This window comes from Adiantum capillus-veneris, chromosome 17 (assembly GCF_014529385.1).
Source record: "Adiantum capillus-veneris isolate H3 chromosome 17, ASM1452938v2, whole genome shotgun sequence".
Taxonomy (NCBI): Eukaryota; Viridiplantae; Streptophyta; class Polypodiopsida; order Polypodiales; family Pteridaceae; genus Adiantum; species Adiantum capillus-veneris.
In genome coordinates, this window is record NC_140947.1 from 3,259,143 (window position 1) to 3,331,231 (window position 72,089).

Here is a 72,089-nt window from a genome sequence, read left to right on the forward strand (position 1 = left end):
GGGTCCAATGATAATTTAGGATATTTAATTAATTGATTTTGCATTTATCAAGTCCTCTCTCCCAAAGGGTAAAGGGGGACACTTGTCCCAAGGCTACCCTTGCTGCTTGTAATGCCTCATGGTTGTGATTGGCTAGGCCTCGATGGGTCCAATGAGCTTCAATCATGATCTACAGGGGGGGGGGGGGGGGGGGGGGGGGGGGGGGGGGGGGGGGTCGACCCAATCTATCTAGGGGATTGCTTAGGGGGTATACTCACCCACACACACTCACAAACACTCTCATTGTGTGCTATGCAAATTGCAAGATCTCCCTCTCCTTCTCCAAACAAGTAGAGGTTGAGAGCCTACACCAACACTCTTGGCTATGGAGTGCAAATCCAACCAAGAGCCATGCTTCAATGCTTAAGCTTGCCATCTCTTTCTTCTTCATTACTATGCTATTATGTATGCTACCAAGAAGAGTTATGATAAGTGAGGAACTAATTCGTTCTCGTATGAAATGTTTCTTCTTCCTCTTCCCTATCCTCATTCCCTGCTAGCTCTCTCCACCTTCAAAGGTGTTTGAGGTCTTGGGACTGAGGCTTGGGATAGTTAAAGCTTTCTTCAAGTTTATGTTATGCTTGTGATGCATGAAGCTTTCCATCTTCATTGCATCACCTAGGTCACAAGGAACACAAAGATTGTATTGTAGCTGCAAGTCTCTCTTAATGGGAGAAATCATAATACAGATGCCTATTGGAGGGGGGACTGGCTCCACATAAATCCGGTCCTCAACTGTTGTCATGTTCTCTAAATTCTCTCTCTTGCAAAAGTATTATTCATACCAAGTTAACTAATTGCTATGATTATGTTGCAATCTTCAATTATGTTAACCCGCTATGCTCACAAAGTCATTTCTCAAAAGTACTCTCATTAATTTCCGCTACTCTCAAGTTAAATAGGCCAACTCCATTACATTGGTATCAGAGCATTTGGTTTCTCTTTTCTTGCTTAAGAAGAGACGTCCTTAAGCAGCCTATAAATGGTTGATGTTGTTAATTATATTAGGGTAAGTGAAACTGGGATCTATTATTGGTTTTGTTGAGTCCACTATGTGGGATATGGTGCAACCTCGAGAGATTTGGACTTAATAATGGAGTCTTTTTAGACTTGCCTGCAGCTTTACCATTATTGAGCCATAAGAAGTCCGAAAGGAGCTAGCCCTCAGCAACTCTGCTATGTTAGACCTACTCCTCTACTCTGTATAATTAACCACTTTGAGCTATGGGTGTAGATACTTAAGAGCCAATTTTCAAAGGCTAAGAGGGGTGGCAACTAAGGTTTTGAATTGCCAAAGCATACAATAAGTACATACATAAATTTTGTTAGCATGGTTGACAATAATCAAGAGAATAGAATGAACATTGATATCTTTGATTTTGCACATGAAGGTGCTAATGATGATGCTCCCATGTTTGTGAATTATCTCGTCACTAGGTTGCAGCAAGCTATGGGCAACCCTGCTTTGCAAGCCGCAGTTACTCAACAACTTCGTGCTTATGGAATTTCCCTTCCTCTCCAAGAGGAGAGTGTTTTAGGGCAAAACTACTCCCCTGTTCTTGCTCACAAGCACGACACAGACAACATACTTATCATCCGATGACACGACTAACCCATAGGTGCACGTAGGCAATCTCGTTAGCTTGTCAGGCTGAGACCAATCTACACATACGCACTTTTATGATGCATCAATCACTAACCCTGGTAGAATGCAACCCACTCTATCCCTAAACACTCACAACACCGTTTACACTTCCAATGAACTCGGAATCGCATCAAACTTACTAGGCACCATCCTCTCACTAGGATATACTTACCTATAAGTCTAATCTCACCAGATTTGAACCCTAGTTATCTCGAATACAGTCGCGATAGACTAACATGTCATAATCCAAAAGTGGGCGAAACTGAAGTTTATGAGTATCTATGTGTAGCTAATCTCTTTCTCATTCCATAAAGCACTTGATTGTTGAAAATAAACACTGTTTGTGCTACTTACAAGCAAAACAAGCTCGAGGAAGGATCGATCGCGAACAGCTCGAAAATGTGAATGTGTGGCGTGGGCGCATAGCTCTCGGAGAGACTACCACGATGGTGTAGTCACGTCGTGAATCCGGTGAGGGAGAAGCGTGTAGCGAAGAGGATAAGACTCTCTCTCTCTCTCTCTCTCTCTCTCTCTCTCTCTCTCTCTCTCTCTCTCTCTCTCTCTCTCTCTCTCTCTCTCTCTCTCTCTCTCTGACTCGTACGACACAGGATTAATGTTCAAAAATAATGTCTTTTAAAAATGGTTCTAAGGTGACTTTTATACTTTAGTCACCTTAGCTCAAAAATGCACATGGGGTTCTCTTACTCATTATTACAAAGTGGGAACAAATCTGAGTCCTGACTAACTGATTAATCTTTACATAACCCAGACGAATGGATCAAAATGATAAGACGTCTTTGACATAAAATGGGAATTTGATATGCTTTACAAGATGGGCTCATTACAACAGTTGGACAAATGGGGCTCCAACACTCCCCCCTTCCTAATTCATGTCTACCACGACATGATCGTCTTTGTCTTCAGTGTCGTTGTCGTCCTTCTTTGTTGATTTGATGTAGAAACGCATCATATCGCATAGACTCGCTTGCCATTAATGGGCCAAAAATTTTGGACTTGTACATGAAGAAGCCTGTATAAAATGCTTCTTCGAAGGTTTGGAGATGGTAGCTTGGCAGAAACATTAGTCGTCTGAAATAGGCATACAATACTGGCTCTGTAGGTGGCCCACTTAGATCGTATGGCAGCTCTGAGATGCTTCTTTCGGTATTCATATACTCTGAAGTCCAGCTTTCTGAGAAAACTGTGAGACATGCCAAAAAGGTTCGAGCTATTTTACATAGCATCTTGCAAGATAGGTCGGGAGAGCCTCCGAATTCTGCAATGGCGCCCTGAAGGGTTTTCACCATGTAAGAACCGGATATTCTCTCTCCCTCTGCAGGCCCTGGCAATATTGGATAATTTAGCCATGTCGGATTTATGCTTTGTAGTGCTTTATGTTGGCTGTAGGTGTATGTTCGGGAAGTTGGGCAAAAAGTTTTGTCATTCCTCAGCTCAGGCGGTGCGTTGACTGAATGGATCAGGTTATTAGGATGATCCAAGAGCCATTGACGCCTCCACTTTGGCTGGCTATCTACTATTCTGTTTTGATGTTCCCGATCCTGTAATTCGCCTTCAAACACTGGCACTTTTTCTTCTTTTGCGAGCTGTCGTTGATGTGTTAGAGTTTCGTATTTCAGAAGAGCATAGGGTAACATAGGGGCATTCCATTCCTCCCGTAGCTCTGCTGCTGTTTTTCCTGATCTGAAGAGCCCTTGTTGCATCTCCTTTTCTAGTTGCATTGCCTTGTACCATATCATCTCTGATTGTTTTTCCATTTGCTCGGCCATCCTCTGCTCTTCCAATCTCGTGACTGAATCTTCGTTTATTTCTTGGTCTTTGGAGCCAGTTTGATCAGTCTGTGTATTTGGGGCCTCCTGATCATCTAATTCTTCCTCGTAGTCATCTTGACCCCCATATACTTCGGCGAGTCCAGCTAAATGTGTGGCTGCTTGCTCCAGGTGCACTCGTACATGTCCTTGGTGTTGCCTTGCAGTTTGAAGAGTTGCGATTTGCGCAGCCATTGTTCTACTATTGATTTGAAGAGCTTGAAATTCCATCTCTTTTTGAGATGCAGATTCCTCTAACTGTTTTAACCTGATTTGCAAGTTTTCATTTTCTTCCTTGAGTGATTTGGAAACAATGCTTTCCATTTCACTGTGAGGAGCTGGTCCTTGTTGCTATTCACTTTGTAAGTCTGAAATTTGCCTTTGTAGTTGATCCTCTGCTCTAAGCGCACTTTCGGCTATCATTAAGCGTTGCTTTCTTTCCAATTCCAGCTCCCTCTTCAGTGCAGCCACTTCTTCTTGTGAGTGGACTACCGGTGTTGTTGGTAGCGACGTTTTTTGTTTCTTAGCTCGCTCAATTTTCCTTGCTTGTATATCTGTTACTGCCCTCAAATCTTTGACTTCAATTTGTAAGTCATCGATGATGGCTTGCAAACTTTTGACTGTCTCCAGCGCATCTTGCTTTTATTTTTCCAAATTATGGATGTGTTCATCTCTGTCACTGACATCTTCAAGGAATATGTTGATCGTATCTTCACAAATGGCACTGAAATCTTCAAACTCCTGTAAATTGTCTTTGAGAAGATTTACCGTGCTTTTGAGCCCCAAGATCTCAGCATCTCTGATACTGATCAATTTTAGAGTGTCATCTCTTTGCTCCTGCAGTCTCATAACTTCTTGATGGGTTTTTTCTAACTTCGTTTTGTTGGACCTGTTCTGATCAGCTAGCCATTGACTGTGCAGTCTTGTTCGGTTTAGTATTGTCTCCATTGACTGCAAATCTTCATCTATAGTAGCTTCCAGCTCAATTTCTTGAGAGGAGGAAGCTTTATCTTTTGTCTGATCCACCTCCTTTTGCTTGCCTTTATCAATTTGTGATATGGTTCCAGTGTTTGGGTGACCATATGTTCTTTCTTCTTCTTCTTCTTCACTCGGTGGTGTATGAACTCTCTCATCACGGTGTGAGCTTTCCGAATGCGAAGGAGAGTCAGCAGGTGGGGTAGATTGCCTCTCACTTGTCTCTGGCCTTGGAGATGGTGGTGGTGTTTCCTGATCTCGTGAAGTTGGCCTCAACTGATCTCTCAAAGTTTGGAGATCCTCCTCTTCTAGTAGCAACTCTAGTTCATCCCTAGCATTTCTTTCTTGGATGTACCTCTCGAACCAGTCCAACTCAAAAGCTGGGTTGTTTTTATTCTTCGTTCTCAGTGTGTAAGTGCTACTAGAAGGTTTCCAAGTGGCGCCTAAATCGCCTCGTAGAGATCTCTCTAGAGCAAATCCTTCTAGCATCCTTTCCATTTTTGCTATCTTCTGCAACCTGGTGTTGTTTTCCATTTCCGCTTTCCGCTTCTTTAGTCAGACATCTTCCTCTTCAGTTCTTCTTTCTTCTTCCATCTTTTCTTGTGTACTTCTTGTTACTCTTTCCAACCTGCGTCCTTCAATGGTGTTAATAGAGGCCGGTACTTTCCTTTGTGATCTGTCTTTGATATTTTCTCTTAACACTAGCCAGTCATTTTGATGGGGAGTAGGTGGCAGCTGATCTGCCGCGCCTATGGCTTGGTATATGATTCTGGTGAGGACTTCTCCTCCTACAATGTAATTTGGCTTGTCCTGCCTTAGCTTTGTCACTTCTTCAAACAGATATGATGTGTGATCTATATAGAACTCATGGGTCATTCCCATATCCCATGTCAGTGTGGTTGAGATGCTCCGTGCGGTGTAGTGTATCTTGGCGGTCTTTTGTTGTAGCTCAACAAACATTGACTGTAGATCTGTGTCAGTTCTCTTACTTCCGGGTTTGCTATGAGTTCGAAAGAAGGTAGTTTGGACTTTTTCAAGTAGACTGTGAGGTTTTTCCTTCTTTCTCTCATGTTAGCTCCTTGATCAGACAATTTCAATGCCTCCTTGATGATTTCTTTGGTGATCTGGATCTCCATCACTTCATTATCCATGCCTGCCACTCTGCAAGTTCCATCTTCTTCGATAGTCTCAATCAGGTGTTGTACCCTCTTGAAATCTATCCCTACTGGTGGTAGTGATACAAAGTTCCACAAGCCAACTTTTTTGAGCCATGACCTTTGCGGTGATCTTTTCAAGTAATTTTATGCCTCCTTGGGGATCATCACTGTATCCACTAAGTTTCTTTTGTCATCCACATATGAACCTTGATAGATCTGAAAGGCTGCTGCCTATTGCACATCTGCAGGTATCCAGGTGGCCATTGGCTTTAGTGAATTGGGTAGAAGTGCATATGGTATTGCACCTTCCATTGCCAGGTTCTTGCCTTTTCTTTTCCCCGGAGAAGCATCCATGGATCCTGTATTCACAATTAACAGTTAATGTACAAACACAGTACTTCCCTTCTAAATTGATTACCACTTAATCATGCATCTAGATGAGCCTTCTTAGTCCCAAGATGAGTTAAGGTAAAATGTTAGCAGATAGACAAGCTCTTCCCTTGTGCGACTATGATGGCTTCAAATTAATGTTGTTGGTGAAGGAAAACAAGTCCAAATGCTCTGAAATTTTGTGTGGTGTATGTTCACAGGGCATGTAAGGTCACTCTATGATCCCAAATAGAAAATCAGTTCATTTGCAACTTTTGCTCAGTCTATCGCGATAGACTAGCCATTTTTTGACAGGGGTCCTATTTTGCAGTTGTGCCTCCACCAATTGGTTTCTCATACCTTGCACATGATCTGATCCCATTTTCACCTCAAATGAATGTCAAGTGACCCCCTTTTGGATCGACTCCCATTTTTCCAGATTCCTTCCAAGGAGATGTTGGTCTATCTCCTTCATTTTGTGTTGTTTTGGGCTCAAACTTAGTGGGTAGTCTTCTTGCATCATGCTGAATCCAGCTATTAATTCAAAATTTTGGTTAGATGGCCTAGTATCCCTCTACTTAGTCTATCGCGATAGACTGGTAATTAGTGTCAATTTGTCATTTTTTGGCTCTGTGATCATCTGTCTGCCTTCTCCAAGTTGATGTAAGGTTTCTTGACCTCTCACATGTGAATTTTAACTGTCTGCCCTCGAGATGTCCTGTTCTGACTCTGAGTTGTCGTCATGTCTTTCTCGGCTTGCCATATGAGTCCATCCTGTCACCAAATTTGGTGTACTGCCTTCATGTGCTTCCCCAAGTCTATCTTGTTCAAATTTTGAAAAGTCTTTCCCCCAATTATTGGTGTAGCAAGTCTATCGTGATAGACTAGGTTATTTGGCCAAAAGAGATCCCTCTTGCACTTTGATTTGATAATGGTGGTTAATATTCCTTGTTAGCACCCCTCATGAAGCCAAAATCTAAATTTTACTTGTCTAATTGTAAATTCAAGTCTATCGCGATAGACTAGCACTTAGTCATTTTTACCAGTTTTTTTTTTTTTATGTTAGTTGACCACAATTGTGTTAATAGGCTCTCCTAGACACACACATCAAGTTTTAATCAATTTAGAAGAGTGTACTCCCTGTTTGCACACTTAGCTGGTCCTGGAGTCGAAGGAGACCACTTAGGTGATGGTCGCCGTTCCTTTTGGTCATTGTATGACTCCGGTTGTCTTTTATTTCCTTTTGACCTTCCATCCAAGCAGTCAGTTGTTGTTTTGGTGTTTACAACACCAAAAACGACCATTTGGACATCTTTCTGGCCTGTTGCTGGCATTTTCCCTAGTGGAAGAGCTTTTTTCCTGAGTGGACACATTCCATCTCGTAGTTGACCTCTTTTGGATGTACCTTGTTAAATTTGGTGTCATTTTGTCACTCGGTCGGCCCATTAGAGTATCGTGACGCTTTGTGCAGTTTTCGTCAGATAGGGACTTTAGGCTCCGTTTTGACGAACTTTTTCATGGTCTAACCTTCGGTTTGTCGAGGTTATTGGCTTGTTGTCTATTAGTTTTGGCTCATTTCCGATCACCTTAGTTCAGTTGCACTTTTGCAGGTCCTGTGAAATTAGGGTTTTCTGAGCGGCTTCCTTCGCGCTTTCTGAGGTCATAGGCTTGATCGCTAAGCTATAGGCATTGTGCCTTTCAATTTTGGTTCCATTTGGTGGCCTCTAGGTCTCCCTAACAACCGGTCTACCATATGTGTGCACACGTTGTGATTGTGATGCCGGCGAGGTTTTGCGACTAACTGAAGTAAACAACACTTAGAGTCAGTGTTGGCGAGCGTACCTCTCATGTCTGATGTCAATCTGGTGACCGTGTGCGATGGATGAGCTTTTGGAAGTCTCAACTGTTGTAGGGAGCTCTCTCTCTCTCTCACAATGGAAAATGACTCAAATGAGAGATTTCTAGCCTAGCCTCTCTATATGTAATCAAGACTCCGACACAAAATTTTCCCATCTTTTACCTGTGGCCAAAACTTTTTGAGAGATGCGGTTTAAGCTCGCAAATTTCCTGATTTGGACCTCGGTTGCTCCAGTTCTACCATTTTTGTAGATTTCTCCTGTTGGAGGTCCCTTCATGACGGTGGTCATTTTGCCCTGTCACCTTTGCAGTCCCTATTTTTTCTGTGTCTTCTTTACCTTGCTCCGATCAGGCGTCTCTTCTTTTGTGTTTCCATCTGGATTACGGATTTTTTTCTATAATTTTTGCTAGAAAATGGCTAAAATAAAGCAAATAAATCCCAAAATAATCCAAAAATAGCAATTCTAACCTATAAAAATACAAATGAAAAGCAAAACACTTTGTAGCTCACTTTTCTCTCGTCTATGTACATTCTCACTCATAATCGTCAACCTTGGCCTATTTTTTGCTGTTTTTAGACATTTTTTTGCCAGATTTGACTCTCTATATAGTCTATACACATCCCTAGGGACTCATGTATGATGATTTGGTCCCCAATTCTGATTAATTACGAAGGCATATTCTTTTTCCCAAAATCACACAATAAAACGCAAAAATGGTTGAAAAATTGCTCACAAACATTGCCCTCTAATATATGACATGAGTCCGCATTTGGAATGCCTCCCCCCCTCCTAGTTGGAGTCCTCCCGGACGACAGGGTATCGTCAAGGGTATGTGATGTGCATGGGTGTGAACTCGTGCTAATGCAGGCCTTGTAATATCGCCCTATATGCATGTGCAGTCAATGCATGTAGAAAGAATTTATGTGGTGTAAGAGGAAGATATAAGCAATTCTCTTATTGGCATTTGTCGTTGAGGTTTCCTGTGGTAGCTTGGGTTGGCTGGCAGATTTTCTTTGCAAGGAGTAGTTGTAAATCTGCCACTCTTTGTTTGATTTTTTTCCACTGGTTTTGAATTGGCGTATGTGGATCCTTTGAAGTCGATATTGTCGTATATTTTGTTGCATTTTCTGGTGGAACATTCTTTCTTTCTCCTTTGATGACTTGGGTCTTATAGATCCTTGTAGTTTTTTTTGTTGATTCTGTTTGTTTCCTCGTGCTGATTGAATGATGTGGTTTGACATTGACAGTTGTAGATAACTGCTCGATGGTCATCTTTGGCCTCCCTTCTTGTGTTGTTGGCCCGTTTTGAATTGGTAATTTTGGCCGCCATACCAATATAGTCCATTGCGTAATCGACCTATTGACTTTGGTTCTTTGAAGTTTTGCTGGCTTTTGGTGTTTTGTGTGTTCTTCTGCCCCCTTTTTTATAGGAATTAGGCTGTCCTGCCTTATCCAAACTTTGTATTTCCTCTTTTGATGTAATTGTGCCTCAGCCAGATCTGTACGCCGTACCCAAACTTGCCCGGTTCCCTGCATGGATGTTGATTTTTGATAAGACGTTGTTGGACTTGTAAACTCTGTTTGTTGTTGGGCATATCCTTGCGGTTGTATTGACTCATGTTTCCTCCTTGACATGTATTGGTTATATTTTAAGAAGGATTCTAAAAAGTTTTCATTTCGGAACAGTGCTTCATTAGTATCCAAATCAATGAATACCCTGTTAGCTTTCATCCATGACACTGCTAAAATACACGGCGTTGCTGATCTACTTGGTGGCAGTACATGGAATTTTGTAGTGTACTGGTGTGCCTACACTGTGACTGGCATTATAATAGACCCCAACGTGGTCGCCTCATCACCCGATGCTACTTTCAATCGGTGTGTCTCTGGCATCGTCCTCATTGGTCCAAGTTTCTGAAAGAGCTCAAAGCTAATGACGCTCATTTTTGCTCCAGTGTCAAGCAATGTATAGATTTCAACTTGTTTTGTGCCTGCATAAGCTTTTATGTAAGGACTACACCACGTATCTTCCAAGTCGTCAATGATGCTATCATCCTGAGCCCTAAAGTCTGTCATGGTCTTTTCTAATTCTTCGCATATCAGCTTCGATTGTTTGGGATGTCGAAAGAGGATATTCGTCAGTCATCATTGGGGTGACCATGTTTATTGTCGTTAGAAACTGCTTTCGTTTAGCAATCCGTTCCTTGGCTTCTTGTTGAGCCTGGTCCTGGATTCTTTGTTGTTCCTGTCTATAGGCTTTTCCATAGTGCAATTGAAACAACATTTCCGGTGTTAAAGGTAGATGATATTTTTTTAAACGACACCCACTAATCCAGCTCGGCATTTCTTTTCCATCTAGTGTCGACAGTTTTACTGCTCCGCTGGACGATATTTCTTGGATCAAATAAGGCCCCATTCCCCTTTTCTTTAGCTTTTTGGCATGCTGTTTAAGGGTGTATGCTAAGACATAGTCGCCCGTTTTAAAGTCCTTGTTCTTGACATGTTTGTCAAAAAACTCTTTCTGTTGTCTTTTTTTTGCATATATGGCTGCTACAGCATTGAGTCGCAAATCATCTAATTTTTCAAGGTCCTCTAACCGTTCTGAAAGTTCATGCCCCGTCCAGTCCAATTTTTTGGCTACCCTTAGTGTGGGGATCAAAAAGTCAATAGGCAATATTGCATTTAACCCATATACCATATTAAATGGTGTAGCATTGAGTGTTGTTTTATATGCAACTCGATAAGCCCACAATGTCGAATAGAGCATCTGATCCCAATCTGTTCTTGTTTCACTAACCAGTTTCGTAAGAACTGTGTACAATATTTTGTTGGTCGCTTCCACTTGGCCATTTGCTTGTGGATGATAGGGTGCAGATTTGCGATGAATTACCATAAACTCATTTAAGAGATGTTGGATAACTTCATTTACAAAGTGTGTCCCTCTATCACTCACCAACTCGATTGGAAGGCCATAACATGTAAACACATATTCATATAAGAATTGTGCCGTGGTTCTAGCGTCTACTTTCGTTGTGGCTTTTGCTTCCACCCATTTGGTCATGTAATCCGTGGCTACTATGATATATTGTGCTTGTGAACGATACGCTGGTGGAGTGATAGGACCAACAAAGTCCAATCCCCATTTAGCGAATGCTCGAGCACTCATCATTGGTCTTAAAGGCATTTCGTCTCTTTTAACCGGTACCTTAGTGCGTTGACATTTATCACACCTTTTCACAAACTCTGCTGCATCTTGAATCATGGTCGGCCACCATATACCTGCAACCATAATGATTTTCACGGTTCTCTCTGCTGAAAAATGACCTCCTGCTATGCCTGCATGAGCTTGTTCCAATAATGGAAAGTGGTCATTTTCATGAGGAACTAACCTTAGCTAGTCATCAGTTCCTCTTTTATACAATTGGTCACTAATGAGGGTATACCTATTCGCTTCGATTTGTAAAGCCTTTTGTCTGGCTTTTGACTAGTCTCCTGGTAGCTCCTTATTAGTCAAATATTCCACAATAGCATGACTCCATGCGGGTGCTACTGTCACTTGGTATAATGTGGCATAATCCACAGTAGTATTGGATGTGCAAAAGTCGCATTTCTTGATGTAGCTACATCACATGCCATTCCTGGCCAATACACTCCAAGTCTTCTTAATTGTTCATACATCATTTGATTTCCTCTATGGAACCCCCCTGTTTGTGTATGAGCCTCCTCTAGATACGCTTCATACTCCTCTGGTCCTATACACAACCTTAGAATCCCATCGCTTCCATGATGGTATAATCTTCCCGCAAGCATTGTGTAATTTCATGCTTGTCTAACGTCTTCCACCGTGTTTTTGTCGTCAAGATTCATTCCATATGTCAGCAACGGAATAATTTGCTCTGACCATTTTGGTACCATCTCTATATTAAACAGGTATGCGTCTGGGAGATCATCATCTACCCCAGTAGCTTTTTCGCCATGTAGTAATCGAGAAAGGTGGTCTACTCTTTGATGAGTTTTCCCTTTCTTAACTACTACCGTAAAATCAAACTTTAGCAACACAATGAACCATCTTACAATTCATCGCGTGTTACAAGGTTTGTTTACTAAGTACAAGAGTGCGTGATGATCCACAAAGAATGTGAATTTGTTCGCAAGCAAGTAATGCCGAAATTTCTTTACCGCATATATCATACCCAATCCTTCTCTTTCAGTGGTAGTATAATTCTTTTCTGCACTGTTGAGTTGTCTACTAGCATAACTGATTGAAAAATTCGTATTCCCTCCCCTGGTTGTGCTAATATACAGCCTATTGCAAATGCCGAAGCATCTACATGTACATGGAAGATCTTTGACCAATCTGGTGCTTTTAGAATTGGTGCAGATACCAGTGCATCTTTTAGTTTCTGGAATGACTTTTCACATTCATTGGTCCAAATGAAGAGCATGATTAGACTATACAAGGGTTTTGCTATTACAGTGTACATGGAGATAAAACGTCGGTAGTATCCACAATGTCCCATAAATGATTGTACCTCTCATACACTGTTTGGTCTTGGCAATTCTATGATCACCTTTACCTTGTCTTCATCAGTGGTAATTCCATTAGCCGACACTATGTGGCCTAAGATTTTACCTTGTCGTACCATGAATACACATTTTTTTGGGTTGAGGCAAATCCTATACGTTCTGCATTTTTCGAATACCTTTCTAAGATTATCTATATTGTCTTCTCTCAATAGAGAATAGACACACAAGTCTTCCATGTAAATATCCAAGAATATTCGCAAGTATTCTTTAAAAGTGTGTGTCATTAATCTCTGAAATGTGGCTGGAGCATTGGTCAAGCCAAATGGCATTACCCTAAATGCATATATGCCCCATTCTGTTGCAAATGCTGTTTTGTATTGATCTTCTAGTTTGACCCCCAATTGGTTATAACTAGAGAATCCATCCATAAAGCTATAGGCTTGCTTGCCTGCTACTCGTTCCAGGACGTGTTCAGTGATAGGAAGAGGGTAGTTGTCCCTTATTGTTTCTACGTTTACCTTCTTGAGATTCACACACACTCGTAATTTCCCGTTTTTCTTGGGTACCACCACTATCGGGGACACCCAGTCCGTGTGCTCTATCTCATAAATAAATTCAGCCTCCATAAGTTTGTCTATCTCTTCTTTTATCCTTTTGGCAAATGTCTCATTATACATGTATGGACGTTGTTTGCTTGGCTTGGCATCAGACTTCAGAGGGATTGAATGTTCACAAATGTTAGGATCCACCCCCTTCAAATCTTTGTACGACCATGCAAATACATCTCGAAACTCCTTAAGTGTTTTGATCAGTAAGTCCTCTTCTTCCCGACCTAGATCTGTGGCAATGTAAGCAGGTCGAGGACTTTCTCCTGGCTCTGCTAAGTCTATTTTCTTGGCGTTCTCTGGTCCATCGTAGGACTCGTTTGATTTAGGCTCCCTCATTGGTTGCTGAACCACCAATCTTCTTTCCTGAATGGTGTACTTACAATAGTGAGGAGGTACATCTATCTTTTTACTCCCATCACTAGCATTCGTTCCATTGCTACTTTCCATTTCAGTTGTCCATACATTTTTAATTTTTTTGTTTCAACTCATTGTATCTCGTTTTCCGTTCAATTTTCGTCATAATTGGACTACCAGAGACATTCAGTTTTTCTGTTGCAACTCTTTTTTTTGCTTTGCTGGTTTTCTTAGGTTTCAACAATTTAGACTTAAATCCTGAGCCTCCAACAACCTTAAGAAATCTTCCGGACACTTTATCCTTAGCACAATCAACAGCATGAATGTTCATAAGGAAATGTGTCTTACCCCTAAACTCCGGCATGGGTCTTAGCCTGGTTGGTAGACTGCTATGGTGTCGTTTACTCTTGTATCTTTTTTGGCGTCTCTCACTTTGGTTTGGGAAGTTGTAGAAGACGTCATTGTCTTGATCTTGATTGTTGTCTTCCTCCGTATTTTCCAACTTCTCGTCATCCACATTATCCTTGTTTTCACTTTGATCAGAAGAATCATAAAATTCTTCTCCCTCGTGCTTGATTTCTTTAGTGGGGATGTCCACATAGCCCATTATCTTAATCTCAAGTTTTGTTTCTGTTTTATTGATCCTCATATTCTCAATATCTCCATCGTTCTCGTTCTCCTCCACAATTTTGCTCAACATGTAGTATGGTATGATATCGTAGCCATTCTCATCACAAAATTTGGTGGGAGTGACTTCATTGACGCATACATCCAATGTAGCCAAAATTTGAGACCATTCTAGGGGTTCGAGCTTCTCTTCAGGAAAAGGTTCTCGTATATATGCATCGTCTTCCAAGACCCTCTCTAGTGTCTTTTCATTGTGGTCAAATTCACTACATTGAGATGCCCCGCACATCCATATCTCCTTTTTCTTACAAAGCCACGCTGGGACTTCTGATCCACTAATGGTGGCTGAGTCAAATTCTTCCACAGGGGTTCTCGTGACATCATGGTAGCTATGATTTTTCATGTTTACTCGTGTAGTAGTTTCAGCATGTCTTAGATACAAATAATCATACCTCCAGTCCTGCACCATTTTGAGTTGCCTCATGAACGGCCTACCAAGGATAATTTCATAGTTGTTCTTCTTGCCAAAATCTACTATGCCACACGAAGATACCACAATTGCCTCAAGCAATCCTATAGGCCTTTCTATGTGCCCATCCGTCAGTTGCAATTTCATTCTAGTTGTTCGTATTGCTGGTTTTCCCCATTTTTCCCATAGCATTTTGGTCACAATGGCAATGCCAGCTCCACTATCAAGTATTGCCTTAGTCTCTATGCCGTTATATTCAACTGGTAGGGTTGTGTTGCCGTCTTCACCCTCACAATACTCTCCTACCTTGTTGAGTGGCACTGGTCTAGTGTTAACTTTCTTCGGTTTTGTGTCATTGAGATCGGTTTCGAAGAACTTAAGAGGCATCCTTATACCAAATTTTTCAAGACATTTGCCCACTTCCGTCCACATGCTTGGACTAATTTTTAACAATTCTGCCAATGTGATTGTACACTTGACCGGAGTGGTCAACAAGTCTGTCAGGATTTTAGTGTCCAATTGATTTGACCAGCCTATTCTTTGAGAAGGTACTCTTCGAATTTCTGACCTTGCCTCATAGTCCCCCATATATGATGGCAAAGTTCTGAGTAATGCTTGTCTGCTATCTTCGGATGCAACTGAACCATTATCCCCTTGAAATGAGTTAACGTCTAAATCCCATGGAGGCTTATTCAAGTTCAACTCCGAGAAAGGCGCCGACTCGACTGTTTTTGTCTAATATTTTTCTTGAGATTTTCACACCGTTTCCCATAGTTCTTCAGGCCAATTTTCTTCCACAATAGGGGTATATGGTGGAAAATCTTTCAATGATTCATCAGTGCTATTAGGCACGTCTCTTGCATCCTCTACATCCGACAAGGATTTAACGTTTTCTATCTTGTCGGGTATCCTTTGTTCGGTTTTGTGAGGTGTTTCATTGTTTGGTGGTTTGATTACTCTATCTCCCACTTCCATAGGTGGAGGCTCCAGTAAAGCTTGTGCAGTTTCAATCAGCTGTTTGCACATCTCTAGTCTCTGTTTTTCTATCTCTGGATATGGATATGTCATCCACCTTTGCTCTAGAGTCTGTCTGTTCTTCAATCTTGATTCATATGCTTGCAAGATTGTATCTAAGGGTTCATTGATCTTATCTACCAATACCGACCCTCCTGAGCTTGCACTTCTTGGTCCCTCCGTTGATTTTAGAGAGTCGGACTCTCTTTGCTGTTTAAGTTGCTCTCAAGCTATCGTTAGCTCAGCTTCTACATCTTTTTGTTTTCGTTCATGTCTAGCTTTCATTTTCGCTCTTCGTTCTTTCCAAGGATTATCACGACTGATGCTAGACTTGTCAGTCTTGATTTCTTCCTGATTTTCATCGTTACTCTTGGGCTGATTGTCATTTCTCCTTGCTTGGGCTCTCGTCAAGACTTTAACAAGAATCGGAGTTTCGTTTTCTGACCCTCCACTAGAAGGCAACGCTCCCAACATATTCAAGGTAGTTTTTGCTCCTTTGCTCTGGTTTTTAGGGCAATCAGGGATCAAGTGAGTAATTCCACACTCGGTGCAATATGTGTTGACCCTAATGATTTTGTCATGAGGGCAGTCTCTCAGCCAATGATCTCCACCACACTTGTAGCATGGTCCTTTAGGCTGTTGAGGTGCTCCTGGAGCTCCTCTTTGTTGGTGTGCAATTCTTTGCCCGCTCATGCCTCCATTGGCTATGAACAACAGTGTTCTTTCATCCAAGCTATATCTTCCTTCCCCCGCTGCCTGTACAGCAGTTGGTGGTCCTGTATTTCCTATCATGCTCCATGGTTCTGGTTTAGAGGGTTCTTCCAGTGGATAATAGACAGAGTTCGTTGCATATCCATTGGGCGCGTCGTAGTATGCATGCATAGGTACCAAAGCCTTCTCATCTGACTCACTTACTATGGGTGTGTATCTTATGCCGACTGGTCGTAATCCTGGTAGGGGTGGTTGTTGTCCCAACACTGGTTGTGGTCTTTCTACACCTACAGGTCCTGGTAGGTTGCCTGTTTGATATCTAGGCATCGGTGGGACTTGAGGGGATGTCGCCTGAGCTTGCGGAGCATATTGTCATTCTCTCACATATCCCTTGTTATAATAACACTCCTCCGTCCCATGGTTTGTCCTTTTTTGTTCAATTGCACACCATTTTGGTTGTTTAGCTTGTGGTTTGGAATACAAGTTAATCTTTTTAAGCACTTCCTCTATAAGCTGCTCTTGGCTTACCGCTACTTCTCCTTTCGGTGTTGTCTTAGCAGACTTGCTTACGCTTTGTTGCGAGGCAGAATCATCGTCAAGATCCTTGAACTCACCCTCTTTGTAGACCGCACAATTGTCCACAAGGTATAGAGCTTCCTTGGTTAAATCATTCAACGTCGTGCTCCTTTTCATATGTAAGTCCTTCTGAAGATCTGCATTCCTTAGTCCTTGGATAAATAAGCATAAGTCTGGACTGAGTTGGCAGTTCTTCCACGGGGCAGAACTTAACATATCTTTTTAATCGAAGGGCTGCCTTTCGCACAGACTCTCCATCTTTTTGCTTGAATTTATGGATTTGTGAGACTGTATTATGAGCTATTCCCTTTTGTGAGAATTCCTCGATAAACTCGTCAAACACTTCCTCCATAGACTCAAAGTCTCTTCGCTCCACTGAGTCAAACCATGTAGCAGCATCATCCTCTAAGGTTAAACCAAATCCTGCAAATTGGGTAGGAAAGTCTAACACCTCTTCAGCTCTAATTACACGCACAAAGGCTGCTACATGATCTCTCGGATCCTTGCTTCCCATATATTTCTTGTTTACCCATTTTTGCACTTGAGAAGGTATAATTCTACGATGGTCTACAAATCTCATCATGGGATCTCCCTGTCCTAGCCGATATACCTCCTCTGGTCTTCTGTAGTGGCCAGGTTCCTCTCCCAATGGTGCTCCTAAGCCATAATTTCTAACAGTTCTCGCGAGAGATGGTTCATCTCTCCGAACTCGTTCTCGGGGTGGTCTTCCAGGCTCAGTTGACCCCTGAGTCTTTGGCTTACTCTCTCCTTGATACTGTGCATAGAGTGGTGGTTCTTGTAAATCCCTTGGCCCTCGTGCGGTTTGATAACCCTCTCGGGTTCGGTCTTGTTCTAATGTAGCACTTTGTCGAAGCCATGCCTGCAATGATGGCTGAGTAGCTGGTTGGTCCTGGTAATTGGACGTCGATTGTCAAGTAGAATGTGAGGTAGCGTCATACTCTTCTGAAAAGGGATTTGTCGACTTGCTAGGGGTGTAGGTGGCTCTTGGTACTTCGTCGGGGCCATAGGTTGATGCTCCCGGAACTGTTGCCTTTTCAACCTCCTCTGGGAGAATACGTTTGTATTCTCGCCCGTATCTGTCAACAAAAACAATATCCTTCCCCATAGCAGTTTCATAAGAAAATAAGTAAAGAACCTTGTCTCTGCTTAATTCGTTTGGGTAGGGTTCCTTGCATAGAAAGTAAGAGACTATTCCCTCGCTTTCATGCTTGTAAATCCCTACATTCTCATTATAGGTTGGGACCCTGGTTGTTTTCTTATCATACATAAAAAAAGCGCTCCAGGTTGATCAATGTTAGGAGGCGGTTCTTGGGTTTCTGAAACCATTTTCCCTTTTGCCACGTTATCCCCATATCTGTTGTAATCCTCAGGGTTACTCACTATCAGATAGTGGTTTCCCTTTTCGTCTCGAAATCTGTCTCCATCATCATAGACTCAAATTATCTCTAGTCTTTGAGCCGGTCTCTCTTCAATACAAATACACTTGCGTCCCCGATAGTCAGAATAAACTAAGGCTCCCCTCGAGTTAGTTCCCTCCAAGAAGATTATAGTGAACTTGGTTTCGTTTAAAGGATGTAAAGAGGTGCTCCCCCCTGGCATTGGTCCTTCATTGTTGAAACCTCCTGGCTGTTGACTCCCCATCATGAAGAAGGAATTTTCCGATGAAGTGTCAGTATCACTACCCTCTTCAATGATCGGTGCTAATGGGTCTAGTCTCGTCTGAGTTACACTCTCTTCGGTGGACGTGGTGCTTACTTGACTTTTGACACTTTTAGCTCCCAACTTAACAAAGGCTCCTAACCTTAAATACATAAGAATGAAATTTGGGTTGCAAACTTAAATCTTACCTGTACTCCTTGTGCGGCTTTGTGATGATCTCTTTCTGGGATCTACACAAGGATGGTTAGTCTGTTCACAAGGGTTTTCCCTGAATTACCAAAAAATCTTTCAAGTATGTACAGCAACCACTTAGTCAGCCTTCTGGTGGTCCAATTTCAAATATGAGATGATGGATGGGATCTATATGGAGAGCATGTCCTAGCAGTATAGTCACAAATTGCAGAAAATGTCTGAATCACAACTTTCTTAGTCTATCGCGATAGACTGACAATTTGCTCAGCACAAGTCAATTCAAAATTGTGACTTCACCCTTGAGTTCCAGTTACCCTCTATAGCCTATCCCTCAAGTTTTATGAAGTTTGGACACTTGGGTTGGGTTTTGGTCCCTTTTTAGTATTTTAGTCAGAGCCTGATTCTCTATCTGGGCCTTAGATTGACTTTCAGTGGTCTAAATGCCTTGAAATTTGGTGTGTGTGTTGTATGGACTCTGATAAAGCTCTCCCTAGGGGAAATTTGAAAGAAAAGGTCCTTAGCAACAGTTTCCTTAGTCTATCGCGATAGACTGGGAAAGTTCTCCGTTATTGGCATTTTTCTCAATTTATCTCCACAGCTGGTTCAGCCTCTCCTTGTGTAGTGCATTGACAAATTTTGGCACTGTTTGGACATTTGGCCAAAGCCTTCTTGCCCTTGTCTCTGAATTCAGACTCTAAAACACCAGTTTTGAAGTTTTGTGGTCAAGATGGTGTTCAGTTTCACTCAATTTTTGTGAGTACCCTTATATTGATGTGTTAAACCTGTGGTAAAAAGGTTTTTTCCTTGTTGTTATTCAATCACCACCTTCATCAGTCTATCGCGATAGACTAGGCAGAGAGCAATGGGGATTTAATTTTTGTCTGTTTTTGCATAGTTGTGTTCCCTGTGCCCATATAAGTCTATCCCCCAAGTTTTATGAAGTTTGGACTTATTTTGACCTTGGACTCAAGCACTTCACAAATTTCACTTTTCTCTGGCAATTCACAACTCAATTGCACTTGAAGTGATGCAAATTTGATGACACTTCATCTTAAACTTGTGAACATCAATCGTACCTCATGACATAGTCAGTTTACCCTAGGCTAATGGTTATATCTCTTCTTGGCCTTGTTAGGGTCACTTAGTGTTTTCTTATGAGAATCATCTGTTTCTTTTTGTTGGTTTTGGTAGCAATTTTTATGTTTTTCTCGAGTGTTGGATCATAAATTTCAATGTCTACTCTTTTCACCCCCTTCAAGGGTATATGGTGTGGGTTTTGCTTTCAAGGCAAGCAAACAGCCTTATTGTTTCTTCTTTTTGTTTGTTTTTGCGTTTTTACAGCGTTTTTCTACTCTATTTCTACACAAGTATAACAAGCACTCAAAACCAAAAACCATAACTCCACATTATCCTACTTAACTAAATCTAACTAGTCGCAAACCCTCGGCAAGACACAGGCTTCCCGGCTATCCAGTAGACCTCAAGATACTCTATCCTGATCTTTTTCTAAAAGTTTAAGCTCTCTCTAGTCAAGACTAAAGTAAGCTAACCATCACTCGAGTGACGTAGATCTCCCTACTTAAGGTCTTCGGTCCCCGGCAGCGGCGCCAATGTTTTAGGGAAAAACTACTCCCCTGTTCATGCTCACAAGCACGACACAGACAACATACTTATCATCCGATGACACGACTAACCCGTAGGTGCACGTAGGCAATCTCGTTAGCTTGTCAGGCTGAGACCAATCTACACATACGCACTTTTATGATGCATCAATCACTAACCTTGGTAGAATGCAACCCACTCTATCCCTAAACGCTCACAACACAATTTACACTTCCAATGAACTCGGAATCGCATCAAACTTACTAGGCACCATCCTCTCACTAGGATATACTTACCTATAAGTCTAATCTCACCAGATTTGAACCCTAGTTATCTCAAATACAGTCGCGATAGACTAACAGGTCATAATCCAAAAGTGGGCGAAACTTAAGTTTATGAGTATCTATGTGTAGCTAATCTCTTTCTCATTCCATAAAGCACTTGATTGTTGAAAACAGACACTGTTTGTGCTACTTACAAGCAAAACAAGCTCGAGGAAGAATCGATCGCGAACAGCTCCAAAATGTGAATGTGTGGCGTGGGTGCGTAGCTCTCGGAGAGACTACCGCGATGGTGTAGTCACTTCGTGAATCCGGTGAGGGAGAAGCACGTAGTGAAGAGGATATGACACTCTCTCTCTCTCTCTCTCTCTCTCTCTCTCTCTCTCTCTCTCTCTCTCTCTCTCTCTCTCTCTGACTCGTACGACACAGGATTAATGTTCAAAAATAATGTTTTTTAAAAATGGTTCTAAGGTGACTTTTATACTTTAGTCACCTTAGCTCAAAAATGTACATGGGGTTCTCTTACTCATTATTACAAAGTGGGAACAAATCTGAGTCCTGACTAATTGATTAATCTTTACATAACCCAGACGAATGGATCAAAATGATAAGACGTCTTTGACATAAAATGGGAATTTGATATGCTTTACAAGATGGGCTCATTACAACAGTTGGACAAATGGGGCTCCAACAGAGAGAGAGCTTAGGAGGAAGATACCCCCAAAAGAAGACTCTCTCCCATTCAAGAGGAGGAATCCAAAGAGCAAGAGAGCAATGAAAGTTTAAGTTCCTCTGAAGATGTGGCTCCACGAAGTCAGCGGTCTAGATGATCGCCCACTCCTCCCAAGAGGAAAAGATCAACACATAGTCCTTCTCCTCGTCACTCCGAAAGGGAAGAGAGGAAACAAAGGAAGAAAAGGGGTAGGAAGAGGTGACCCTCTTCTCCTTCTTCTTCACCTTCCTCCTCTTCCGATGAAAGCTATGGCTATTCTCCTAGAGAATAGAAGAGGGGAGGACATCTCAAATCATTTCCTACATGGGAAAGGTCACAAAAGCTAAACAAGTTCAAGGAGGGAGGAAAGAGTATCTCTTTTCTCACCTATGATGGTACCTTTGGTGCTACCAACAAATGTTGGCCTTCATCCAGCAATTTGATGCGGCCTTTGGAGAGACGAGGGCTTCATAGATTCCTCCAAGGTACACCATGTAGCTATGCACTTCCAAAAATCAGCTCATCAATGGTGGGCTAGTCTTTGTGGCAATGGTGAAGCCCCAAAGAAATGGAAAACTCTACGAGTTTCCATCATGAAGTAATTCCTTGCAATGCAAAGAACAAAGTGCTTACCATATGGTGCAGCTTGAAGCTTCTCTCTCATGAGTCTATCCACAAGTATGTAGACAAGTTTTGGGATTTACATCTCAAGGCTACTGTCTTTCAAAAGATAGACTTTGCCAAGCAAAGGTAGCAATTCTCTGCCGGATTACCTGAAAAGATGGTTGAATACATCAACTCTCAACGGCCTGGTACTATTAGCGAAGTAATCCATCACACCATGGTTGCTTTACGCATCAATTTCCATCAAGGGGCTAGACGTAATGTCAAGCCCATGGAAAACAAAGACAAAAATGATGCAAAGGGGAAAACCAATGTTCAAAATTCTTCCCAAGGCACTTCCAACAACAACAACAACAATCGGTCCAAGGAGAAGGGAGTTTACAAAGGTAAAAACAAACTCTCTCCTAAAGATCTTGAAGCTTTTTGCAAGGACCATAAGTGTTTCAAGTGTGGGGAGCAAGGACATGGCTATCGCTCTTGCCCCAAGAAGAATACTTGCAATGAGACTCCTAGGGCTTCCACCATCGAAGCTCCAAAAGAGGATGCTCATTGCAAAGAATCGTCACTTTCTTATGCTTGGGGAAAGGTAAGAGAGCATGGTGCCTTCATCTTGTTTGACCCTGGCTCTACTCACAACTTTATATCAATGGAGTTGGCCACCAAGTTGAGCATTCAAGCTTTTGAGATGGGAGATATGGTAATGGCTGATGCAGCTTTCAAGGGACAACAAGCCTCCATTACTCCCTTGATTGGGAAGTTGAGGTTTCATGTCCAAAGCTATGTCGACAAAGAAGACTTCTTCATCTCTCTTCTCCAACATGAGGATGCTATCCTAGGGGCGCCATGGTTTGATCGCATGGCTGCCAACATGAAGTTCCTTGAAAGGAGAATCTACTGCACCTACAGGGGAAAGAACATGTGTATAGATGCTAGTGAGCATGGTCGCACTATTCTACTTGTAAATCCTCTTGCTTTCTATTCTCAACTTATACAATTTTTTTGGTATGATTCAAGAAAACAAGTTTATTTTTTGCTTATATAATTCTTTCATTATTCGAGCAGATATATGTGACACAAAGCAAAAGTACATCTCCAATCTAAGAGACCATCCCCAATCCAAGAGATAAACCATCTTCAATTCAAGACATTGCACACCTCCCCTCAAGCACATGTATAAAGATTGAGATTAAGCTAATCCAAGATATCTCCAAACAAATTACACTAAGTGGTAAAGGCAAAAACAAAAGCTAGGGAATGTCATAATAGTCGTAGTTGCAAGAGACTAGAAGGCTGTTGTTGTCTTCTACTTCATCTCATTTTTTTCTTCTTTTGCTAGAGAGACTGAGCTTCTAGAATTCAGACTTCTGCTGGTGTTTTCTTTTGTCTTGCTTGAAGCACTTGGAAGGAGGATGACCCTTCTTCCGCAAATGCTACAAGCTTTTGATGCTAGGCAATCTTTGACTATGTGCCATTCTTTGCTACACTTGAAACAATTTTTATTGCTAGGCATAATTGCAAATGCTCTTCCCCCTAAAGTAGAATTTCTCCTATGCTTCTTTGCTTTAGATAGTGAAGCAAAGTTGAGTGTTGGATCCTTCTCTGAAATAATGGTCACTATATGGTCAAAGCTAGATGGCAAGGCTCCTAATAGAACTATAATCGTGTCCTCCTTTGGTGTTACACACTTCATAAATGGGAGTTATGTGGTCATGCTTTTAAGGTGATTGAAAAATCTTGCAATATTGTCACAATCTCCATCTTTGAATTTGTAGAGATCTTTCTTTAAGCTTACCTTACTTTTCTTTTTTCTAACATTGAAAATTTTCTCTAAGGCCTCCCATGCGTCTGATGAGGTTTCATAATCGTCAATGAAATGTGCATAATTGTCGTGTGGTGCAGTGATTATGATTCCTAATGCTTGTTCATCCTTACCCTGGTTCTATGCGCTCAAAGCTCGTGTATGTACTTGTGCTCCATCACTAGAGGAGGGGTCAATAGTTGTTGGCTTCACTATTCTCCACAACCCCTTTTTCATCAAATACCCTTTTAACTTGATTTTCCAGGTGTGAAAACCATCATCATTAAATTTCTTAAGTACCTTCTCTTCCATTGTGCCTTGGAGTGGTCTTAGTTCTTGGATTTTTAATGCCAAGGCCAGTGTCTAAACTCCTCACGATCTCACAAGATCAATAGACATGCATTCCATCTGATATTTATGTGCTTGAGTGCATTGTTTGTGTGTGTGTGTGTGTGTGTGTGTGTGTGTGTGTGTGTGTGTGTGTGAGAGAGAGAGAGAGAGAGAGAGAGAGAGAGAGAGAAAGAAATTTCCCTTCATTTACTTTTATATGAAGTGCCTCTTTACTCAAAAAGTGAAGCATTGAGGGTTTTGAGCCAAGTTTTGGGGCAAACTTGCCCCGAGAAGGGGAGCCTTATAGGGGTGGACCTTAAACAATTATAGATTTTGTTTGAGCACCTAAGTTCATTGTCGAACAGATTCATGGGGAAAAAATGTGTCAGTGGACAGTTTCGATTGGCGAGCAACATCTAGATCCAAATTGAGGCTTTAATCCAGTTAAGCGCATTTCTTGAAGTCCACCCACTAACCCTTTGACAAAATTAGCATGTGATGCTTGACCCTGTGACCTCCATTAGGAATAGACAATCCAAGTTGAGCTAACCATCTCCTCACCCCCTTTTTCTTGAGTGAGGGGTCCACAAATATTATCCTTGGCCATGCAAGGTAAGCCCTACATATACACACTAAACTTGACCCCAATTAGAATGGCCAATCTCCTCATTTTTTAGAGCTTAAGGGTGCTCAGCGCCACAAACGATCATTGCACGTCCGATGGCTTCCCGGCAATTGGCAAGGAAGCATTGAGCTCACCGGTTATGGGGGAGCTTGAAGCTCAAACTTGAGCTTGGCGGTGAAGATCCGCATGATCGAGGCGGATGGGGTGCATCGGTCGGTGGATTTTGGAGCACCACGTGCATAGCCCCTCTTGGGCTTGGAGAATTGGGGTTCTTTGTAGGGAGAGTAAAGAGTGAACGAGCAATGGATTCGAGCAATTGAGCTTGAAGGCAAGTTGAAATCTTGAAAGCACTCATGAACTACTCATGGGCAGCGGTAATTGAGCAGAAAATCACGCAATAGCAACAATTTTTGTTTGGAGAGTTGTGTGCACTTGTGTGTACTGCAGCTATGTTGAGTAGCAGTTTGGGACCCACTTATCGGCACATTTGCCTTTAAGTGGGAGATTTTTGGGGTAAAGGCCTCTGTGCGCCCGATCGCCCAGGCTATGGACGCCCGCTGCCCACTGACCATTATCTTATTCTTGTACAATTGTGCGTCACTCTTCAAGAGCCATAAGCCGAGAGGGTCATTTTTTTGAATCCAATGTTCGGACTGTCAGTAACCAATGCAGTTATTCATGTGGTGTGGAGTAGTGCAAGCAAAGTGGAATTGTGCTCTGCGTGGCTTCTAATTTGACAGGCTACTTTATTGATAGGGAGGGGGCTTTAAATTGGTGACACTATTGAGGAGGAATCTTCTAAGAAGTTGAGCTAGTTTTCTTTGATTGCTTCACGATGTAGATGGTAAGAAGAAAAAAATTGATAGTGGTGTGAATTTTAACGCATGGTATAGCTTGCGATGATGGCTCCATAGTATCTCTCCTCAAAGTTTTTGCCAAAAACTCTATGACCTTGCATCACAAATGAGATTTTGCATAAAGCGATGTATGGAGGTGAAATTTTGCCCATTATAATATTTAAAGATGGAAGAAGATGCATTTCATGCATTATGATGCTTGCGCCCATCAAAGAAAGAAAAAACCATGTGTATGATACATAAATAAGGTGTGGAGTTGGCACCATTCTCCACATTTTTAATAATATGGTAGGGAATGTGCTCTTCCCTTGCCACTTTTATTCCCTTCACTGTTGAAGGACTTTTATCCCCTCCACTGTTGAAGGGGACTTATGCTTCTCCTCTAGTGTTGGCCTTTCTTATTGTAAAATTACTATAGTTGTACAAGGAAGAACTCATTACTCATGTTTTATGAAGACATGTATCATTCTAATTGTCCATGTGTCCCTTTGTTCAGTATAACAAAAATTCTTCAATCCTTGTCAGCTATATCTACAATCTTTTCCATAAAAATGATGTAAGTTCATTTAACTGTATACAAGATAGAATCTAAGTACTTTTGAGATCACATAGAGGAAATCACAACACGGAATATAAGTGTACCATTGGTATTGGTTCTTTGTATCAAAGACAATCTTGGATGGATCCGCTCTGCTTCCTTACATTGGTCCAGCACCTTGCGACTAGTATGTTTTTTGCCATCGCCATCCATTGTGCAACTTCTGCCAACATCTCAACTATCCCATTAACTTTTTTTATCATGCCTACCATTTATTCCACTACTTCTGATGTTTTTGGTCTTAGGGGTGGGTTGAACTTGTCGTATTGTTTGTTTATAGGCTCAAAGACACACACACACACACACACACACACACACACACACACACACACACACACACAGAATTTCACTCTTTGGGGCACCCCATCTAGTATAAATATCGATCAAAGCACAGACAAGCCACGACATCTTTCTCCAAGAGACCCTAAGGCAACAGGCTTTCAAGGTGCAAGCATGGATTGGAGGCAGGCCTTTCCTTTGCATACGTTAAAATAGCTCATATCTTCCTTGCAATAGTCACATTGGGCATATCTTGCAATCAACACGTCCAAGTGAAGACATAAAACCCATGAAGGACTTCTTGTCCTTTCATGACCGCACCACATTTGAAATACATATTGACCAAAGCACCAACAAGAACATCTTTCTCAAACGGCCCCTGATGAGAAATGCTATAATGAATTTTCTCAACCATGTCAACATCTTTCGTAAGGTCACAAGCCTTCAAGATGCAACCTAGCCTTCAACTTGGCATGTTGCACCCTTGTTCATGCAGCCTAGAGCCTTGCCCTCACTATTAAGTATGGAGCTTAATTCACCCTTGTAATTTTTTTCCTCAAAAACACACGTGTATGCCCCCGTTACGAGAAGCAGTCATGTGCAAATTTCAATGAGTGAGAACAAACCAAAGTACCTTCAAGAGGGGATGACTCCAAGTAGTGAGCACAATCTTGTGTACTCTTATCACACTATAACACTCATCAAGCATAGTTTCAGCATCAGTGAGTCCTGAATTTTAAAAAAATGCTTATAGCTTGGAAGAATCTATAGGAAAGGCATTTGAAAATGTTGAGCTAGCTTCATCTGAGCCCTCAACTCCATGATTGTACATTAAATTCAAGCAGCTTTTAGATACAATACCGTCATCGATCTGTTCTAGTGTCTTGCATTGACTAGACAAAGAAGTTAAACCAAACCGCTCACAAATTTGACATAATGCAGCCATATTGTTGCTGCAAGCTACAAAATGCAAGGATTCGAAAAACTTAATCAAAGACCCTGACCTCTATAATATTATTTAATAGCAACAAAATAAAGACATGTGCTTTGCCAGTATAAACATATTAAATATTGATTGCATCCTCTTTAAAAGGCAGACTCTTTGAGTAGTAGCATGCAAAAACAATCGATGTGTAGGACGAGGTGCATCTCCAATCCAACACACAAATACAAATCAACAAATTTTGAACTGTCCAAAATTATGCTACACCCCCTTATGCAAGAACAAACTTGGCAAGCCTTGAGGAAAGAGAAAGGCTTTGGAATATGGGAAAACCCTAATGTTTCTATATTCAACATGCTTGTCCCAACTGCTTAGGCCAACATACTAAACTTTATGTGTCATATCATAGTGAGCCCATTCAAATAACACACCTCGTCCAAGATCTCCTTTGCCAACAGTGATGTGGCCATCACATATGATCCAGAAGCATTCAAAATGGGAAGAGAATTCCATTACTTAGCTGCTTCAAAAAGAGTAGAGACATATACTGCAATCCTAATCCTGCGATTTCAATGGTTGTGAATACGATCGCATAGTTAGGATCCATATATGTTATGTAGTGCTTTGATCTTGCCTTCTCTTTCAAGACTACAGTCATGGCGTTGTCTGCACAAGCTTCAAAGGCGAAGCAACCCCACTGTGGCTCAAGAAATTGTAGATTATCCATGTGCACTCAAATGGGGGTACAACAAGCAAGTTCTTCTATAGTTCTTCATTTTGATAGGGCACAAAGAAGCACAAGGCATTGCTAAAATGTTGTGTAAAGCAGGTACATTAAAATGTTAAGATCATAGACCTGTAAAGCTCATTGACAAAGAAGATGACCCGCAATATTAAGGCCGAAAGGAAAAAATTGTTGGGATTTTGGACTTTGGCTCAACTTGTATGGGCTTTACCTCTTGTACAGTCAGCAACAATCAAGTCACCCTGTGAGCATGTGAGGGAACATGGCCTAGCCAAATGACCATCCTAGTCAGCATAGATTTTTTGCATTTAATGAAGCCACTCCTGACCTTTGGAGAGTTTCCCCTTGACCCTTGGGAAAGGTGCATTGTGACCCTTGAGAGGTGCCACTAGCCATGCTTTTGCTACTACTTAAGTACCTCATTTGTACACACCAATAAGTTAGTTCATTTCCTAATCAAGTTGTCATTTTGAGTCTATACTCTCTCTCTCTCTCTCTCTCATCATTAGTGTACTAATCAATTATTATGAATGCTAGTCTTGTTGACTCTCTCTCTCTCTCTCTCTCTCTCTCTCTCTCTCTCTCTCTCTCTCTCTCTCTCTCTCTCTCTCTCTCTCTCTCTCTCTCTCTCTCTCTCTCTCTCTCTCTCTCTCATCACTAGTGTACTTATCAATTATGTCATTATGAATGCTAGTCTTGTTGATCTACCCTAACTCAACAAGTGGTATCAGATTTTTGGTGCAATTAGCATTCTCTAATTAGCTACCCTAATTACATACTTGATTACTCTCTTTTTCATCAAGTGTTAGTAGCAAATAAGCTACAAATCTCGGTGCGACTCTCATGGATTGTGAGCACGCCCATTGCGAGCCACTGCCCTCATCCATGAGAGGAACTTGTGATTAGTGGCAATTGCATTAATTGACATTTGCATTTAGGTTGCATTTTAGTGTTTTTTTTTATATACCAAGCGTGGAATTGCCGCATTAGCTTTGTGTGGAGGTAGTGTTGTCCAAGTCCTCTCCGACGAGTACTTGAACTCCCTGATCCAACATTATTTGATTACCCAATTTGATTTGCTAAAAAAAGGTGTGTGTGTGTGTGTGTGTGTGTGTGTGTGTGTGTGTTTATGTGTGTGAGATAGAATCCCTCTGCAATTAATGTGTGTGCACTAAGCTTCCCGGGTGTAGCATCCAATTGAGCCCATATATGCTCATTTTGGAGCTGATTTCTTCTTGCTAGTCTTGGATCCTCTAGTGCAGAAGGAACAAACTACAGAGAATCAGTGGATCAAATCTTTGGGTAGCAACCCGGGTAAACGTGAGCAATCAATTCAATTCACTTTGGAACCGCAGGCAAGTTTGCAAGGGCCAACTCCTACATGCTCACCTCCTTTTCAGCTCAGCCAGATGCAAGAAGCCATTAAGCGTGTTTTTATTTGTAACATTTAATGCACTAGTAACTTGTGTGTAGCGGAAATTGATAACATAGTGAGCATTTCATTAAGAACATGTTCCTAATGAGCATAGAGAGAGTACTTAATTTGAGAAAGCAACCTAGTGATTTACACCTGGCTAATTTGGCATTCACAATAACTTCAAAACAGAGAGAATTAAAACAATTGACAACAGTTGAGGATCGGATTTGCATGGAGCCGGTCCTCCCTCCATAAAGGCTTTGTATTATAGCTTCTCCCATCAAAGGAGACTTTTTTACAATACAATTCTTGTGTTCCTTGACAAAAATCGTTGGTGCAATGAAGATAGAAGCTTCATGCACCAAATTATGCTTGAAAAACACACCTAGTGTCTCTAGCCTCAGTCCCAAGACCTCACACACCTTCACAAATGGTGAGAGCTAGCAGGGAATGAGGATAGATTGAGAGGAAGAAGAGGTATCTTACGAGAAAGAAGTATTCTCCTCACGTAATCAATCTAATAGCATCGCTTAGCTTAGTAATTAGCATGGTAGACGAGATGAGCATCCCATTGAAGCTTGGCTCTTGGTTGGATTTGAATTCCATAGCCAAGAGTTGTTGGTGTGACCTCTACTTCTCAATGCTTGGAGAAGGAGATGGAGTTCTTCTTGCACACATAAGTTGTGTGTGTGTGTGTGTGTGTGTGTGTGTGTGTGTGTGTAGCAATGAGTTAGAGTAAAATGCAGCCTTCCCTCTCATCTTGGTCAACCCCTCTTGCTATTTGCTCATGCTGGCATCCCATTGACCCCTATAAAGCTTAGCCAAGCATAAATTAGAAGCATAATTGATATCCTTTTGAGAAGTGTCCCCCTTTCCCCTTTTGTGAGAGCTTTAGGTAATTAAATAATTCAATTAGACTCTCATTGGACCTCTTAGTCTTCTAGCCAATAGGAATTAGGCAAGCCTTGGGCTGCTGAATGCTCATTGGACACCTTGGTAGACTGTCCAATAGTCTTCTAAGGAGCTTAATTTCTCTTGGTTCTTTTGTTAAGAAATTTTAAATTAATTAGACTGGTTTTACTCTAGCCAATTTTTGTTGGTCCACCTCTATGGCCATCCAATTGGATTTGAGGGGAGGTTGGGGGCAACTGTTCTAGGAACCTGGCATGTGTAAAGGGGGAGCCTTGGAGTGTGTGTGTGTGTGTGTGTGTGTGTGTGTGTGTGTGTGTGTGTGTGTGTGTGTGTGTGTGTGTGTGTGTGTGTGTGTGTGTGTTTCTCTCTCATCCCCTACTAACAGGGCTCACCCCTTCCTAGGGATGTGGGAAGACTTTTTAGTCTTCCCATGACCATCCAAATTTCCCCTTGCTTTGGCCATTGGATTAATGAGTTAACTTTTGGAACCTTCACCTATGGAAGTCTTAATGGAGCTGAGCCTTAAGTCTTTTAAGCCCCATTGAAAAACATTGCTCTTTTGCAAACTGTCCCCCTTTGGATCCCTGACAGAGTCCGGTCTGGCAGCCTCACCAATATTCTAACTTTTACTCCCCTGGTACTTTCCCATACTAAATGATCAATTTAGTAACATGAGAAAAACATTTGGGAGTATTAGATATTTAGTTTTTATGACATTACCTCTCTCTCTTGAAATCATAGTTGTCCTCAACTATGAGGTAGAGAAGATAAAGCCTAGTCATTAGTCCATTTGCTAGCGGGTAGAGGATCCCTCTTTTTCCCTACGACACCGTTCCAAAATGGATGACTAGTCCATCTGGTGCTTGAGAGCCTTAGCTACCGCAAGCATGTCTACACATCAGTCGGTATCAATCTTCCATAGTAAAGTGACAAGCTCTAGTTGGTGTTCGGGAGACATCGTCTCCACAAACATGATCCTAAGCATGCATACTCATTAACATGTGTGCACAATAAAGAAAAAGAGAGTCTTATAAGACAAAAACTTTGTTCATTTATACATATTTGCATTTGTTTACTGTAGAGAGTCATTGTAAGCATTGACAAGGTTTAGGTTATCCTTTAATTGTATGCCTTGCATCCATCTAGCATCTTCAAAAGGATAATTTTTAAACTTGATAAGGTATTGCCGGATAGTCTTACTGCCTCTTAATACCTTGTCTTTGTGTCGGAGAATGGGGACTCGGGCTGTAGCACCTCTTCTTGGTCCTTAATCTCCGGTGGGTCTTCAATGATTGCTTCTTGAGGTGGCTCTCATTTAGTACTTTTGGTGTCCTGTAGGATTATTGCCCATTGTGTGTCTTAATTGAGCTTTGGGAAACTTGAGCAAGACCCAATCATTTTGTTTAAAGACTAGGGCTCTTCTGTGCTTCTCAGCAACACCCTTTTGCCTTTGTTGAGAGATTGATATAGCATCCTTAATCTTTTGGAAAGATTCTTGCAGGTCTCAGCTATATTCATCTGCAGTGAAGATCTTCCCATGTACCTTGAGTAGCACGGGACTTTTTGATATTTCCTCTATCACCTCAAAAGGTGCTTTTCCCGTGGAAGTATGTACAATGTTATTGTAAGCATACTCCAGTAAGGGTAATTACTTCTCCCATTGAAACTTTTGATCTACTTTTGTGACATAGGCTTTTAGTAGATCAAGAATTGTTAGGTTTTTCACTTTGGCCATCTGTTTGGGGATGATAGGCCGAAGAGAAGTTTAGCCTTGTACCTAAATTCTCAAAGAGACCTTTCCAAAAATTATTGGTCATTCTAGGATCTCTATCCGACACTATGGATGTTGGCAAGCCATGGTACTTGAAGATTTGTGATATAAAGAGGGTTGCCATTTGATGGGATTTGATGGTCTTTTTGACAGGTATGAAATGTGCTTGTTTTCTAAACTTGTCTACTATCATCCATATTCCCGTATTCCCATGGATAGACTTGGGCAATCCAAAGATAAAATCCATGGATATGCTCTCCCACGATGAATTAGGGATTGGCAAAGGTTGAATCAATCCAAGTTGCTACCCTCTATCGAACTTTGTCTTTTGGCATACCACACATTTTGAAACATACTCTCATATGTTTGCTTTCATGGCAGGCCAATAGAAATATGTTTCTATCCCTTTTAGGGTAGACTGAATCCCTCTATGCCCTGCATAAGGAGGAGCATGAGATTCATACATTATTTTCTCACGTAGTGAGTTAGTAATGCATAGTCTATTGCCATAGAGAAGATAACCATCTTGTAGGGTAAATGGTTCTTCTTTCTTCCCTAGTGCAAGGGCTGAAATTACATCTCTAAAATTGGGATCGATAGCATACTCATCTATCATAGAAGATAGATCATTGTGAGTTTCTATGGATACCACATTCACTCTCGGTTGTCTTGGGAGTGCATCGGCTACTTGATTATGCTTGCCAGCAATGTGAGCACTATGAAAATGAAATTGATAAAGAAAATTTTTCCACCTCATTTGTTTGTCGAAGAGCTTGATCTGCGTCATGAAGTACGTAAGGATTTGGTGATCCGTGCGCAAAGGAAAGGAGTCCCTAGTAAATAGTGCTTCCACAAATTTAGAGCATGTAGAACTGATAAGAGTTCCTTCTCATATATGCCTAGAGCTTGCTCAACAAGGTCAAGCCTTCGACTTTCATAGGCTATGGCATGCCCTTCTTGGAACAATACAGCTCCAAGGCAATCACCATGGACGTCACATTGGACCTCAAATGGCTTTGAGAGATCCGGTAGTGTAAGCACATGTTGAGAGATAAGCTTTTCAAAATCATTGTTCCCCTTTGGACCATATATACCTAATGTTTTTTTTTGTTAGATCATGTAATGGTCCTGCGATTTGTGAGAACTTTTCTATGAAGCGTCTATAGTATGCACACATACCTATAAAGCTTCTCGGTTCGTGTAGATTCCTTGGATTAGGCCATCCTTTTATTACCTCTAGCTTAAATGGATCCATCTTGAGAGATAATGTGACCTAAATAGTGAATCTCTTGTAAGAAAAATTAACTTTTCTTTCAATTGATATAAAGTTTATTCTCTTGTAAAACTTGAAATATTACCTGGAGGTGTTACTTGTGTTTGTCTAATGAATTAGAGTAGATGATTATATCATCAAAGAACACTCGAGTAAAGGTTCGGTGAGGCATGAATAGCTTCTCCATCAAGCGGTTAAACGTGGGTGGTGCATTGGTCAAGCCAAAAGGCATGACAATGTACTCGTAAAGAGAAAACGTAGTGCGAAATGCGGTCTTTACAATGTCTTGATCAACTATCCTTATTTGATGGTAGCCACCTTTCAGGTCAATCCTATTGAAGTAGGTTGACCCTTTTAGCTTATCAAATAGGTCTTCTACCCATGGAACGGGAAACCTATTCTTGATAGTGATCCTATTTAGTGCTCTATAGTCGACACACATACGATATGTGTCGTCTTTCTTTTGCACTAATAACACTGGTGAACAAAATGGAGATGAGCTAGGCCTGACCATGCCTTCCTCAACTAACTCATGCACTTGCCGTATAATCTCCTCTTGTTGAGCTTAGGAAACTCTATAAGGAGGTTTATTAGGCGGTGAACTTCCTGGAAGAAGTTCAATGGCATGGGCCTCGTTTGGGAGGTAGTTCACAAGGGATATCGTCAATAAAACATCTTGGAGCCCCATGAGGAAATTGAATAACTCTAATTCCTTTTGATTGTTTATATTTTCTTTTGCTAAAGCATTAGGTTCATTTTGCTAAAGCATTAGGTTCATTTTGAGAATCTTTAACAAAAATCATGTACATGGAAATAGAGCTCTTTATTGACTTATTGAAAGCTTGCTTATGTATAAGAGGTATGGTACTACCCAACTCCTTAGCATCTATGTACATATCTTTTTCCCTGAACCTAAAGTAGATTTGCCTTTCAGGGATTTTAACATTCACAGCCATGCGATCAAACCATGGTGCCCCTAGGATTACATCCTCGTGCTTGAGAGGAGAGATAAAGAAATCCTCCTTGTCCACATAGCTTTGGACATGGAGCCTCAATTTCCCAATTAAGGGAGTGACTGAGGCTTCTTGCCCCTTGGAAGCACCATCGGCACATAGGATATCTCCCATCTCATAGGCTTGGATGCCTAGCTTGGTGGCCAACTCTGTGGGTATGAAATTGTGAGTAGAACCAGGGTCAAAGAGAATAAAAGCATCATGTACTCTGACCTTTCCCCAACCATGGCATAGAGGAGATCCTTTGTGATGAGCATCCTCTTCTTGAATTTTGACCAAGGTACCTCTAGGAGGCTCATTACATGTATTCTTGTGCGGGAAAGCACGATAGGCATGCCCTTGCTCCCCGCACTTGAAACAACGGTTATCTTTTCGATAACGCTCTAGCTCTTCAAGAGAGAGTTTATTTTTGCCTTTATAAACTCCCTTCTCCTTAGCTTTGTTGTTGTTGGCATCGCCTTTGGGAGACTTTTGGGACTTTTGGACGTTGTCCTTCCCCTTAGGCTCATTATAGTCCTCGTTTTCCGTGGGCATAAGATTTCTCTTAGTTCCTTGTTGGAAGTTGATTCGTGAAGACACCATGGTATGGTGTATGACCGCAGATATGGTGCGTTGCCTTTGGGAGTTAACATACTCCACCATATCTTTAGTTAAACCCGCAAAATTGTTGTTTTTGCTCTCCAAAATCCATCTTTTTGAAAACAGTGTCTTTGAGATGCAAATCCCAAAACTTGTCTACATATTTGTGAATAGATTCGTAGGGAGAGAGCTTCAAGCTTCGCCATTCTGTGAGTACTTTGTATTTGGCATCGGTAGCAAAAAACTACTTCATGATGGAAGCTCTTAAAGCTTTACATGTTCATGGAGCTCCACCATTTACTCATAGGCTGGACCACCATTGCCTAGCGGACTTTTGAAAATGCATGGCTACATGACGTAGCTTAGAGGACTCCATGAAGCCCTAATCTCCAAACGCCGCATCAAAATTTTTGGATAAAGGCCAAGACTTTGTCCGTAGCACCAAAAGTGCCATCGTAGGTAAGGAAAGAGATGTTCTTTCCTCCCTTTTTGAACTTTTTTTAGCTTGGACGACCTCTTCCAGGCGGCATAGGATTTCCTATGGCCTCTTCTTTTAGGTGGTTTAAGAGCTGCACCATCAATGTCTTTAGAAGAGGAAGAATATGAGGAGGATGGAGAAGAGGGTGACCTCTTTCTCGCCTTTTTCTTCCCTTGTTCCTCTTTGTCTACACCATCACTTTCTTCAAAATAGGAAAAGGATGAAGAAGATGGAGAAGAGCGTGACCACTTTCTCGCCTTTTTCTTCTCTTGTTTTCTCTCGTCCCTCTTTGAATTATGGTGTAGAGAAGTATGCGATGGTCTTCTCCATTTAGGGGGGTGTTGGAGAGCGTTTTGCCCGCCATCTTCATGGAGCCATCTCCACCGAGGTGGCGGGAGACTCACTTCTTTCTCGTTCTTTTGGTGGAAAGAAGAACTCCATCTCCTTCTCCAAGCATTGAGAAGTAGAGGCCTACACCAACAACTCTTGGCTATGGAATGGAAATCCAACCAAGAGCCAAGCTTCAATGGCATGCTCATCTCCTCTACCATGCTAATTACTAAGCTAAGCTATGCTATTAGAGTGATTATGTGAGGAGAATACTAATTTCTTGTAAGATACCTCTTCTTCCTCTCAATCTATCCTCATTCCCTGCTATCTCTCACCATTTTTGAAGGTGTGTGAGGTCTTGGGAATGAGGCTAGGGACACTAGGTGTGTTTCTCAAGCATAATTTGGTGCATGAAGCTTCCATCTTCATTGCACCAACGAGTTTTGTAAAGGAGAACAAGAATTGTATTGTACAAAAGTCTCCCTTGATGGGAGAAGCTATAATACAAAGACTTTATGGAGGGGGAACCGGCTCCATGTAAATCGGTCCTCAACTGTTGTCGATTGTTCTATTTCTCTTTCTTTTCAAGTATTGTCAATACCAAATTAGATAGGTGTAAATTGCAAGGTTGCTTTCTCAAATTAAGTACTCTCTCTATGCTCATTAGAAACCTGCTTAATGAAATGCTCACCATGTTATCAATTTCCGCTACACACAAGTTAATAGTGCATTAAATGTTACGTTGGTATTAGAGCTATTGGTTTCTCTTTTCTTGCTCAAGAAGAGAGGTCCTCAAGCTTGCTACAAATGGTTGGTGTTATTAAATGTTGCAAAAGAGTAAGTAGAATAGGGATTTTTCATCCTTGAAGCACACCTGCTTTATGCAGTTAATGGGGATATCGTCGAGAGCTATGGTCTTAATAATGGAGTCCTACGGGACTTGCCTATGGCTTAAGCATTATTGAGCTATTAGAAGCTTGGCAAGAACCGGTGCTATCTTGGCTCTGTTGAACCCTCTCTTCTATTCCTTGCAATTAATAATATTCGAGCGGGTATAGATGCTTGAGTGCTTATCTTTGAAGCTAAAGAGGAGTAGCAACTAGGGCTTGAAGTGCCAAAGTACAAGTAAAAGTTTACACCTAAAACTTTCTAGTATGGCTGACAAAGGAAAAGAGATTGAAATGAATGTTGATAGCTTTGATTTTGCTAACAAAAGAGCAACTAATGATGCCCCTATGCTTGTAAACTATCTTGTTTCTAGGCTTCAACAAGCCCTAAGCAACCCATCCCTCCAAGGTGAAGTGCTACAACAATTGTGCACCCATGGTATTCTCCAAACTTTCCACCAAGAAGAGAGAGTACCTAGGAAGCCTCCCAGTGCGACTTCCAAAAGAAGACTCTCTCTGATAAGGGTAGAAGAAGAGGATCCGTATGAAGGGCTCAAAAATCTACTACTCGATGACGCATCTCCTTTTCAAAGTAGAACCCAAGTTTTAACAATAGAGCCGCACACATGATTTGTGTGTGTGTGTGTGTGTGTGTGTGTGTGTGTGTGTGTGTGTGTGTGTGTGTGTGTGTAGCAATGAGTTAGAGTAAAATGTAGCCTTCCCTCTCATCTTGGTCGACTCTCTTGCTATTTGCTCATGTTGGCATCCCATTGGCCCCTGTAAAGCTTAGCCAATCACAAATTAGAAGCATAATTGATAGCCTTTTGACAAGTGTCCCCCTTTCCCCTTTTGTGAGAGCTTTAGGTAATTAAATAATTCAATTAAACTCTCATTGGACCTCTTAGTCTTTTGGCCAATAGGAATCAGGCAAGCCTTGGGCTGTTGAATGCTCACTGGACACCTTGGTAGACTATCCGATACTCTTCTAAGGAGCTTAATTTCTATTGGTTCTTTTATCAAGCATTTTTAAATTGATAAGACTGATTTTATTCTAGCCTAATTCTCATTGGTCCACCTCTATGGCCATCCAATAGGATTTGAGGAGAGGTTGGGGGTAACTGGCCTAGGAACCTGGCATGTGTCGAGTATTCCCTTTGTGAAAAGGGCGAGCCTTGGAGAGAGAGAGAGAGTGTGTGTGTGTGTGTGTGTGTGTGTGTGTGTGTGTGTGTGTGTGTGTGTGTGTGTGTGTGTGTGTGTGTGTGTGTGTGTGTGTGTGTGTGTGTGTGTCCCTCTCATTCCCTACTAACACGGCTCGCCCCCTCCTTCCTAGGGACGTGGGAAGACTTTTTAGTCTTCCCATGACCATCCAAATTTCCCCTTGCTTTGGCCATTGGATTACTGAGTTAATTGTTGGAACCTTAGCCTATGGAAGTCTTAATGGAGTTGAACCTTAGGTCTTTTAAGCCCCATTGAAGCACATTGCTCTTTTGCAAATGTCCCCCTTTGGATCCCTATTTTCCCTCCTTTGGATCCCTAACAGAGACCGGTCTAGCAGCCTTACCAATATTCTAGCTTTTGCTCCCCTGGTACTTCCCTATATTAAATGATCAGTTTAAAAATCATTTGGGAGTATTAGATATTAGTTTTTATGACATTATTCATTTTTTGGCTCCGCAAGATGGCAGTCCCATGCTCGCCTTAGCCCATTTCTCTTCACCATCGCCTTCCAAAGGGGTGCTCCCACGGGGGGGCTTCCCACGCTCCAAAGTCAACACCTTGACTTAGGAGGATTTCCCGTAGCTTTGCAGCTCCAAAAGCACCCCACAATGGGATGCTTCCCATGAGCTGCAAGCACAAAAAGAAGGGCTCTTTAGGGGCAACAAAAGCGAGCAAAGCCAGGCATCAAAGAAGAAAGTCGAGAGGAATTCTCTCTCGCTTTTGCGAGAAACGCCTCCAAAAGCTTCAAAGGAGATTCAAACTTTGGGCATGAAAGAAATTTTGGCTCAAGTTTCAAGGACAAGAGCTTCAAGCCTCCATGGACAAAAGCTTTAAATTCAAGATTCAAGCTTCCCTCGAGCATCCTTCTCATTCTCCCCAAGTTTTTTATACTTCAAAGTTCACAAATTTCCATGGCACAATCACTTTGAAATGCATGTAACCATCACCTATAGCTTGTAAAGAGGACAGACATTGGCATTAGCTTGCCAGGCTATGACAAGGTTGCCATGAAAGTTGTAGACTTACACACACATACTAGTGCAAGCTTGAGAAAGTAGCAGTCGTTAACATTCAGGCGGAGGAATATATGATAAACAAGCATGAGAGAGGGATAAGGACTGATGAATAGTGAGGTTGGTAACTTACACAAGGCTACTCGGAACCCGATTGCTGATTAATGCTACTTCGTGGACAGCCTTCACATTAGCGTTGAAGCAGAAGGAGCGTGCAGCTTGTTGCCCACCAAGACCACCACTATGGTCACCTCCTCCTCCTCCTCCTCCTCCTTCTCACCTACGATGTGCATATAACTTCCCTCGTGCCTCGCCGAGCTTAATTTAGTTTTAGGCCTACTACACCTTTGCTTTATCTATTTACACTGAAAAATTTCCAGTCTACCTATATGTATAGGTGGACTTTAGTAACATTGACGCTTCTCGACGAACGGCTATAGATGCGGAGAGAGACGTTGAGTTTCGTCAATGCCGCCCTCCGGCTATGGCGAAGTCCTGCCGCCCTCCCCCCCATTGCGTGCTGATTGAGTTCGCAGAGCGATCCGCTAGTTTGTGCGGCGCAGTTATTATTTGCCCTAGCTAGTGGGCACCTTTCAAAGCAGAACTCGACAAACAGTGAGGATCGTCACGTTTAGTCATAGCATATCCAACATGTGCGACAAAACAGTTCAATTCAGCGTCCTTTGCAGCATGCTCGATGCTGTTGCTAGGAGCAAGAAGCCTCTGTTGAAACGGAAGCACTTGCGCACATTCCTCGACCATGTCTACACAGACCATGAGTTTTTCAGTGCCCTCCGCCTCATCTTACCTGGCTTGGACAAGGAGAGGGGCACCTATGGCTTGAAAGAGGCTGTTTTAGGCAAATGCATTGCTGATGCGTTAGGGTTGGCCAAGGAGTCTGAAGATGCAAAGAAACTCCTTAACTGGAAAAAGGGCAGTAACGCGGGGAATTTCCCACTTGTCTCGGCCGAGGTTCTTTATAGAAGACAGAGTTCATCATCTGGCAACCTAACCATCAAAGATGTCAATGACTACCTTGATAAATTAGCTGCAGCTGAAAGCAGAGACGCAAAGACCACCATTCTTGCTGAGCTCATCAACAAGACCAATGCCCATGAGATGAGATGGATCATCATCTTCATTTTGAAAGAATTGAAACTGGGGATAAGTGAGAAGACAGTTCTACATGAATTCCACCCTGATGCCGAGGATCTTTTCAATGTCACATGCGACTTGAAGCTGGTTTGTGAGAAGCTGAAAGACAGAAGTCAGAGGTTCAAGCGACAAGATATTGTGGTTGGGAAACCAGTGAGGCCTCAACTTGCATCAAGAGTTTCTGGGGTGGAAGAAGCATGGAAGAAGCTAAAAGGGAAACGAATTGTGGCTGAGTGTAAATTTGATGGAGATAGAACCCAGATCCATAAGAACGTGAATGAGGTTCATTTCTACTCAAGAAGCTTCATTGATCATAAAGAGTACACAGATGGCATGGCAGCTGTTATAATCAAGCAAGTGAAAATTGATCACTGCATTTTGGATGGGGAAATGCTGGTCTGGAACAAATTGACCAATCGATTTGCTGAATTTGGGTCAAATCAAGAGGTAGCCAAGGCAGCGAAGGACGGATTGGAGACTGATCAACAGCTCTGCTTTGTTGCCTTTGATATTTTATACTCTGGGGATTGCAGTGTGACTCATCAAGGTTTGGCAGAGAGGCAAATTTTGCTAAAACAAGTGGTACAGCCATTGAAAGGATCTTTAGAGCTGCTTTTTCCAGGAAGTGGGTGTGGCCATCAAGATCAACCTTTATGGTCAACCTTGGTGCATACCCCAGAGGAAATCAATAAGTTTTTTATGGAGACTGTTGAAAACAGGGATGAAGGCATTGTTCTCAAGGATTTGGATTCCAAGTGGGAGCCTGGTGATCGCAGTGGAAAATGGGTCAAATTGAAGCCTGATTATGTACATGCAGAAAGTGAACTAGATGCCTTAATTATTGGCTGTTATTTAGGATCTGGACGCCGCGGAGGCGAAATAGGTCAATTTTTGCTAGGACTTGCAGAAAAACCCACGCAAGGTGGCCACCCTACAAGGTTTTTTTCTTTTTGCAAGGTTGGTTCAGGGTTAAGTGATAATGAGCGAGATGTTCTTGTGAGCAAGCTGAAGCCTTACCTTAGGGAGGTGGGAAGAAATACCAAACCCCCAAGTTTTTACATAGTAACTAACAGCTCAAAAGAGCGTCCAGATTTTTGGGTAGAGCAACCAGAGAAGTCTGTTATTCTTGAAATAACAAGTGACATACGAACTATCAAATCAGAGGTTTTTGCTGCTCCATACAGTTTACGGTTTCCACGTACAAACCGGATCCGGTATGATAAACCATGGTATGATTGCCTTGATGTGGATTCTCTGGTGCAACTCGTGCACTCTCGAAGTGGGAACACTGGTGACATAAAGGATTATCAAAAGCCAAGGAAAGCTAGAGTCGCCAGGTCCAAGAAGTCAGTACCATCTTTGTCAGTGGTTCCTTCACATATGCTTGGAACAGATGTTTCTCTTGTGAAGCAAGAATCCTCCATTTTCAAGGGTTTAGTGTTTCACTTTATAAATGTCCAGCCCTTCTCTATGAGGGACTCTTTTCACAAGCAGATTGTTGAGAATGGAGGTTCTTTTGCAATGAATCTAAATGATTCTGTCACACATGCGATTGCTGGAGAAAAAAAAGGTATGAAATACCAGGCGGCAGCTTCACGGAGAGATATTTTACACCAATCTTGGGTTCTAGATTGCTCAACACAAAAAGCTCTCGTGCCTCTAAGACCAAAATATATCTTGCATTTTTCAAAGAACTCAAAACTGAGATTGGACGAGCACATGGATGAGCACGGTGATAGTTATTTTGAGGATATTGATACAGATGATTTAAGGCAATTGTTTCAGCACCTAAAGGAAGGTAACTTCTCAGTGGGTAAAGAGGAGATTTGTCACTTTCAATCAAAGCATTTGTGGAAGGAAGGCTTTGGCCAATTTCATGGGTGCTGCATCTACTTCCACAATCCTATTCATTCAAGTAATTTGGATTCTCAAATGGTAGCAGAAATCGCATTGAAAAGGTTAGAGCTTGACCTCTTGATGCAGGGGGGAGAAGTTACAAGCAAGTTAGAGGATGCCACACACATGATTATATACACATCAACTGAGCATCCTCTCTCCTTTAGTAACATTATCAAAAGTGTTACCAGTGAGAACAGAAACTTGCTGATGGCCCAAAGTATGCATGTTGTAAAGCACACTTGGTTAGAGGATGCCCTTGCTAGCAAAAACAAGCCTGAAGAAGACAGCTACAGCCTTAGAGAGAAAGACATGGACATTTTTATGACACCAGAAAAAGATAATGTCATGGAACAGCTTCCGAAGCTGCGCAAGAGAAGCAGCTTCAGCAGGACAGGTGAAGAAAGGATGGCTGATGGAGACCGAAGTACCTCTAAGCGGAGGCTGTATTGTGCCAAATCTAAAAAATTGAATTGCAGAAGTGTTCCTTACACTGAAGCCACCTTAAATGAAGGGGATATTTCAGTGCTTGATAGAGAGTCAGGTAACTGTAGTGATGCACCGATGGGATCACTCAATGAAATGCATCTGTTGAGTGTCAATGAGGTCAGGACTAATTCTGACTTGTCTTGTGGCGATAATGTGGATTTGACAGAAAGTCCTCCAAAAAGAACTTGTTTGTTAAGCAGGCGCAGAGGTAGGGCAAGTGATGATAAAGCAGGAATGAGCATTGGAGATCGAAAGGTTGAAACTGGTAGCATGCAGTGCGATATTTTTGAACAGGAAATACAGAAGGTTGCCCGATTGTCAAGTAGATGCAGAGGTAGAGCAAGTAATAACAAAGCTGAAGTGAGAAATAGAGAGGGAATTAGTGCTGAGGATCTTCCGGCTTCTTCTTCAGATATTGATAAAGAGAGAGGTGTAACTGGTATGCAGTGTGATATTTCTGGTCAGGAAAGAGAGATATTTGCTAGTGCACAAATCTTGCAAACGGAGAATCAAGCTGTTTCCAACTCGGTAACAACTGTTGAAATTACAGGAGGAGCTAGCGAGAAGAAAAAGGTGAGCTACAGAGAGTTGGTGGGAAATTTTTTTGATTTGTGATCATCTAGATCACTCTTCTTTCTGTGTACTGCCACATACCTTAAGATCGACACCCTTTCTGTATATTGGCCTGAATTTTAATTTTTACATTGGCTATTTTCATTACAATTGTTGGGGTATCTTTGTGTTGCGTGCATGCAGCATGTGCCTTGCCTGCGTGTGCGAGCATCAGGCATAGTCTGACGGTTTTTGCAGCGTATTGCTGGTTGGACTTCGTAAGAATAGTTTGAGGTTACTGTATTCTGGCATCTGCAAGCACTAGACGTTAACATATTCTGACTTGGAGTAGTAGTTAGCCCTGTGGAGCTGGAACAAGTGTAGTCGAGCCTCTGCGAACAAGGGTAATGATTTGTACACTTGGTCAGGCCACTGATATCATTCTCCCGCTTTTTTCAATGGGTGGCCGTTTGGTCAGAATTGTTCTGCTGTGTGTGGTCTATGGCCTTGCCTCCGGATTTACTGTGCAGGGAGAAGTTAGCCTTGTAGAGTTAGAATGAGAGTAGGCCTTTCCACACATGTTCTGACTTGGCGGCCCTCCGGAGTTTGAACAAGTGTAGGCGAGCCTCTGCGAATGGTAGGCTTGATTCTGGCAATCAGGCCACTGATATCATTCTGCAGCTTCTTTCAATGGATGGCCTTTTGGTCAGAATTGTTATTGCTGTGTATGGTCCATGGCCTTGGCTCATGATATGGTGTTGCTGTGAATAGTACAGCCTTATGCCAGGCAAAAAATGGATATTGGTGGTTTTTGAAATTGCTCTTGATGCACACATATTACAAAGTCGCTGGGTTGCCCATTGCTATGATTGCCCCTAATAGATACACCACACAATGGAGATGAATTGCTGATCGGGAATTGCCCATTGTTGGACTCTGGTTTTTGAAATTTATATTTCTGTCACTCCTATGGCTTGCAATGGTCAGGATCTGTATAGTATTTTAGTGGGTTAAGTGTTGGCACGGACATTTCAACTGACCTGAAAAATGGACACTCTCTTTTTACCTTGGATCTTTTGAGTAGTCATTTGGACAGCCCGGACAGTCAGTTGGCAAACCTGCAGAATGGCTTTTGGCTTGCGAAAGAGTAAGCCAAAGGTCCATTTGCAGCTAGATCGAGGCCCTATGTTACTGGTGGCTTTTCGTTTAGAATCAAAATGCTTCTTACCGGCTAGGTTCTTAAAGTTCTGGTTTCTTTCTCAACCTATCAAAAAGTCCACAAAGTAGGGGTAGAATTTTGAAGAAATTTGTTTTGGCATGTGGCATTTGTAGGCATTTGAAGTAACCATTTGCATTAAGCTCATTCCTTTCTAAGAAAAATCAAGTAATGTCATGCTCTGTTTGAAGTGGATGTTGCTCAATAATGCAATTGTGATAGTAATCGGAAGTTGCAAATTGCCTTTCGAGGTTGAAATGCTCACCGGCAACTGAATATTTGATGCCGAGTCAAGTTGAGCAGCGAATTGGAGACTACATTTTATCTTTGAATATGTATGTCAAGAGGCTTGCACATGCTCGAAAGAGTTTCAACCCTGAATGTCATAAATTGGAGCGCACGGTGGCAGACACAGCGTGCCCAACATACATATGGATGAGGATACCCTCAAAGGACACCGTGCATCACCAAGCACGTGTGTGGGAAATGTATCTTGAAAACAAGAGTGAAGGCCCTGGTGTAGATATCAAAATTCCCTTGTTATGAGAAGCCTCTAGTGTTTGGTTTTATTGCTTGCTCCAGGTTTGTGGGGTGTTCTCCTCATTTATTGGCAACCTTTCAATGCAATGAAGAACCTGGTTTGTGGGCCTTTCCTTGGGTGTTCTCATATATTGGCTTCTTTCAATGCAATCAAGAACCTGTATTGGCTGGCATCCTTCACCTTCACCTTCACGCCCCTAGTAGGGTAAAACCCCCAAGTTAAGGACAATTAAATAGTAGGGGCCTATAGAGGGAACTTCAAACTGTGGTAATTCAGTCTTCCACGTGAAGTAATGAATTTGAGTGAAACTTATGTGAAAAGAGAGCCCTTGTCAAAATCTCCTCATACCCCATGCTAATCCCATCATGACTTGAATATTTTAGTAATAGAGTAGAGACAAGCAAAATGTGTCCCTCTAATGGAACTGTCCTTTTATTGGGGGTTTTACCCTACATGAATTCGCTTGAAGCTGATGAGCACACACCTTCAACATGTCCATGTGTGCAAGATGTCATTGCAAGCGAGGCCTCTTGTTTTTTGTGCCTCCAATCAAAAGACCTTGTATAAAGCCAACAAATCAAAATGCTTTTGTTTCTGGATGTATAACTTAATTTGAAACATTTAGAGAGGTGCCATGGGGAATTCAGCCTGGGTTCTTACACCCCTACACATCCACCTTGACAAATCAAAATTTCCAGTTAAAATACCTCCTTGTCTATGGCGAGAAATTTATTTTTTTTCCTTGTTACAACTGAATTTAAGAGATTTAGAGACGTGCTACAGGGAATCAAGTATGGGTCCTTACACCCCACACATCCACCTTGACAAATCCAATGGGTCCTTGCACCCCACACATCCACCTCGACAATTCCAAATTTCTGGTTTGCTTTATCACCCCAGAACAAACACGGTGAACAACATGATGGCCTGCAAAGCAAGTGTATCATAGGAGGAATAGTGGGGCAAAGAGAGGAGGCTTTTGAGAGAATGGGAGCAAAAAAAGTGAACGGAGGAATGGTCTCACAAAAAGGATAGTTTGTTCTCAAGGTCCTCCTTGTCCAAATATGGTCTGAGGTAGAATTGTAGATAGTGGTTAATTTTGTTGGACATCGATGAAAAATCATGTCAATATGGCTAGTTTTGTGTAGCTTGTGTTTTTTAATCTCTGCATATAATGAAATCCTTTAAAGTATCATTTGGCTTGTGAAGAAATAGAGACAATGGGCTAGAAGGCTTTCCGTATCATGTGACCACATTGAGAGGGTTAACGATGGTTGTTAGTTAAATTGCCAAAGTGCTTTGCTAAAGAGACATGTTTAGAGATTGTATCACTAAATAAGTGTTGAGAGAAATAGTGAAGGTTGCGTCAAGCAATGGTCCATGCCGAATGCGAATTCAATGAAATCAAAAAAAATCTTCATAACATCTTGGTCTATTTACTTAGTGCAATCCTCAACATCAAACTAGACCATAGACTTTTAGATGCACTCTCCAATTCAAACTGGAATTTTGTCGAGCTCTCTCAACCACCTATATTGGATTGTAAGTGTCTAGTTCACCAATTTGTTTTCCAGAAAAAATGGCACATTAAACATTCACCTTCTTTTGTTCAATATATGTGTGATTTTTTTGTTTTGTATGTGGAATCTTGACAATATTTCTCACAATCTTAAAATCTAGCTTTTTTTTTGTGGGCTGGTGAAGATTACACGCGAGAGAGGGAGTTGGGGGGGGGGGGGGGGGGGGGGGGGGGGGGGCTATTTTATTTTTAAAAAAGGCTTAGTGTCACCTACAAATTTTGAGATTTACCCAGTCTACGCCATTCAAAGGTTTCACAACATACAACCAAACACTCCCCAGACACCCAATTTCCGTCGTTCAGAGAGTTTCCAACAATTAGGAACACTCCTGGAGTTCCAAAAGTAAAATTACAAACCATTGAAACCAACATCAAAACCAGAATCCAACAATTGTCAAATTGGCACCAAGACAAGTTCAAAACAGCTAACATCCATTTCAAACAAATTCCAATCAGTATTCTCAAACAAAGTTCAAAAAGTGTCTAAATCAAACTCAAAAAGCATTCTTAGTGTATCTTGGTCAATCGTGCTTGAAAAAACGATTGGCTTTCATGTCAAAGGTGGCAATGGAGAGATGCAATGAAGACAAGAACTAGGTTGTGATCCGGTGGACACCTCGACTCTGATCTAGAACACTTGCAATGCCACATACATGGACAAGGCACACATGTGGAGAAGAGAGATCAATAAGGTAGAATGAGACGGGACATTTGAGAACCCCAGAGAGAGAGAGAGAGAGAGAGAGAGAGAGAGAGAGAGAGGAGAAGAAAAAGAAGAAGATTGTTTTAACGTCGTAGAAAACTATCCAAAGAGACCTTAAAGATCTAACGTCGTAGAAAACTATCCCAAGAGACCTTAAAGATCTAGCCGACGAGGAGAGTTGAACTCAAAACTTGTTATTCAAGAGGGAAATGGCATAACCAATCTACCATTTTCCTCTTTTTATTAGCACACACCCACACACACACCCGAGAGAGAGAGAGAGAGAGAGAGAGAGAGAGAGAGAGAGAGAGAGACCTGGGAAAGGCTCGTCATATGCACATATAAACCCTAAGTGCATATGGACAAGTTGTAACTCCTGTTTCTAGGATTTAGGACAGTCTAGGAAGTGTTATGGCACCCTTGTGAGCCTATCCGCACGACATGCATGTCCAAGCACTTTCCATTAGTTCCATACCCTCTGATTGCACATAAGCATAGCTAGTGTCTACTACATGTAGGCACTGGGGAGTGTTCCCATATAATTGCATTAGTGCCAAGCCTAGATAATAACTACATACGAATAAACTTTTTAATAAGTGACATTTTAGCATCTTAGTATGAGGTTGTGGGGTCAATCTGGCACTACTCGATCCAGCTTTAATTTCCTATAAAAGTAATCCCAAGGATCACTTCTCATCCACAAGTCAGTACCCTTCAGTACCAATACCCAGTACCCGCATCAACATCCATGGCGTTTTTGCATCAACGTTTTCAGCGATGACCAGCAGACCATCAGCATCTTCCAACCATCAGTAGCGGATTCACATCGCCGTCAGTTTTCAGCCCAAGACAACAGATCAACCAACGCTTTTAGATTCAGCCCTCAGATCAGCCAGCGTTTTTCAGTTTTCAGCCCATCACCGCCATCGGCGATAGCAGATGAGAACATAGCCTCGTCGCAGCTGCAGATTTCAGCCAGAATCCCCAGCATTTTGCATTTTCCGCCTTGAGCCTCATAGAACCAAGCACCTACAGCAAGATCCCCTCAACATCTCAGTATCTAGGACCATTGTATCAGCATTTGTGCAATCAAAAGGAAATACCTCTCTAACAATAGAGAGGGGGGTCCTTGGAGGGCGGGTTGGGACCCCAATCTGGTGTTAGTCCTCTCTATCTCTCTCTATCACTCACACAACCTTCATTCACAGTACCATTCTCTCTTCTCTATCTAGTCTTTGCACATCTCTCATGAAGTAAAAGGAACTCTCTCATTCAATAAAAGGAACCTTGAGTGAGCACTGAGCACTCATCCTAAGCATTCACCATCAATCACTTCCGCTGCACATTACAGCTCTCCAGGCTAACAACAAGCTACTCATACAAGTGACCAAGGGTGGTCCGGCATAGATCTGACATGCCCAATGGATAGACCCAAGGTACACACAACTGCGACTGCTATTGATATTGCCAACTTCTCCTGCACATGAGACTACTGACGCGGTCTCCACATGGATATCTTCTCCACCATGCATTGAGAGCATAGATCTAGTGCACCTCCTCCTAGCTAGTTCTATATCTGGATCTGTGGATGAGAAACCTGCATGATCACAAGGCCTATGAGAGGCCGCCTTGAGGAAACGCTGCACCGTAGAGATGGTCTCCAAGAATCGCATCTGCTGCCCATGAAAACCACTACGGCTGATCTGCTGAGCAGAAACGCTGGGCTGATCTCAAGCAAAACGCTAACTCGTCTGCAACAAACGCTGGCTGCCCTGCATCTGCTACGAGCCCCCTTGGGGCACCTTAAGAGCGGGCGCACCCTCTGGGCTCTATTGCTATGCTATAAGAGGTGACCCCCCTGCACATATATGGGCCTAATCCCAGCCTGCCCAACCCAGCCCAATACCTTCACAACCCTGGAAAATGCCCCATAAATAGGGAAAATACAGGGGGTGGAGACCACTGGCCTATAGGGTCCTAGGGAAAGCGCGGAAAACTGCCCTAGGGATACAGAAGCCTATGTGACCATGGAACCAAGCCAAAACCCAAGGCTAAACATGGCCAAACACAACCCAACATGAGAAAACAACCTACACTAGCTGGGCACAACCACACAACCACCCTCGCTCCCTAACACCTGTCCTTGGGAGAGACTTAAACCGACTTGACGAATCCAGAGAGATGCATGAACTCTTAACATTTCCATCTTAAGACCTACATCAAAGTTAGCGTTAGATTCCTTCCATAAGGTTGTAGCCGACCACAACATGGTCCATAAGCTCTTGAATGGTAGAAATTGGCTTGGACAAACAGTGTTCACGTAGCAATGATTAAAGTCTCATGATATAGCAATCACACTAGGCCTCCAAAGTTATCAGCTCGAGGAGAGACACCTAATGATAGTCGTAATCTGTTAAGGTTTCCGTAGCAAGCATTTCCCGATGCCCCACACTGCCAATAGTTGCACTGCGAAGGAAGATTTTATGTAACTTCAAGCATAGCCATAGCCATAGCCATATCCACAGCCACTTGGCCACACTGGGTTGCAAGTTCATGCATTGACAGGCTTCCGGTCATTCTCATGACGGTTCCTAGGCTTCCCTATTTTCTCTAGACAGTTTGACTACAGACACTACAGATCCTATTGGGTAGGACACTTGCAGGTCTATTGGCACTTCTTTACGACAAGGAGTTGTTTTCACATTCAGTTCGGGACCTTCATGCAGTATCTTCGGCAGAGTACAGCAATTTGCTACACTACTCGTGACGGCATCTTTCCACGGAGATTTCTTGGCGGTCGTGACATCCCAGACTGCTGCTACACTCATGAAGTATTCTTCAGTGGACATTGCAGCAGACATCTTCATCATTTGCCTCACATCTTTTGGCTTCACACTGTTTGTTCAACATCACGTGCTGAGAGGGGGTGTTAGATTTACACCACTCTGCTACTTCACAGGTCTAGGGCATGCATGTAGGGCTAGTCTGCCTCCGGGCTAGCCACCCTTTGCATATGCATTTTCTCTGCATTGTTCGGCCGCCCATTCTGGCCCGGCGTCCACATGTATTTCCTATATCATGTTGGTCGTGGGAGCATATTCCTATATTTCCCTACCTCCCCTTGGGCACCTATATATGGGTGCAAGTGGGGCACCCACAGTCGTAGTCTGACACATTGTACTGAGGGTCTTCTGCTCATGGTAGTCATGGGGGGCTGATCGCCCCCTCTTCACCATATCTTGCGTTTTGTGGTCTACTATCTTCTCTCTCTCCTCTCTCACGCTTCCGCACACGTGCACTCTCACATGGTATCAGTCGCCAAGACACATGGTATCAGCAGCTTCAGGCTCTGCCTGTTCTGAGGCGGTACATCGCATCAGGTTCTTCTCCCAATCAGCCAGCATTTTTGCAAGTGGAGCCAGATCTGCCAGTGTTTTTACATCAAACAGGCAAGCACAGAAACAAGAGCCATTTCTGTCGCGGAGGACCTCACCTCAACCTGCGTTTTTTGCAAGAAACATCAGGTCTACTGATTTCTCTGCTAGCGCTACCATTTTTAGACATCTTTGTCGCGGAAAACCCCTCCAAATCCATTTGCGTTTTTTACCTTCATCTGCGTTTTTGGGTTTTCAACCCATTTTCGGCGGTTTTATTGGTCACTTTGTGTCGTTGACACCTTCCACAAGTTGCTGGGTACCTAGGGTACCCATCAAGCCTTTGTTTTTTCAGCAAACAGAAGGTTTTTGGTGCCAAAAAGTGTTGCAAAAGTGGGCTGCAAATTGACCTGCGTTTTTGCAGCTATAGGGCAGCGCTCAGCTTTTGGACCCCGGATCTCACCACCACCTACCCGGCTTTGCATCTGGTGCATTGTCGGCGAGTATCCCCTCCGTCTTCATCAGATTTCAGCCATTACCCCTTGCTGTTTTCTCTGTTTTCAGCCCATCTGGGGCAGTGACAGTGATTCACCACCCTTCCCTACACCCTCTGCACTGCTTCGGACCCTGCCAGGAGCGTACGAGCACGCTGAAAATCGCTGGACAGCAGTGTTTTCATCACCTCACAGTTGCGTTTTCGAGTGGACAGCAGACACTTGGGCTTCTGTTTTTCACAGAGGATGAAGTTACGTCCTGCCAGGACACCATCCGATGGTGGTCCATGCAGTCTCTCATTGACTGCTGCAGTACACGGTATCTTCGACATCGGCTTGATCATCTACGGGGGTACGATCCTTGGGAGATCCATTCATTCCACCCATCATTCGGTGGTTGTGCACTCTAGAGGGGGTGGTGACTTGTGGTTTTCTATGGACACACCTATGCACTCATCAGAGGAGTTCACACGAGATATGGCCATGCTCATGGCATATGGGATTCCGACATTTTTAGAGAAGACACCACCATCTTGGTGGACAGACACTCACCACTTGACCTCAACGCATCAGATCACTTGCTTACACAGGAGCATCTACATAGACTTAGCGAGAGGATCTTGGATATCTTCTTGGACAGGTTCATTGCTTGGATCTACAGACTGGAGTGGGACTTCAGTGCTTTGGACTCTCTTGGAGAGTTTACTTGCGAGATGCAGGAGATCAGGCATCATTACGAGACTACATCCGGAATCACCCGGAGCTTGGCTTGGATGGTAGTGCAGTTGCTCTTCTACACTCCTGATCATTTGGATTGCTACCTTCAGAGTTGCTTACACTCACCCTTGGTAACCTTACAACAGACCTATCCCCGACCTGGGCAGTAGGCCACTCCCACCTCATTCACATTGAGAGCCACACCGAGTTGTGGTTTGGTGGCATTGTTGACGCGGATTCTGTTTTTGGTTAAACTGGAGGATTGAAGGCAGGAGATACACGCAAGATAGCATAGACATCTTGGTATGGCCTTTTCCTCTTCTCAGAGGATCTTCACAACGCATACTGCTTAGTCTGGCTTTCCCTTCTTTACAGAGGATGATCACGGTGCAGACAGCTTGGTCTGACCACAACTCTTCTCAGAGGCCCTTCACAGCGCGGACTGTTGAGTCTGGTTTTCCCCTCATCTTGGATTACCCTACCTACTGACAGGACACCATCCGGTGGTGGTCCGTGCAGTCTCTCAGTGATTGCTGCAGCTTACGGTAGCTCCTATGTAAGGTGCAACGGATGTGAATGTTGAACTTTGCTCGAGATGAGTGCTCCGAACTGTGCTCAAGGGTTCCTTTTACTTACGGAAGGGAGAGCCTTCTGTTCCTTTAGTGAGAGAGTGCAAGTGATCACAAACAAAGTGGATAAACACTGTGAATTAAGGTATTGAGATTGAGCGATAGAGAATACGACACCAGAATGTTGTCAAACCCTCCTCCAAGGGCCCCTCTCTTGATGGCGAGAGAAGTCTATGCTATTGATTGCACAAATCTAATGCAAGGTTCTGATGCGATGATCTTGCCGACGATGTCGACGACGATGATGACGGCGACGAGACGGGCTGAAAACTGAAAACCCTAATGGCTGAAATCTGCAAATCTTGTATTTGCTGAATTCTGACTCTATGTCGATGACGACGGCGATGACGACGATGCGACGACGGCACACTGAAAACGCTAGGTGCTGAAATCTGTGTTTTCCGTGCTGAATCTGCAAACTCTTGCTGATCTGACCGTGCGGCGAGGATCTGCTGCAAAACGCTAGGTGCTCTGTAAGTTGCAAAAACGCTAGTGGATCTACAAATCTGGAAACGCTAGTTGATCTGCTGAGGAACTACTATCACCAGGCTGACCTGCAACTGCAAAACGCTGGGGCTGATCTGCACTTGATGAAAACCGCTGGCTGGTCTTTATGGCTGGAAACGCTAGGTTGCCTGCAGGGGGTCTTGCTGAGAAGGTGCACTGTCGAACACTTGGTCCCTGCTTCCTCTACTGCCAGAAAGTGCTAGCGCTAGGTTTTCTTATATATTGCCCGAGTCAAATTGCCGTACCCAGTTTCCCAACAAAGTTACTTATTAATAATAAGTGAAAAATGGCTAAAATAGGGAAAATAGGTATGTGCACTGTAAAAATGCTCCTGATGGAATCTGATGGTAATCTGATGATCATGCTATGTGCAACCAGAGGATATGCATCTACTCTAAGCGCCTAGACATGCACGGCCTCCGAACAAACTCACAAAGGTGCCAGAACACTTCCTAAGCTGAACTGAACTGAATTGAACCCTAGTCATGAAGTAGCTTGTCCACGTACACATAGGATTAGATGTGCACGTGACATCCTACAGTGCAGACTGTTTAGTCTGGCTTTCCTTGTTTCGAAGGACGTTTACGACGCAAATTGCTACATCTGGCCTTCCTAGAGTTTTTCACAGCCATAGCCACCTGGCCACACTCGGTTGCAGGTTCATGAGTTGACAGTCTTCCGGTCATTCTCATGACGGTTCTTGGGCTTCCCTATTTTCCCTAGACGGTTTGACTACAGACACCACATATCCTATTGGGCAGGACCCTTACAGGTCTATTGGCACTTCTTTACGACAAGGAGTTGTTTTCACACTCAGTTCGGGACCTTCACGCAGTATCTTCACCCTGTATCGGCAGAGTACAACAATTTGCTACATTGCTCGTGACGACATCTTTCCATGGAGATTTCTTGGCGGGGTCGTGACACCCCAGACTGCTGCTACACTCATGGAGTATCCTTCAGTGGACATTGCAACAGACATCTGCATAATTTGCCTCACGTCTTTGGCTTCACGCGGTTTGTTCAGCATCAGGTGCCGAGAGGGGGTGTTAGATTTACACCACACTGCTGATTCACAGGTCTAGGGCATGCATGTACAACTAGTGTGCCTCCGGGCTAGCCACCCTTTGCATATGCATTTTCTTTGCATTGTCCGGCCACCTATTCTGGCCCGGCGTCCACATGTATTTCCTATTTCATGTTGGGTCGTGGGGGCATATTCCTGTATTGCCCTACCTCCCCTTGGGCACCTATATATGGGGCCAAGGGGGGGCACCCACAGTCATAGTCTGACACCTTGTACTGAGGGTCTTCTGATCATGGTAGTCATGGGGGGCTGATCGCCCCCTCTTCACCGTATCTTGCGTTTGTGGTCTACACTCACTCTCTCTCTCTCTCTCTCTCTCTCTCTCTCTCTCTCTCTCTCTCTCTCTCTCTCTCTCTCTCTCTCTCTCTCATACTTTTTCTACTTGAAACGTGGGAGGTCTGCTGCTCGCGCAGGACTCCATGAGCTGCCTGTTGCTCGCCATTGCTCCCGCCGCTGCTCTCGCCACAATCCTCAACAGCCCAGCACCCCTGCGCAGCATTGCTGTGGAGCACACCTGCCGCCCTTGCCCCCGCCAGCCCTGTTACACTGCGCAAAACTGCCGTGGACACCTGTGCGCAACACTGCAGCAAGGGTGAACCCCATATGAATGAGTGAACATGTCAACCTGCGAGTTTCAAGAAGTGGTTTCTCCGTGCGATCGTCACCGACAAGAAACATGCCAAATGCAAAGGATAAACAAACACCCCCATCAAAGATAGATACAAGTACAGGTACAAATACAGGGACAGGTAAAGACACAGGTGCAGGAACCGAGAAATCGGTGCTATGCTCGATGCAAGACATTTGGGGTTTTATCTCATCCTTACAGGAAATGGTGATGAAGCAGGGTGAAGACATCAAAAATCTTGCACTAAAGAACCAGGATTTGGAGCACACAATCCAAATGCAGAATCTAAAAATGCAACATCAAGATGAGAAAAGGCCCTGCAAGATGCATGACGCTCTAGCTACACACGACGAGAAGCTTGCACACATCAGTGATAATGCAACAGGAAATACGACCTCCTGGGCATATGTAGTAAGAAGTACTCCAAATGCCATTCCGCAGACACATGAGACATATGCAAATGTAGATGACACAGAGTATAATGAGTGAGAGAAACGCAGTATGAATATTGTGATCCGAGGCATACCCAAATCTGACAATGAGAAAGTACTCATGTTGAATGCGGAGGTCACGGACCTCCTTGCAAACACATTTGGCATGCATGATGTAGTGGTGTATGGGGCACACCGTGTGGGTAAGCAGAGACCTGAGAACAATCGCGCAATTGTATGCACGATGTTGGATGCACGTAAAAGAGCCATCATACTCGAAAATGCTCACATTTATCTAAGGGACAGCCCAATTTACATCAGTGAAGACAGGACACCCGCGAAACAAAAGGAAAGAAGACAGGCATATGAAGAACGAATGAAAAAGAACACCACCCCCACAGGGGCAACACCACCAGAAGCATGACAGGGGGAACCCATGGAACCACGAACATACATGTCACAAGTTGGAATTGCCGTGGTTTCCCTTGGCACAAAGGGGAAGGATTGACAGAGGTTTTACCACAAGCAGACATACTTTTTCTACTTGAAACGTGGGAACAGGACACATGTAGACTGCCAAGTATTCCAGGATATATTACACACTCGGTTTGGTGGCCTGGTACTAAGATGCGCGGGCAAGGGGGTGTTGCTATAATGTACAAGGAGGAAATGCAAAATCAAGTTAAGATATGCAAGATAGATGAACACAAACGATACATATGGGCTGAGATTTGTACATCTGGGAGATCGATGTTCATTGCGGGATGCTACATCCCACATCGGGAATCCCCGTTCTATGATTTGCATAATCTCTCCAAGAATGACCCTTTTGCCGACCTATATACAGATATTGCAACCTACACACTGCAGGGGGCAGTGATGATACTCTGGGATCTTAATGCTCGCATAGCCAACATACAGGTTCAATTGGTTGACTACTCAACCCATCCCGCCGACAAAGATGGCGATCTTGTATTAGATGCAATATGGGATAGATCCTCATGCGATCACCTCATGAATGAACAAGGTTCGGCTTTGATATCCATGATGAATTCTATGCAACTTGTAGCCATGAATGGCACCAAGAAATTTGCAAGCTCCGGAACATACACATGTTATACATCAAACCATGGAAGAAGCACTAATGACTATGCGTTAGTTAGCCACAATGCATTGGATTTAATTGGACACTTTAAAATTGGGGCTCGGTCACCGAACTCAGACCATACTCCAATTCATGTATGTCTAGACCCCCCACACATGCCTACACAACGCATCCAAAAGGCGACAAGTTGGGCATATCGAATGCAAGCCACAAAGAAATTCGATTATGCCACTTTTCTGGACAGCCTATTGAGTAGCCAATGCATGTCCCAAAACATTTCAAAAAATTGGGCTACCTTTCGTCAAGCAATAGAAGAGGCTGCAGAGGTCACTATGGGGCGATCTAAAAGAAATCACCAACAAGTGAAAGGTCTCCCTCATAACCCATGGTTTGATGCAGAATGTAAAGCAGCCAAACGCAAGTTAAAGTGCTTCAACAAGTCCACGAAGGAGTGGGAAAGTGCAGCCAAGGAACACAAGATGTTGAAAAAGAAAAAGAGAAGGATGCATGAACTTTTGAAGGAGGAGCAAGAGGTGATCAGATTTAAGAAAGAGCCCAAGAAAGCATGGCGCAACATGAAAGGAAAAAAGGAAGATATAATGGGAAATTTCAGCATGGACGAAATGTATGTATATGCACAAACACTCTATGCTCCCACCGATGCTCAAATAATGATGAATGCTGAAATTCAGGTTGACACTAAGGAACCTATAACTTTTGCAGCGGCTTTGAGAGGTTTGAAAAAACTAGCCACTAGGAAAGCCTCTGACATTTTGCACTTCAACTCCGAAATGCTGAAATGGTCGAGCAATGAAGCCAAGAAATGGATACACTGCATGATGAATCAAGCTATCCACCAAGGCATGCCTGAAGATTGGCAAGAGAATTGGATCAAAGCTTTGTTTAAAGGCGGAGATCGTAACCTACTCACGAATTACCGCACCATCATGGTGGGCTCTTGCATGGCAAAACTTTTTGGGAGCCTGATAGAAAAGGATATTAGCACATGGGCTGAAAATAGTGGAAAGAGGGCTCTCGGTCAAGCAGGGTTTAGAGCAAAACATAGTACCATAGATCACTTGATTACAATCCAAATTATGATGGAAGAGGCGCGACTCAAAGGGGAAACTATGTACTGCTGTTTTGTGGACTTTAAGAAAGCGTTTGATACGGTACATCGTCATGGGTTATGGTCCTGCATGGAGACCATTGGGGTTCCCATACAGAGGGTTGCGGTGGCACGCCTATATGATGCGGTTCGATGTAAACTGAAAATGCAAACAGGCTTCTCCAAAGAGTTCTTTAGCCCAATAGGGGTCAAACAAGGATACCCTCTGTCCCCGACATTATTTGGGCGATGAATAGATGAGCTTGAGGACTTTATCTGCCAAACGACGCAAGATAATGGAGATGCACCAAACATAGGTCTCATTACTTTGCTACTCCTCATTTATGCTGATGATGTGGTTCTTTTAGCGCATAGCATGTCTCTCTTGCAAAAACTTTTGGATGCGGTACATACTTTCTGCGAAGCCACAAGACTTTCAATGAATGTCACGAAAACAAAATGTATGGCGATTTGTACACACAAATCAAAGGATCAACCCGCCCTTATGTATGATGGGCAAGAGATTCAAGCAGTGGACAGCTTTAAATACTTGGGCATCATTATACCCTCGAATCATAGATGGGGGCAATGTGCAAAAACAAGAATTGAAGCAGGACAAGCAAGGTATTACGAGTTTGAAAACATGTGCAAACAAAGCGTCACTAGAAGGTGGGAAATAAAGTCCATGGCTTTCAATGCGTGTGTGGTCCAAACGCTATTGTATGGGGTAGAGGTATGGGGACCAAGTATTCCGGCCAGCACATGGAATGACATTGAGAAAATTCAGAAAAAGTTCTTATGTAGACATATGGGGATAAAAACCACAACACCATATGGGGATAAAAACCACAACACCATACTCAGTGATGCTATTGGAGACTAGACAAAGACCATTGGAAATGCTTGCCTTGCAAAGAATGCATAGATATCTCTTGAAGGTGAAGCTGATGCCTCATAACCGTTTGCCTCACATAGCATGGGAGGTAGGATGTAAGCCGCAAAAGAACCACAAAAGCAAGTCACCTCTAGCCTTGTTGAGGACATCAGGAAATGGTTCTCTAAATGGAATGTGGGAGATGAGCACGAGCTGAATTTTGAACTACAATTACTTGAGGCCCTCCACAGCAAATGGAAGAATGCAATGCACAGGTCCAAGTTTGAATACTATTGCAAGCACATAAACACGAGATATTGGGAAGAGTACAAGACCGGGGAAACCCAAATACATATCAGGACACCCATTTCTTACCGTGCGAGACGGGCCATCACCTTGATGCGGACAAGATCACACATGCTCAAAAATGAAACGGGAGGATGGCTGAATATTGATGCAAACATGAGGAGATGCACTCAATGCAACTTGAACTCATTGGAAAATGAGGCACATGTAACCCTTGAATGTCCAGCATATGCACACATTCGGGTCGACTTTCCCCAACTTATTCAAGGATGCACTACATTTGAGGAGCTTCTCTCAAGAACACATCCCTCTCCAGTAGCACTAGGCATCTATCTTGCCAAAGTGCTAGAACATCACACCACACTCACAAACAACATCACCACAGAATCATGACACATCCCCTTCTTCACATGGGAAGGGGGGAGTCTCATATATAAGATTTTGGGTCCCATGGGTCATTTTGGCCCCCCGAGGACGTAAATACATCATCATCATCGTCTCTCTCTCTCTCTCTCTCTCTCTCTCTCTCTCTCTCTCTCTCTCTCTCTCTCTCTCTCTCTCTCTCTCTCTCTCTTCCGTAGACGCACACTCTCACACAACCAAAGTTGGCTGCGAGAGGTAGTCATTGTGCGTATGGTAATCATGCGAGCGGTGGGAGCAAAGGTCTCGTCAAAGTCTACGCCTGGTCGCTGTGTAAAACCCCAAGCAACAAGTCTCGCCTTGTGTTTGTCGAGGAAACCATTGGCCTTGTACTTTGTCTTGAAAATCCATTTCGTAGAAACCACCTTCCGCTTGTTGGGCCTGGGAACCAATGTACATGTTTTATTCCGCTCGATAGCGTCCAACTCTGTCTGCATGGCACGCTTCCAGCAATCATGCTGGAGTGCTTCCTCCACCGAGGAAGGCTCAACTCGTGAAGCCTGAATCTAAAACATGAGTACAAAGTTCACGGACTCTGCACCGTCATAAACTTGCCTCTCCTTGAGGCATGCACAGCGTTGAGGCTGTCCAGGTTTTGGCGAGTTTGGTAACTTCGTGACTCCAGAGGAAGAAACCGTAGAGTAGAGCCAGCCACGTACTAACTTCTCCTTGCGAGGTGGGACTGCCTCCACCGGAGGAGAACCATCATCCACGTCAGAATCCGAATCTGACATAGCATGATCGGGTGAAGTAATTGGCTGCGGTGTAGAGTGTCAGGTGCAGCTTAAGAGAATAAGGATTTGCTCGGATCTAGTACTCCGCTCACAAATACAAGGGACACTTTGCTTCACTTAAAAGAACTAAACTAAAACTGAAAGAAAGAGAGAGACAAGAGAGAAAAAAGAGACGACACAGGGATGTCGGGTCCCAACCCTCAAGGGCCCCCTAGCTCTGTTGCCAGAGTAAGTACTTTCTTTATTCTTGCCCAAATGCTACTACAATGATGCTGATGCTAATGGGTACTGATGCTACTGATGTTGGAGACTGAACTGATGCTATTGGTGTTGGGAACTACTGAGAGGTTCTATGTCCAAGACGATGAAGTCGACAACGAGGTACTAAGGGTCTTTGTCGACGACGGTGAAATCGACGACGGTACTATGTCGGGTGAAGTCGACGACGGTTCTATGTCGAAGACGGTGAAGTCCACAACAGTTCTGTGTCGAAGACTGTGAAGTTGACGACGGGTACTGCTGGTCTACGTCGACAGCGATGATGTCGACGACAACAACGATGGTGACCGTGATGATGACCACAATGATATCGTCGTCAAGTCTGGGACCGCGATGACGATGACGAAAGTGTCGTCGTCAAGATAGGGATCTAGGATGACGATGTGGCTTGGTTCCATGGTCTTTTGTGGTCTTGTAGGCTGGGAACATTTTTCCCATGTGCCCCATGGGCCTCCGGTGCTCCTTTCCCGACTATCCCTATTCTTTCTCCATTTACCAGGGTGTCACGTGCACATCTAACCCTATGTGTACGTGGACAAGCTACTTCATGACATGGGTTCAGTTCAGTTAGATTAGGAAGTGATCTGGCACTTTTGTGAGTCTGTTCGCAGACCGTCCATGTCCAGACACTTAGAGTATATGCATATCCTCTGGTTCCACACAGCATGATCATCATATTTCCTTCAGAACCCATCAGGAGCATTTTTACAGTGCATAGACCTATTTTCCCTATTTTAGCCAATTTTCACTTATTATTTTGAAGTGACTTTTGTTGGGAAACTGGGTAGGGCAAATTAGCAAGCAAGCGTATAAGAAACCCTAGCGCTAGCACTTTCTGGCAAAAGAGGCAATAGGAATTTCGCGGTCAACACGCACCTTCTCAGCAAGACCACCTTCCCACAACAGACCTAGCGTTTTCAGTCATCTGCAAAGCCTAGCGTTTTTGCCACCAAGACCAGCCTTGGCGTTTTGCATTGCAGATCAGCCCGGGCAACAACAGGATAGCAGATCAACCCTAGCGTTAGCAGATTTCCTCAGCAAGATCAGGATTCAGCCCTAGCGTTTTTGGATCAGCATAACCATCCAGCGTTTTGCAGATCTGCCGCGACGGAACCCAGATCTAGACCAGCATTTTCAGTTTTCAGCATAGACACATCGCAGAAGAAGTCCCGAACCTCGCAGATCCTCCCTTCCCGCAGCAGATCCTCGCCGCACGGTCAGATCCAGCGCAATTTGCAGATTTAGCCCGGAAAACGCAGATTTCAGCATCTGCGTTTTCAGCACGTTGTCGTTGCATCGCCGTCATTGCCATCATCATCGAAATAGAGTCAGAATTCAGCAGATAAAGATTTGCAGATTTCAGCCCTTAGCATTTTCAGATTTCAGCCCGTCTCGTCGTCGTCGACATCGTCAGCAAGTCCAAAGCATTGTAGAGATTTGTGCAATCAATAGTAGACCGCTCTCGCCATAGAGAGTAGGGCCTTCGAAGGAGGGTTTGACAACATTCTCTCTCTATCTCTCAGTCTCATGCACCTTCATTCACAGTGTTCACCACTTTGTTTGTGTCCATTGCACTCTCTCACTGAAGGAACGGAAGGCTCTCTGTCACGTGACACATCCAACCCTATGTGTCCGTGAACAAGCTACAGCACAACCACGATTCGGTCAGTCTAGAATAGGAAGTGATCTGGCACTTTTGTGAGTCTATTCGCAGACCGTCCATGACCAGTCACTTAGATTAGATGCATATCCTCCGTTACACACAGCATGATCATAAGCATTTCCATCAAAATCCATCAGGGAAATTTTCCATTACATTTAACCTATTTTCCCTATTTTTGACATTTTTCACTTATTTATTAAGTGACTTTTGTTGGGAACTGGGTAGGGAAATTTTGCTAAGATAATATATAAGCAAACCAGAGTTAGCACTTTCTAGCTAAAGCAAATTGCTTTGGATCATTGGACACCGCTAGTTGCTCAACCACAAGGGCTTTCCCTCGAGCATCATGAGTCCTCTGCGCATTGGAAATCTCCTTTTCCTGCAACGGCTCAGTCATGCCCTGTGTAGGAGGCTGAAAACCTTGTGTCGGAGCCTGTAAGAATTCCTGCATCCTTGGATTGTTAGCCAACTGCTGAAACATGTCCATGCAACAACGCAGTTGAGTTCTAAACAACCTGTCCTCTTCTTGAAGAGTTGAAGGAATTTTCTCTGTGCCATGTGAGGAAGATCCCTCTTCAGGTACTTGGTCTCTCTTCTCTGCCATATCGACAAGCTCTGTGTTGCTTTCACCCACAACCATCCACGCTGCACTTTTTGAAGAAAAAGTGACTATCCCGTCGATGGAACCATATAACCGGCCTATACAACGTAGAGGGCGGTACTATTTCAATTACCTGTTAACTTTACACAGAGCACTGAGAAGGGAAGAGAACACAGTTGCGTCCAGCGACTAGAATGTCACTGCGCACACGAGACCGACACCCTGTAGGCCCCAAAGACTGGTGCCCCTTTTGGTATTTCTTTAATTTAGAGAGCGGGAATTACAAAAAGAGAGTCCTTGGAAGATAACACCTGCATCCAGCTAGTGCGCTCCAGATTCGGCACAATTTCGGCAACATAACAGTACCCAAATTAATCCGAATCAGTTTCCAAGCTCAGGACTCTATCCCACTCGCGTTATCCCTCAGTCGGGAGCACAAAACAGTAAATTCCAGGTCGCTGTAATTTCTGGTTCAGTCCTGTTTTTGACCTGATTTGGGCACACGACGGTCCCTACACTGTTCCCTGCACCTTGGGCTTGGTTCCCGTTGATTTTGGAAGCATCCCGGGCACAAAACAGTCTCAAAACAAAGTAAAAACAGCAAGCAAACAGTGCTGAATTTACTGCACAATCGAGAGGTTATCACCCTCTCGTGGACCTGCTTTGGTGCAGCAGCTAGCTACACCGGTTCCTGTGCAAAGAGGCTCTTGCCTCGGCATGAAAGCATATTTCCCCACAGCTGTACATAGGTCAAATGAGAAGCCCACTAGTGGGACATAACATACTGTACGTAGGGTAGAAAGACAGCAGTATGTAGCATGCGGGGCATCACTCCCATCACCATACTGTGCATAGAGGGTAAGGTAAGCATTCCATAGCTTCTGTACCTGCTACAATCCACCAGAGGCTGAAAATGGCGCCCCCTTTGTTGATATGCAGCTCGTTTTTGCCTCCCAGAGTGGCAGAATCGCTCACAGGCTGACACGTCGCCCAGTTTCCGAGTTTGGGCTTTCCCTGCTAAAAATATCTCAACTGGTGCGTCAGTTGACTTGGCAGCAGAGCAATAAAATGTTCCCCTTGTCATTCCGGAGCTAATGACGCGAACACATTTTCCGGTCAAAAATAGTAGTTCCCTAAATTTTAGGAGATGCTTCCATGGCGTCCCTATCGGTCTCCTGACCATCATTGAAGACTACCATTTGACCACCATCTACAATGTGGGTTAATTTACTGGCCCCTTTCAACTTATAAAGTTGCAGTGACTTGACGAGTGGCCCAAATTCCCGTTTGGCGCACACGAGCTTCCATACTCATCAGAATTCAGTGCTAACTGGCCCGAGCAGTCCCTGTCTGACCGACCTGGATCCCCGATGTGAGAAGCCCATTTGGCTGCAGCCGTTTCACATTGGCCATGCAATGTCCACTTGCACCTTTTCAAGGGTTCCGGGACAAACAAGTAAAAATAAAATAAATATATCTAATACTTATTTATGGAAGGCAACAGGAAAAATACACCTCCTGGTGACAGATTTCACACTGTAACTATGTCAGAATTTGTAAATAATTAATGTATTTACGAGAAAAAGAATTATCTAATTAGTTGTGTACACATCAGAATAGATTTAGCACTTCTGGGGCCTCAGGTGCGCCCAAGATTGGGCCAGAGCACCTTACGGAGACTCTAGCAGAAAAATACCCTGAAGACCTAGTGATTGGGAAATCGGTTCTTCAATGAATGAAGAGGTAAGCAATAGCCTCTAATTTCAGGGCTCAGAAAAATTACGCGCGCTAGTGCAAGCACAGGAATGAGATGGTGTCCTTAGAACAACAGTAACCCTAAGGCCTGAAGTGTTTTTACGGCCTTAGGATAAGTCAATTAAATTATTTTCTATTGTCTATGCTGGACCAAATGGCCGGACAAGTGCGAACAGGTAATGCCAGAGCAGTGTTGGTACGGCATTGAGCTGGGAAGCAGCTAACATTTTTATTTGTTGCATCTATGTGTGCAGTTGTGCACTTAATTGCACATTTCATTGATTAGCATAGGACTTTTAAAGTCAAAAGTTGAATGGTTTTTAAATTTTTAAGTAAGTGTGCCACTTGGCAACTTACCCATGCAATCTCTCTCTCTCTCTCTCTCTCTCTCTCTCTCTCTCTCTCTCTCTCTCTCTCTCTTCATGCTAGCGCCCCTCTTCTCACTGGCTATATGAGAGCAACCCCTCACCCTCTTGCCAGGTTGGCAGTGCACTACCCTCCCTAAGTTGAACGTCCTCTACGCAGTGAAGCTCTCCATTGAAGCTTGAGAGCAGCACCTTGTGGTGTATGTGGAGCCTCTGAGAACCCATCACCTAGAACAAGGCCTCTCATGGTTGTAGGCAGCTGTGGGAGAAGTCTCATCGCGTAAAGTAGTAGAAAAGTCTCTTTCTCTCTTGTCTAGCGGCTGCAAATTCTCTGTTTTCAACCCCTAACCACCTGTATTAGAGTGAATTTCAGCAAAGCCTTAATAGAATCTTATTCCTCTCTACCTACTCTACACATACACAAAGTTTGGAGCGTTTCCATCGCGAGAAGGACCTCTATTTCGGCATTGGAACGCGTTAAGGTAACAATTTCTGGTTATGTGCAGAAAATTACAGCAAGCGTGTATACGTGTGTTTTGCATGTTTCTTTCGTGGGTTGGCTACAGGAATGATTATGTCCGAAGAGACACAGTTAGCGGAAGATAGACTCTCGTTTTTGAGAGCTTCCGATGAGTTTTGTGGAAGGTAGACTCTCGCCTACGAGAGCTTCCCAAAATCTCACAGAAGAGGAGAGCAGTTCTTCTACTCTCTCAGTCAGAAGAAAAAGGACAAGAAAGAATAGAGGACGGGCTTTTGCTCCGTTCCTGTGCTTGTAAAGATTCTCCCTTAGTAATAAAGATGTTCTCTTTATGGGAGGGGGACCAGAAGATACCAATGATGTGTCAAGCTTTCTCTCTTTCTCTCCAAAGTCTCTTGAGGATATAAATTGCATTTAACAATCAGTTTTACGCTTCCGTGTTTTTGTGACAGTGGTATCAGAGCAAGGTCATCTCTCTCTTCCTTAAGGGATTGCCGACTCTTGGCAGACTGCAGAAATGGGAGGACGCGAGATAGAGTTCTCTCCTTCAACAGCAGGTGGTAGAGTTGCAAAAAGCTCTCTCCCATCCAGAAGTCCAAAAGATTCTCCATACTCTTGAGAAAGGGAAGGAGAAAGTGCCGATAGGGTCGAGAGAAATCCTGCAGAACCCAAAGGCGCCAGAACCAAGGAAAGATCCTTTAATTGGAACCTCCAGCATGCACGAGAGACAGAGGAAACCTCCAGAACGTCATGTGCGGTTTAATCCAAAGGTTCAAGAGCAAGATCCTCCTGATTCTTCTCAGTTTTCTTTCATGAAGGATCTGGATGACATAGTCGCTCCAGAAGGCATGTTTCTTGACGATCCGTCGCAGCAAGAAGTGCATTCAAGGGAAAGAACTCCTGTCCACAAGGAGTCTAAGTATAGAAAGAAGGAGCACCATAAGAGGAAGCACCACAGTCAGAAAACATTAAGTCAAGAGACAACAAATTCGAGACCTACAATGGACGGCGTGATAATGACAAAGCGTTGGCTTTCATCCGCCAATTTGAAGTTGCATTTGTAGAAAGGAACTTTAAAGAAAGATCCAAGCTTCGCCATGTCAGTATGTACCTGAAAGGCACCGCCAGTAGTTGGTGGTTAACCCTAATCTTAGAAAATCGCAAACCCCAAGATTGGACTGTTTTCAAGGAGTTCTACGCACAGTTCCTTCCTCCAGACTATGAGGAAGAGGTAAAGAAAGAATGGGATCGACTCTCACAGTCAGAGAACGAAACTGTTCCACGCTATGTGGATAGGTTTTGGGACGTTCTCTTGAAAGTCACTCCATTCAAGAAAATTGACGATTCGGAGAAGATGCGCAAGTTTGAAGCAGGATTGCATGAAGCCTTGCAAAAGGCTATGATGCTTTACCCTGGAGGTAACTTGCAGATACTTATGGAATCAGCTCGCATAGCTGATGGAATATATGACAAAGGTACTCCCAGGAAGATGGAGCAAAGCACCTATCATGCCAAGCAGAAGGCTCTCCATGAGCAGCCTACCTCTACTTCTTCTTCTCAAAAGAAGAAAAGAACCGCCTCAGAAGCAGAAGCAAAGCCAAATCAGCCCAAGAAAGGAAAATATCTCTCTCCTGCTGAATTGAGAACCTACATCAGCGAAGGAAGATGCTTCAAGTGTGGACAAATCGGACATATGAAGGGTGATTCCCTACTAAACCCCCGCAACCACCCTCTTCCAATGCAGTCTAGATGTACAGGGGAATACAACCAAGGATGGAAAAGAAAGAGCTCTTCTCAAAGCATGGGGTAGCGTCAACAACCAACGCGCTCTTATTCTGTTTGACCCTGGCAGTACAGACAACTTCATCTCCACAAAGTTAGTCGATGATCTGAATTTACAGCCCAACCGTTTTGGAGTTTCTATTCAAGCACGATCTGCTTTCAAAGGGCAGAACTTTAACTCTACTCCAATCATAGGGAAGCTGAATTTAAAGGTCGACAACTACAAAGATCAAGAGTCTTTCTTACTAGCTTCACTTGAAGGGTGTCATGTTATCTTGGGAATGCCTTGGCACTACAAGATGCATCCCATTCCTGACTATGTTCAAAAAACTTTATCCTTTGATCAAAAAGGAATATCTTGTACTTGCAGATGCGGGTGATTGGCGTATCCCTATCGCCAATCACATCGCCATCAAGAAAGTAATGAAAAAGTGTGTTTCAGTGTACTTGATTTTTGCAAGAGAGAGAGAGAGAGAGAGAGATGTGTCTGCTTTACAACTTTCTTCCTCTTTAGAGCAAAAAAGACTTAAGTTATTAGAAAGTTTTAAAGATTGTTTCGCAGATGAACTTCCAAATGAACTCCCACCTCCTCTACCTGAGGATCATACAATTGATTTGATCCCAGGAAGTTCTCCTCCAAATCAGCCCCCTTATCGAGTTAGTCTAATGCAGCAAGAGGAAATCCTCAAGTAGGTTAACCAACTTTTGGAGAAGGGCTTAATAAGGCCTAGTACTTCTCCATATTGTTCACCTGTCTTGCTAGTACAGAGAAAGGATGGCACATTCTGCATGTGCATAGACTATAGATCTCTAAACAAGATCACCATCAAGAATCGATTTCCAATCCCTCGAATTGATGACATTATTGATAAGTTACAAGGAGCAAGTGTCGTATAGACTTGAAGAGCGGTTATCATCAAATCCGCATAGCTCCTCAAGATGTGCATAAGACTTCAATTAGAACAACCATCGGGGTTGTATGAATTCTTAGTGATGCCTTTTGGACTCACTAATGCACCAGCCACATTCAACAGAATGATGGATAGAATCTTCCACTCATATAGAAGCTTTACAGGCGTTTTCTTCGATGACGTCTTAATCTTCTCAGAGAAGAAAGACAAACACTATAAGCATCTCACATTAGTGTTTGAAGACTACGCAAACACAAATTATTTGTGAATGCTAAGAAGAGCGAGTTCTTTCTAAAAGAAATCCACTATTTGGGCCATATAGTATCTCACAAACAGGTGAGAATAGACCTTGATAAGATTCAAGCAGTTGTAGAATGGCCTACGCCAACTACAGTACATGATGTACGAAGTTTTCTCGGCCTCTGTTCCTATTATCGGCATTTCATTCGAGCCTTTGCTGCTATAGCAGGTCTCCTCCATGACTTGACAAAGAAGCGGATTCCATTCCATTGGGGGTTTGGACAAAAACAGGCTTTTGAAAAGCTCAAGTATCTACTCAATCACGGACCTATTCTCACCGTCCCTGATCTTCGCAAACCTTTCGAGGTATACTGCGATGCATCTGGAGATTGTGTAGGAGCAGTTTTGAACCAAGGGGGTCACGCCATAGCCTACAAAGTCGGCGCCTTAGAGATGCAAAGTTGCATGTTTCCATATACAAGAAAGATCTAATGGCAGTAATTCATGCTCTTTCCATTTGGAAACACTATCTATTAGGAGCTGATTTTATTATCAAGACAGATCATCAAAGTCTTCGCTACTTTCTCACATAGAGAAAGTTATCAGAAAAGCAGATGAGATGGGCCAACTTTCTTTCAATGTTCCATTTTCAGATTTTACACACTTCTGGAACAAAGAATGCAGTTGCAGATGCTCTCTCCAGGCGTCCAAAGATCAATGCACTGACAACAATTGGAGGAACTAGAATCTCTCAATGAGATGTATCCTCAGGATCCAGATTTCGCTACAATTTGGGCAGATCTTCAAGCTGGTCACTCAAGGCCACCTTATTCCATTAGGGATAATACACTCTATCGTCAACAAGCAATATGCATAGCTCAGCCCTTACGACAGAAGGTGATGGATGAAGCGCATAATTCTCCTTATGCAAGTCATCGAGGAATTGCTGCTACCACTAGTGCCCTCGAAAGGTATTTCTTTTGGCCAACACTCCGTGCGGACATTGAAAAACATGTACGTGAGTGTTTAGTCTACCAAAAAGTAAAATATGACAGACAAAGTTTATGCCAAGCTTGAGCCACTCCCTGTGCCTAACACGCCATGGGAAAGTATTGCCATGGATTTTATTACGGATCTTCCTAGATCCAAGAATGGAAATGATGCAATCTGGACTATAGTAGACAGATTCAGTAAACAAGCACATTTCCTTCCAGTAAAGAAGACGATCAAAGCTGATCACATGGCTAGAATATTTCTAGCTCAGATTTTTAAACACCGTGGATTGCCAAAGACTATTGTCAGCGATAGAGATCCTCGCATGACTAGTCTATTTTGACAGGCCTTGTTTGAAAACTTGGGAACTAAGCTTGATTTTTCATCAGCTTATCACCCTCAAACATCCTCAAACAGATTGTCAAAGCGAAATCGCTAATGCCACTGTTTTAGACCTCCTCAAGTGCTATGTTTCAGAACGACAATCCGAATGGGAACAGTAGTTACCGATAGTTGAGTTTGCGTATAATAATACAATCTATTTCTCAACTGGTAAAGCTCCCTTCGAAATTATTTATGGGAAGCCACTCTTACTTCCTATTATGGTTACCAAAAAAAACATCTTCCCCGCAGATGAATTTGTGCGCAATATTGATATTGCCTATCAACAAGTAAAGCAAGCGATTCTACGTACTCGAGAGCAACAAAAGAGAAAAGCTGACAAGCACAGAAGGAATCTCAATCTTGAAAAGGACAATATGTCCTGCTTCAGTTTGAGAAAGCTAGATTGAAAAAGCGGGTCGGAAAAGGGAAAGTTGTAAAACTTTCCCATAGATTTTACGCCCCTTTCAAAATTATAGATAAAGTCAATGACGTGAATTTCAGATTGGATTTGACTTCTCACTGGCGCATCCATAATGCTTTTCACGTCAATCTCCTCCGACCATATGTTGGACCTCCTCCAGTAGCGCCAGTACAAGAAGATCCTCCAGAAGTCGAAGAGACTGAGGAAATTCTTCAATCTGAACAGATAATACACCACTCTGAGAGACAACTAAAGTCCGGGAGCCTACATCGAAAGTATTTAGTCAAGTTCAAGAATTACACCCCTTTAGATGCAAAATGGATGACTGAGTCCGATCTCAAGAACTACCTAGACATCTTGCACAGTTATGTTGACGCTCTACAATTGAGGTCAACTATTTAGAACCAAGAGGGATGTAACTATGTCAGACTTTGTAAATAATTAATGTATTTACGAGAAAAAGAATTATCTAATTAGTTGTGTACACAACAGAATAGATCTAGCAATTATGGGGCCTTAGGTGCGCCCAAGATTGGGGCAGTGCACCTCAAGGAGACTCTAGCAAAAAATTACCATGAAGACCTAGTGATTGGGAAATCGGTTCTTCAATGAAGGGGTAAGCAATAGCCTCTGATTTCAGGGCTCAGAAAAATTACGCGCGCTAGTGCAAGCACAGGAATGAGATGGGGTCCTTAGAACAACAGTAACACTAAGGCCTGAAGTATTTTTACGGCCTTAGGATAAGTCAATTAAATTATTTTCTATTGTCTATGCTGGACCAAATGGCCAGACAAGTGTGAACAGGTAATGCCAGAGCAGTGTTGGTACGACATTGCGCTGGGCTAACATTTTTATTTGTTGCATTTATGTGTGTAGTTGTGCACTTGATTGCACATTTCATTAATTAGCATAGGACTTTTAAAGTCAAAAGTTGAATGGTTTTTAAATTATTAAGCGTGCCACTTGGCACATTTACCCATGCACATTCTCTCTCTCTCTCTCTCTCACTCCCTCTCTTCATGCTAGTGCCTCCTCTTCTGGCTGGCTATATGAGAGCAACCCCTCCCCTTCTTGCCAGGTTGGTAGTGCACTACCCCCCCTAAGTTGAATGTCCTCTACGCAGTGAAGCTCTCCATTGAAGCTTGAGAGCAGCACCTTGTGGTATATGTGGAGCCTTTGAGCACCCATCACCTAGAACAAGGCCTCTCATGGTTGTAGGCATCTGTGGGAGAAGTTTCATCGCGTAAAGTAGTAGAAAAGTCTCTTTCTCTCTTGTCTAGCGGCTGCAAATTCTCTGTTTTCAACCCCTATTCACTTGTATTAGGGTGAATTTCAGCAAAGCCTTAATGGAATCTTATTCCTCTCTGCCTACTCTACACATACACATGGTTTGGAGCGTTTCCGTCGCGAAAAGGACCTCCATTTTTGCATTAGAACGTGTTCTGGTAACAATTTCTGGTTATGTGCAAAAAATTACAGCAAGCGTATGTGCGTGTGTTTTGCATGTTTCTTTCGTGGGTTGGCTGCAAGAATGATTATGTCCGAAGAGACACGGTTATCGGAAGATAGACTTTCCTTTTTGAGAGCTTCCGATGAGTTTTGTGGAAGGTAGACTCTCGCCTACGAGAGCTTCCCAAAATCTCACAGAAGAGGAAAGATCCTCTCCGTAGTCAGAGAGCAGTTCTTCTACTCTCTCAGTCAGAAGAAGAAAAAGGACAAGAAAGAATAGACGACGGGCTTTTGCCCCGTTCCTGTGCTTGTAAAGATTCTCCCTTAGTAATAAAGATATTCTCTTTATGGGGGGGGGGGGGGGACCAGCCCATCTTCTGGTCCCCAATGATGTGTCAAGCTCTCTCTCTTTCTCTCCAAAGTCTCTTGAGTATATAAATTGCGTTTAACAGTCAGTTTTTGCTTCCGTATTTTTGTGACACACACACAAGAGATTATAGAGTAGGGAGAGAGAGAGTACACACGATATACATGGTTCACCCAATGTGGGCTACGTCCACAGGAAAGCAGCCACTCAATGGCTTTAGTACTTCAAAACAAGAAGTAGTTTATAAAGGGATTATACCCTTAATAGATCTCCCGCCCTGCTTCACTCTCACCACCTCACACTCACCTTGTTGCATCAACTTCACACTATATAATGTGTGAGGAAATGGCCTCCTTTTATAGGCCAAAAGGGCTGCCCTCTCTCATGAGAGGCAACCATGTGTAGCCGCCCTTGTGTAGATAAGTCCAAATCGAACCCTCCAATCCGCCCATGTGTGGCCGCCGTTGAGAAGACAAGTCCGATTTTGAATTCGGCCACAGACCACCGGCCACCGGCCATTGACTACCGGCCACCAACTAACCGGCCAACCGACCGGTCGTTTTCCGACCACTTTTCGGCCGCCGCAGCCAGCCATAATATTCCGGCGAAAAGGAATATTCCGGCGAAGTGGCTGTGAAAATTTTGGTTTCCAACGAGTGATTTTTATTTCCGGCGAGTGATTTTCCTTCACGCACGATGGCTTCTCCTCATAATGGGGGCCTTACAAATGTACGTTTTTACCACAGAAAATTACAAGGGGTAAATCAGGCTCCATACTTAGCAGTGTTCTGTATCACTCAAGGAAAGAACCACAAGAATTTTTTTGCTTGTTGCGGTCGCACGAACCCAAGTTCACTTGTGCGTTTCGATTCGTAATCGTGTTTTTGAAGAGTGACAGGAAACCCAAGAAAGAAGGGCTTGTCCAGCCTCCCCTTGTGCCTCT

At 43.1% G+C, this 72,089-nt stretch overlaps 1 protein-coding gene and 1 pseudogene across 1 annotated transcript; one reads left to right on the top strand and one right to left on the bottom strand.

The window, feature by feature from the left end:
• Positions 1 to 26,593: 26,593 nt before the first annotated feature.
• LOC147436725 (BTB/POZ domain-containing protein At2g30600-like) lies at positions 26,594 to 28,083 on the bottom strand (annotated as a pseudogene).
• Positions 28,084 to 39,332: 11,249 nt separating this feature from the next.
• On the top strand, positions 39,333 to 44,079 carry LOC147436726 (DNA ligase 4-like). Its single transcript, XM_086486165.1, has 3 exons — positions 39,333 to 42,508; positions 42,620 to 43,026; positions 43,434 to 44,079. The coding sequence occupies exons 1-3, from the start codon at positions 39,565 to 39,567 to the stop codon at positions 43,563 to 43,565; spliced, it is 3,483 nt and encodes a 1,160-aa protein (XP_086342291.1). The 5' UTR covers positions 39,333 to 39,564; the 3' UTR covers positions 43,566 to 44,079.
• The last annotated feature ends 28,010 nt before the right edge of the window (positions 44,080 to 72,089 follow it).

Coding starts and splice junctions, on each gene's coding strand:
- LOC147436726 (XM_086486165.1), top strand. CDS start 39,565: ATGTGCGACAAAACAGTTCAATTCAGCGTCCTTTGCAGCATGCTCGAT. Junction 42,509..42,619: donor AGTGCTTGATAGAGAGTCAG/GTAACTGTAGTG, acceptor TGGATTTGACAG/AAAGTCCTCCAAAAAGAACT. Junction 43,027..43,433: donor GAGCTAGCGAGAAGAAAAAG/GTGAGCTACAGA, acceptor ACACTTGGTCAG/GCCACTGATATCATTCTCCC.